The sequence below is a fragment of the Dipteris shenzhenensis genome, chromosome 26 (assembly GCF_047967505.1).
Source record: "Dipteris shenzhenensis isolate YYH24624 ecotype China chromosome 26, Dip_SZ_1.0, whole genome shotgun sequence".
NCBI lineage: Eukaryota > Viridiplantae > Streptophyta > Polypodiopsida > Gleicheniales > Dipteridaceae > Dipteris > Dipteris shenzhenensis.
In genome coordinates this window covers 44,941,162-45,013,250 of record NC_141621.1, presented here as the reverse complement: position 1 = coordinate 45,013,250, position 72,089 = coordinate 44,941,162, and the positions used below count along the sequence as shown (strand labels likewise).

The following is a 72,089-nucleotide window of genomic DNA, read 5'->3' as shown; positions in this document are numbered from 1 at the left end:
GGTAACATCCCAAGTGATGTTATACTCCAGCATAGGGAGAAGGAAAGGATGTGCAGAGGCCATAATCTCAGTGAGCCGGTCTGCACCAAAGAGAAGAGCGATATGTTGTTGAAAGAAGATCTTGCGGCTCAACATGACATGAACTGATATATATCGAGGAGTTTGAAGGGGCTGATTGGGTCGGATGGGTAGATTCCAAGGAAACATTGCACCTCCTTCATAGACACCTTTACACTTAGCTCAAAACACTCTACAAACTATCATTAGGCACAAAGGCCTATAACTTTTAGTAGAGAAATGATATCAAAGATTCAAACACACAGCAAGATGTGCCTTAAGATGGGCTTCGCGTTGATATAAGTTTCGTTGAAAACAGATAGACGGTTGAAGAGATATGGACAATTTACTAGAAGGGAGTAAAAAAGGGGTCAAACTATCATGAAAACTGCCCTCCACCCATGCTACTTTTGCCTGAGCAGGATGCTCCCTTAAGACTCCACCTTCTCGAGAAACCGATGGACCATGTGTGCATAGTGAGTAGCCGAATAGAAAGAACTTTTAAGGCTTTGAAAGAAAGAAAAGGGAAGAGACACTCAAGAGAGAGAGAACCTGAAGTGACCTTCATTACCAATAGAGTGAGAATCCACTCCAACACTATAAACACAAGGGAGAAGAAGAGGTTTCATACATACAAGAGGGAGCGGAAGCTCCAAGACTACTCATAGAGAGAGAATAAACTATGCATGTAGATTCCTTTCCCCATCAATCACATAAGCATGTATGTCACCATCCATGTCCTTTTTGGCTACTCTTGCCATTTGTCCCATCACAAGATGCTTAAGACTCTTAAAATATTGAGAAAGTCAAGAGTCGCACCACATGGAGCCCATAGGGACCCTCTCTTTTCTACATGTCCACATCCTCCTTATTCCACATAAGAATTCTAGAAGGATTCCTCTTGACTTCACACTCCTCCACATGCCTTCCACATGCTTGGCATGTGGCCTCTCTTATATTATTGGAACACATGGACATGAGCCCACCTCTTTATATGACTCACTCTTCCTATTTTCTAAAAACTCCATAATAATATCCCATACACAAATAATTCTCACCCCATACCAAGGTATTTATAATTCATACCAATGTTATTTACAATGAGCCATTCCAATCATCCTCTCAATCCCATACAATATCATAGAAAATAGAAATAAGTGAGAGCTGCTAGGCTATCACTTGATACTCAAACTCTTATAAAACATAGAGAAAAACAATACCAATGCCAAATTAAAAATATCAATTTTTGGCGTGACATCTTTCCCCCCCCAGCAGATCCTCTCTTGTAATAGAAAGGGCCTGCTGGCCCTCAAGGTGGTCGAGCATAGAAGAATTTAAGGCGATACTCATTGGTGCATCCGGGTATCACCATGCCATCAACATCCTCAAGCTGATAGGTTCCATTCGTAAACTTCTTTTTGACTTGATATGGTCCCTCCCATTGGCCGATAAACTTTTTGTCTAGCTGCTTGTCCAGACGGCTATCAAATCTCATTACCAAATCTCCTTCTATAATATCTTTCTTCTTGCGTAATTTGGTGTCAAAACGGGCCTTGCGCTTTTTTTTGAGAAGATTTCAAGTTTTGTAAGGCCTGTAATCTGCATTCATCCAAGGCTTCTAACTATACCAAGCATTGAGCATAGGCATCCTCTTGTCCTTCTACTCTTGCAACAGTTGTGCGAAGACTATGTATCTCCAATTCAATGGGTAAAATGGCTTCTATTCCATACACTAGTTGGAATGGTGTAAACCCAATAGCTAGCTTGTGTGTGGTTCTGTAAGCCCATAAAACTTTTTCCAAGTGCCTATCCCAATGCCTTTTCTTGGTGTCTACAAGCTTTCCTATTGAATTGCACAACAATCCATTTGTTTTCTTAACCAAGCCATTACATTGGGAATAGTATGGCATGGACATGCTATGATTTATCTTTAGCTTATGCACCATATATTCAATTAGTTCATTTCTAAAAGAGGTTCCTCCATCAGTGAGAATTTCCAAAGGACATCCAAAGCGTGAACAAATTTGATCAAAGAGAAATTTTGCAACTGTGCTTGCCTTGCTATTGACTATGGCCTTGGCCTCTGCCCACCGATTTGCATAATCTGTGGCCATCAATAAATAATGCTTACCTTGAGATGAGTGAGGGAGTGGTCCCACAAAGTTCAACCCCCACCTCTCAAATGGTTTATATGCTGCAATAGGCTTTAAGGGACAAGGAATCAACTGTCGCCTTCCAAACTTTTGGCATACTTTACAACTTCGACACCATTCATATACATCCTTATGGAGGCGTGGCCAAAAGTAACCAATCTCTGCTTCTGTTGTGGAGTTAGCCCTCGAGGAAACATGCCTTCTTCCACATATTGATGAACATCTTGTAGTTTTGGCCATCTAGTGTCTACCCAAGAAACCACTCCCTAGTCTAGTACTATAATGGCTTTAGCTAACTCATCTACCCTTTGATTTTCCTTTCTGTTTATATGAACAAACTTGCAAAAATCAACCGACTACATTGTGCCATAGCCTTTTGATTAAGCTCCTTCAAATGAGGACTTCTTGTCTTGTAATGCCCTTGCATTTGCTTTCTAATAGGCTGAGAATCTCCTCTTACTTCCAATTCTTTAACTTGACTTTGAAGACAACCCTCCAGACCAAGAATCAAAGCATTATACTCAGCTGCATTGTTAGTTGTGATACCTAGAAGCTCTTGTCCTCTTGCCCACACTTCTTGACCTTTAGAATTCATCAAGACCATCCCCCGGCTCCTTGTTGGGGTGAAGGACTAAAAGCCCCATCAAAATACAAAACAAAAGCTATTGGTGGTATATCTCTTTCATCTTTAATGTTCTCCTTACATTTCTTTTCTTCTCCTAGATCCTCCCATCCGCCATAGTGAACCTAGTGGTATTTTTAGTTACAAAAGAGACCACTATCTCTGTGAAATCATCACAAAAGCATTGATAATACTTGCTCTTTCCTAGAATTTTGTGAACACTAGTGACACTCTCATGACTTGGCAATGCCATGATTGCTTGAAGCTTGTCAGGATCCATTTGCAGGCCTTTTTTAGACACAATATGCCCCAACAAGACTACTTTTATTTGAGCCAAATGACACTTGCTAGGATTTAGACACCCTTTTGCTTCATCAATCCTAGCTAAGGCCATCTTTAACTTCTCCATGTGATCTATGCACCGAGAATAAATGCAAAAAATCATCCAAAAACACCCTTATGAACTTTCCCAAGTAAGGCTCTAGGACTTGACTCATGAACCTTTGAAATGTAGCTGGTGCATTGGTTAATCCAAAAGGCATCACTCTGTAAGCAAAAACTCCCCAAGGTGTGACAAATGATGTTTTCTTTTGATCTTCCTCCCGAATACGAATTTGAAAGTACCCAAAATACCCATCACATATAGAATACATCTCATGCCTTGGTACTTGGTCTAGTATTTCATCTTGGAATGGCAAAGGAAAAGATCCCTCTTAGTGCATGCATTCAAAGGACGAAAGTCCACACAAACCCGCCACTTATTTCCTTTCTTTGGTGTGACAACTACAAGAGATATCCATTCTGAATCATCAATAGGAAAGATGAATCCTGCCTCAAGCAGTTGTGTTATCTCTTTCTCTAGTGCCTCAGCTTGGATCACCCCCAATCGCCTTAAGCGTTGCACAACTGTCTTGCTTTCTGGCTTCAACTCAATCTTGTGCTCCACAAGAGAGACTGGTCAAACCTGTGAATAGCTTGTTGCAAAGAGACATGGAAAATCATCTAACATATCCAAGTACTGGAGCTTCTCACTACCTGATAGAGAATCACCAAGAAGCTCTTCATTGCATTGGCGTCGTTTAGTGTGCTCCACATCCTCCACATGAAGTGTCTCTACAGGATCTTCTTGCACCACCACCTTGTTCCTTCCTGACTCATCTCGATCAGCACTAAGACAAAGACCAAAGGCCACTCCTTCCACCTTACCCTCTGAGTTGGACTCCTCAGAGCTACACCCTGTCTCTTCTTCTCCATTGGTTAGCTTGAACTCTCTGATGTCGAAGACTCCTCCTTGACAACTTCCTTTTTGTGGCTTCTAATGTTGTAGTGCACCTTCTTATCATTTCCTTGCAAAATCAATTCTCAAGTATCCCATTTTTGAATAGTCTTCACCTTGCGTAGCCAAGGCCTTCCCAAAATCAATGGATAGGCACGTGCATCTGGCTTGGTAGGGATCACCTTAAAAGTAGTCGGCACAGAAATTCCACATACATCCACTTCTAGATTCTTCACAACTCCCAAGGTCTTAACCCTAGTGTTGTCAGCCAATTTGATGCGATAAGGAGAGGTAGTACTAGAGTATTTTAAATCAGCATCTATCATGGTCTTCTCACTCATGACATTAATCGATGCACCTCCATCAATGTACACATTAGAAATCACTTGACATCAATGATCACATCAACCATAGGTACATCATCACGAACATCTATATCTACCTTTTGAACAACATGAATGGCACTTTTCTTCTTTTTCTTCTTTGACACTCTTGTGCTTGCTAGCTTTCCCCATTCCTTCCGTAGTTTTGGAGACAAAGCAAGTAATTGACCAAAAGTGATATGAGCTTCCTTTTCTTTAAGGTCAGACAACAAGTCATAGCTTCTGATTCTTTGTCCTGAAGGAAAGTTTGACTGGCTAATTCTCCTTCTAGATGCCTTCTTTTTCTTACTATGGTGTTCCTCTTCTTGATGTTCCTCATCTACTTCTTCCTTGCTTTCTTCTTCTTCTTTTGCTTTACCACGCCTCCATTTAGCCATCATCACCTCTCTTTCCTCATCCCCTGAAGAAGCTTCTAACAAGGATACTTGTTTTTCTTCTTTCTTTCTCAATCTAGGACACTCGGGACGAGTGACGTTTTTCATTACATTCATAGCAAGTGACCCCACTCTTATCTCGAGGCCTATCTTCACTCTTTGGTGCTCTAGGTTGTCGTGCATTAACCAAATGCAATTTCAAATAAGCAAACTCTGTCATCAATTTGGAGATATTATGATCTGACTCAAAGGACTTTGGTACCTGAGGAGCACCCATTACCTCCACCTTAGAAGTTGAAGCTGTTGAAGACACAAAAGAGGATTTGATCTTTAGAGAAGCTTCTTTCTTGTTCACAATGCGAAATGCCTCCATGTATGTTGTTGGATCTTTACTCATTACTTTTGAGTGAAGACAAGGCTCCAAAGCCATAACAAATTTGCTCATCTTTAAGTGCTCCATCCTTGAGAGACTTTGAGGGGTCGATGATGCAGATGCCACAGCTTGCAAAGCTGCCCTTTCATACTTTGTCCATAAAGTTTCATATCGGATTGCCAACGCAGAGACCATCTCACCCTCTCCTTGATAGAACCGGTCCAACTGCAACATCAAAGCATTTGGTGACTCCACTACCCAAATCTCTGCTTCATTGCTACCACCAATTGGTCCCAGTCCTCCTTGGTAGAGTTCGGTAAGGTCTCATGCCAACTCAAGGCTATACCTTCAAGAAAATTAGGCAAAATCTCCGCCCGATCCTTCATGGACCATCCAGAAAGCTGGCATCCTCAAACAAAATCTTGAAGATAAGACTCTGAGTCTTCCCCTTGGGTCCCTCGAAACACTAGAATCTTCACCATGATGAAACACAAAAAGGAAACACCAAGATCAAAATAATATCCCAAACAAGATCCAAATAAGATCCCACAGAGCTTAGTATACCAAGACCAACTTATTATTCATAACCACTTGTTGAAAACCCTCCACAATGTGATCCTCAACAAAATCTTCAAAAATAGGAGACCAACCAGCACAATGAAAACATTGTGTATACATGCATTCCAGAATCACCCTTCGCACAATAGGAAGTGCACATAAAAGCTTCAAGATATTGTACTCTTCATCATTTGCATAGCAAAAGAAGTTGAAAGCATTAAGAATCACCACTCCATTGTTATAGTCAAAAACTACCCAAAGACTCAACTTTTCTTCACACCAAGTTGCCAGTGCATGAAACAATCCCCAATCTATCATTGTGCCTGCTGATGGTGTTGTCGATTCACCAACATATTCAATAGTGCAAACATAAAGGATATGATCATGGTGATTGTGCGAATAGCTTGAGCATCACCTTCACCATCTTCAAGTTCTCTAAACACATGCCTATACTAGGCATAACATGCAATCAAGTACACCCGAGACCATTTAGTAAGGTGGGACGAATCCAATACCAAACGTACCCGACGTCTCCACCAAAAGATGTGACATGAAGTTGGGGGTAATAAACTTCACGCACCTCTTCACTTCCTGCTGCTTTCGAACTGATCGACAAAGATATTTATAATTGAGAATGGGACATTAAAAAGAAGCTTTTATGCCAAGATACCACACCATACTTTCCTCCCTTAGATGAGAATGAAGATGGTAACATCCCAAGTGATGTTGTACTCAAGCATAGGGAGAAGGAAAGGATTAGTAGAGGCCATAATCTCACCGAGCCGGTCTATGCCAAAGAGAAGAGTGATATGTTATTGAAAGAAGATCTTGTGTCTCAACATGACATGAATCGATATATATTGAGGAGTTTGAAGGGGCTGATTGGGTCGGATGGGTAGATTCTGAGGAAACATTGCACCTCCTTCATAGACACCTTTACACTTAGCTCAAAACACTCTACAAACTATCATTAGACACAGAGGCCTATAACTTTCAATAGAGACATCATATCAAAGATTAAAACACACAAAGAGATGCATCTTAAGATGGGCTTTGCACTGATATAAGTTTCATTGAAAACATATAAACGGTTGAAGAGATATGAATAGTTTATTGGAAGGGAGTAAAAAAGGGGGTCAAACTATCATGAAAATTACCTCCACCCATGCTAATTTCGCCCGAGTAGGATGCTCCCTCAAGACTCCACCTTCGTCAATGATCCACCCCTCATAGATTTCATCTAGAAGAGGGGAAGAAGTTTGCATGGTGGCTCGGGAAACCGATGGACCATGTGTGCACAGTGAGTGGCCGAATAGAAAGAACTTTTAAGGCTTTGAAAGAAAGAAAAGGGAAGAGACACTCAAGGGAGAGAGAACCTGAAGTGACCTTCATTACCAATAGAGTGAGAATGTACTCCAACACTACAAACACAAGGGAGAAGAAGAGGTTTCATACATACAAGAGGGAGCGAAAGCTCGAAGACTACTCATAGAGAGAATAAACTAGAGAGAGATGGACTCAAGAGTCTACATAAGAGAATATCTACAAGAGGGAGAGAAGGCTCATGGAAGAGGCTTGAGGAGACTAGAGCTATAGCAACATGAGGTCTAATGGTGGAAGAGATTCATGAACAAGGGAGAGGAGGGAGAGGAGGGTTCCTTTTATAGAGATTTTGTTACCCTCCTTCACCCATTTACAATTGTTGCATGTAGATTCCTTTCCCCATCAATCACATAAGCACATATGTCACCATCCATGTCCTTTTTGGCTACTCTTGCCATGTGTCCCATCACAAGATGCTCAAGACTCTTAAAATATTGAGAAAGTCAAGAGTCTCCCACATGGAGCCCATAGGGACCCTCTCTTTTCCACATGTCCACATCCTCCTTATTCCACATAGGAATTCTAGAAGGATTCCTCTTGACTTCACACTCCTCCACATGCCTTCCACATGCTTGGCATGTGGCCTCTCTTATATTATTAGAACACGTGGACATGAGCCCACCTCTTTATATGACTCTCTTCCTATTTTCTAAAAACTCCATAATAATATCCCATACACAAATAACTCTCACCCCATACCAAGGTATTTATAATTCATACCTATGGTATTTACAATGAGCCATTCCACTCATCCTGTCAATCCCATACAATATCATAGAAAATAGAAATAAGTGAGAGCCACTAGGCTATCACTTGATACTCAAACTCTTATCAAACATAGAGAAAAACAATACCAATGCCAATTTAAAAATATCAATTTTTGGCGTCACAGTAGGAAGGAGAACTAGGGTAACAATACACTATATACTAGTTGTCTAAAAAAGGAATGGGTCCCAAACCATGAAGCAGTTTTAGAGATTTCCATAGATACGTTTCTCATATTTACTTGCACTTGGATTTACTTATACTTGGATCCCTCAGTTATATCAAAAACTACTTTCACAAATGTGATGAACTTTGTTTTTCATGTACTCTAGTTTTAATAATATGTCACGTCCGCTTTCTTAATTTGAATTTTCTTTAGCTTGTTTTTTGCTTCAATATTTTGTTTCAAGAGACATTTTATTTCCATTTTTTATCCAAAAGTACCTCAAAAAATGAATTTGGATAGTGCACCAGTCTAAACGAGTTTGGACCCCAGTTTGGACCCATCACCAATCCAAAATTAAATAAATAGGTCGCTTTCTTAATTTGAATTTTCTTTAGCTTGTTTTTTGCTTCAATATTTTGTTTCAAGAGACTTTTTTTTTTCATTTTTTATCCAAAAGTACCTCAAAAAATGAATTTGGACCCTACACCAGTCTAAACAAGTTTGGACCCATCACCAATCCAAAATTAATGAAATAGGTGTTGAATAGATTTTGTGCTCACCACATAACATCTAGGGCAATATATTGTTGCAAATTTTGGGGTCTTCGCTGAAGCCTTTCAGAAGAGTATTTGGCTCAAACTTGTACAATATATTCTTTAGTCATTTTGGAATCCTTCTACTGTTGTGTATGGGCACATAAAATTGAACTTTTGAATTGCACCATCCCCTTATCCTCTCCAAGGTTCTTCCATTCCACACATCTTATCAATTTACTATTTCCTATACATGGAGTAACTAGCCAAATGTCTAATTTTTCCAATAAGGTCTTGTTGCTACCTTGACTAGTAAGTTTTTTAATCATGTAGTGTCATCTTATATAGGATGCAATGTGTATGAAATGACTATACACCAGATTGCTAAGGTTGACTCAATATTTCTTCAAGAAATTGAGTGACTAAAATCACAATCTCTTTCTTCACCACTAGACTAGGTCAACTTCTATACATAAAAGCAATATGAGTGGATGTTGTAATCTCTTAACACTATGTCATTCCTTGTGGATAATATAGACACCCTCTCTAGTAAACAATTCATGTAGTAAAAATCATCTTTTACAAGAAACACATGTTTTTCCAACACACTGCACATGCCTCCTTGACTTCCAATGCATTTCTAGAATAGAAGGTTGTGCAATTGTGATATATTACAAAAATGAACTCCAATGCATGAGAGGACTATAGCTTCCAAGATGGCATTGAATGCTTAATTTTCATATTTCACTCTTGGAAAATTCTCCCCATAGCTATACTTAATGTCTAGAAGTCACCAAAGATGAAGGCACACATTCTATCTCACACCATCCACCAAATGCTCGCCTCTTTGAACACAAAAACTTGATATATATATTAGGATATTTACATTGACTACACTTAAATCACAACCAACACCCAACTCCAACAATTCATGTCAAAACAAAGTATATTACAACTCATTTACAAACCCACAATAATCCATGGATCACCTTTGTACCAATATGCCAACCAACCATGAAACATGTGAAACTAAATTCATTTATAGGTCTAATCATTCCCTTCTCTACACTATGGTCAATAACATTTCCCTCAATTGAACATTGAGGAGACATCAGCAACTAAATTTTTCAACACATATGCCTTCAAATTTCACTACCTCTTATCTACCATTTACCCTACCCTTCCATTTTATCACTTTTAAGCTACCCTGCATTAGCTTCAAATCTATAAATAATGGAGTAAGCCACTAGCATGAGAAGTTATAAATTCAATATTGTTATTTCCCTTAATTCATTCTAATATCCATATCCTTTAGGTAGATCTTATGAATATAATACATCTTAATAGTCTTTTGGTAGTGCAAGTCGTCAAATTTAGGCTTGTCAAGGGCATTGCTTCTTGTGACTGACACCTCTCTTCCATATGTGTAGATTCAAAGAACACATAGGACATAGAAATATTTAGATATATTACATATTGAGTCTCTCATATTGCCTCCAAAACTACTCCAAAATTAGTAATGTATCCCTCGTAGAAGGACGTTTTAACATTCCTCTAACATAAGAATATATCTACACTATGGGATTTGTAAAACTGTAAAAATTTACAGTGGGGTTGTAAGGAAATGCGAGAAATAGTTTGCATTGAAATTTTAAAAATAATCCTTCAATGCGTATGATATAGACATATTACACTAACTCACCCCCTGATCTCCATGGTGATCATCCTTGTGAAAGATGATCTATATGAAGCTGCTACTCCTCCAGATCCACATACACCCCCACCCTCCTTGATCTGGCACTAATAGGTACACTTCCACTTGTATCCACATACTAGTGGAGTGGGCACTCTAAGCTTTTGGACTCTCTATATAGAGAAAAATATTCCATCTTGTCACAACAACGAGCCCCCTCCTAGGTCTGGGGTCAAGAGCCGAACCTCCTATTCTACATCATACTTTCCCTTCTTACAGAGTTGGACATCATATATTATAGCCTACTTCTCCTTCTTACATGAAGCTTCCCATTGTACTAGTAAGAGGGATTGCCTTTCCTCCTATACCTATAAATGAGCAAGGTCTTTGTCCATGTAAATATTTGGGTTGTCTCATAGAGATGCACATCTATGCAATGCTGTTAGTTAGGCCTAAGTGTCTTTGAAGCATATCACAAGAGCTTTCTTTATGATAGGATCTCATCCAAACCACCATGAGATCTTAATAGCATTCTCTGATGCCCTATGGTGGGGGTAACAAATATGATAGCATCTAAAATATCTAGACTCTTTCATGTGACCCAATGGGATCCTATTCCTGAGAGTCCTATTGGCTCTCTTCTGAAGGTCCATGTTTCACAACATCCACCCAATTGGAGGTCTCCTTGATGATCAATCCTCTCTTTCATAGCAAGACTTCTCCCTTTAGATGTACTTTAGACACATAGATGATTGCATGAATAATTGTACCACACACTTTCATTCCACACTCTCAAAGCATGTATAAAAATAATATCCCTCACACACATAGAAAGGTCATATCGGCATGCCAACCAATCTAATGATCAATGGTACACCACATGCACATGGATGCAGGTTTAGAAAAGATGCCGCCACTAAAGAGGATGTGCAGGAAGAGCCCACCGCCTCAACCACGACACCCCCTCCAAAGTTCACAGCCATATACATCCTTGCAACCACGGCGACCATAGGCATTTGTGGTCCAGAGCGATAGCTCTAAAGAGGATTCAGTGCATGACCAAGAAGAACAAATGCAACCCCAGTCACCACCAGCCTACACAACCATTGATGGGGCCCAGTCACTAGAACTTATTTCACTACTACACACGGGTCCTATTCTGACACTTAAGGTGGATATTGCTTGAGGGAGGCCCACATTCGAGCTCTTGTTGTAGAAGTTTGAGAGGCATAAACCGATGCTATTTCATAAAGATCGGCATGACAAATGCATCTAATTACCATCCATCGACCCTGCGGGTCGTTGTGAGCAACCGTGGGCTGCATATCATGTTTCACTAGCATGCATACCCCGAAAAAGTGCATTGTACCAGCATAAAAGATGTCATAACCAGCAAAGTGGCCTTGCTGGCCAGCCAAGAAGTGTTGGTTGTGTTCCTATAAGGAAATTACATCGGGATGCATTCTATGTACATAGTGCCAAAAAAGTCTCCACTTATTGACACACACACACACACACACACACACACATTTTTTTGGGGGTGAAAATTGAGTTGCTTTATATTACAAAATAATCATCCCAAAATAGGACGATGAGAAATACATCAAGAGAAAACCTCAATATAAGATAGATAGACATCATGATCTATGCACTTTGTTTGCAAGCAATCATAGAAAGATTGCTGCAAAGAGTGCCTAAAAAAAGTAAAAATTGAAAACGTGGGGTCACCAAAGACTCTATGATTTCTATCCTTCCATAGAGTCCAAAGCGCCCAGTAATGAACCCAAACAAAAAAGAAATCAAACTCTTTTATAGCTGGGTGTATCCCACAGATCCAGAAAAACTTTCCAAAGATAGCATTTAGAAATTTGGCATGTAAATGTTGTCCAAGGAAAGTGAGAAAATCTTGAGTGGAGAAGCAATGCCAAAGTAGATGTGGCCACAGACTCCTGTGAAGCTAAGCATCTACGACAAACAGCTGAAGTAATATGTCTGCATGCCGATAGATGAAAAAACTCCCAATAGTACTCGCCACAAGAAAACTTTGTTGTTTGAATGGCATTTTAGAATGCCAAATGTGTCTCAATCTTTTGTGCCACCACTTTGTTGTGCGATTCATTTGCCAGCACGTGCGGGGTGCTAATCGTCAGTAATCAAAGCAGGATTCATTAAGTGTCACTATATAGCGACTTTAGGCAAACGTCGCTATATAGTGACACTTATTAGACTTGTAAATGGTCACTATATAGCCACACTTATTAGACTTGTGAATGGTCGCTATATAGCAACACTGAGACAATTTCGTATAGCAACGTTGTATAGAGAGTTTTTTTTCCCATACTGACCTTAAAAGATAGTTTTTCCCAATGATAAAATTTTTTTCCTTTTCATACATTTTTGATCCTTTGAGAGAATAAAAGTACAAGAGCATGTACATCAAGCCTTTGAAGCTCATATGAGATGAAAAAAATCAATGAAGAGCATTTACATCAACGGCTTCATCCTGAGCTAAGTCTAACATGCCAAACAAGTCTATCTCTAACTCTATACTGAGTTGATCTCCTATATCATCATCGTACTTTTACCTAAGAGTACTTGATCATCTTATTCAATAAAGTGTGGTGATTCTTGATGATGATCATCTTCTTCCTTAATATCATGATCTCCATCTTCCTCCCATACGATGTCATCATGCACATCTTCGTCTTGGCTCATATTGTGATCTGCATCTTCTTTGCTAGATCCATCTGGATTAATTGGATCTGGCATTGGTAGTGGCATCTCCATATCCACATCTCTATCTTTAAAAATTTGCGTACTTCGTGGTGCAACTTGGATCACGTACCACCATCTTGGATCAGAACGATCCGAATGAAAAACCACCTATATTGAAGATGGGTGCCAAATGCCATCAATTACATATATGAAATTATGCTTAAGTACATGTATCAATGGATCTTTAAAAATGAAAGCTTCGATTAATTAAATCATTAGTATGCACCTGCTCACAATGCTCGGGAAGAACAAAAGTATCACTTTCATCGGTCCAAAGTTTGGTGGAGTCTATTGCAAAGAAGCCACTACTGTCTTTTCTCACTATCGCATGGGGACCATTGTAAATAGTTATAAACCATCTTACATCAAAAATGAAAAAACTAAATTGTTTGAAATCAATTTCATAGATTTCGCATATGGTTCCACAATAATCCAACTGTGAGGAGAGAAGATTGGTATCCGAAGCACTTGCTCGGCTATCTTGTGTGAAGTTAGCCATGACTCCACAATCATACGTGACTCTCTTTGAATCGATGCGTTTCACGTAAAAATGTCGTCCATATGACCATAATGCATTGTACTTTTTGTACTACAAAAGGGCATCATCAAAACAATGAAGATGCATCTATTTTATAGCATATATTGCCACAAATAACTACTTAATTATGTCAAGAGATAATGCCAATCATGGGACTTCAGCCCACTAAGCTTATTGTCCTTTGAAAATGCTCCTTTCAAGCAACACATGTATCCTGTGGGTGTTTGAAAAGAGGCAATGTCCACCTTGACTGCCGTTACCTCCTCTCTCATGGAGAGGATCCATGTTGCTTTTAGGAGGATAACTTTTTTCGAAGCACGCACTTGGGGTCACAAATGAGACATCCTATTCATATCACGCAAGTCTTCTTGCACTCCTCTCGAGTCTTTGGAACCAACCCAGTGTGCCCAAATAGTAGCCCCCACATTCTTGAAGATATGCATGGGATCCAAGAGATGATTGATTTGTAACTGACCCCAATAAGGAAGCTCGTGAAAGATCGATAGCCTCTTCATACCATGAGGAGGTTCCTCTCTATTCACCTTCCAAGCCTGAATCCAGTCACTTGCCTTCAAATATGGTGGTGGTGGATCAAGCTGACCTCCACGCACGAGACGGTCCAGCGGAAGGTATCGAGCATGACCTTCATAAACATTTTTCCTCATATGTTTGGAGTATCGTGTAATGGATTTCAAACCTAGTCCATAAATAGGACAAGCATGGTACCCACTTGTAACAAGTCGTGCATGCGTGCATGAATGTGTTAGTATAAGATATGCATGCGAAAGAGAGTCATAAAAGCATAATCCTATATTATACATGTAAAGACACAACCACGTACCTGCGCACTCTCTATATCCTAGGTAGTCATGCATGGTCCACATCAAGATACCCCTGACCAAAATATCATTGGTATGTCTAGAGGCTCTGAAAATATTAAAGACCCGCACTCCTCTCCATAAGATTTGTAACTCCTCTATCAAAGGTGTCATGTACACGTCTAATTTTTTGGCCTTGTACTTCCCTGGCACAAGTAGTGCAAGCATGAGGTGTCCCTTCTTTATTGCTAGCCATGGTGGGATATTGTAATTCACCAACACTATGAAGATGTCGAGCGTAACCCGAAAGAATTCACACCGTCCATGGCGAGCCCAAGATGTAAGTTGCATGGCAACCCTGCAAAGTCTGGCCATTGATTGTTTATGTGCTTCCAAGCTGCACAATCTGCAAGAATCCTCAATGTGTCATCAGTGGACTGATGAGATGCATGCCAAGTCATCAACTCCACTATGGATTTGCTTCAGAACATGTGTTGTATTCTTGCAATGATGGGAAAGTGTCTTAAGACCTTTATCGGTATCTGCTCACCCTACAAGTCATCTCTATATCATTGTTCTCCACACTTCGGACAACTAGTCGAATCTCCATCCTCATGACGAAAGAGAATACAGTCATTACGGTAAGCATGATGGTATCATAATCCATACCCATCGTTGTTAGCATCTTCTTCGCTTCATCTCTTGATGCGGGCATGGTATTTAGTGCAGGCAACATCTTCTAGAGCAACCTATCACAATTCAAACATACATAGGCTTTGAATAATGATGATTCTCAAAGCAACAAAGAAGTCATGTCACTAATCCTACAATTTAGAATACCTGTAAGACATTGAGCAAGCTTAGAATCCTACAGCCTGACATTGAGACTCTTGCATTCTTTGAATTAGAGTGACAGAAGTCTGTATCTATTTGCTCAATGGTAGGCTATTGAAGCTTCACCTGGGAAAAAAGAGAAGGAAAGAGAGAAGAAAAGAGAGGAAAAGAGAGGAGGAAAAAGAGAGAAAAAGAGAGGAGAAAAATGAGAGAAGAGAGGAGAAAAAAGACAAAAAAAGAGAGGAGATAAGAGAGAAAAAGAGAGAAAGTGAAAAGAGAAAAAGTGGGGATAAAAGAGAAAAAAAGAGAAGGAAAGAGAGGAGAAAAGAGAGGAAAAGAGACGAAAAGAGGAGATAAGAGAGAAAAAGAGAGGAGAAAAGAGATGAAAAGAGAGGATAAAAGAGAGAATGATAAAAGAGAGCATACATAGGCTTCGAATAATGATGATTCTCAAACATACATGATGATTCTCAAAGCAAACAATATCCAAATAATGAGTCAAATTAATGCAGGATCTAACCTCATTAAGGTCGAGACACTTGTATCCGACCACCCATAGTTTGCTTGCAGATTCAAGATTGAGAGACAAGCCCATAGTTTAGACATCCTAGCACCCTCGTACAACTGTGTTGATTGCAACTCTCATATATTGACCTTAGACTCTAACATCACGTGTACATGTGATGTAGTGCCCCTGAAAATAGAATCCATCATGTCCACCATATCCTCGTCATCATCTTGCTCAAAGTGTGAAGGTATATGTGCACCCTCACCACCCTCCTCATCCTGTCTCAAGATTTCGTGTAAATATAAGATCTTGTCTCAAGGTTTCGTGTCAAAATGGTATCCAGTATTAATCACGAACTCAAATAGTATTAACTTATTGCGATGATCCATCACCACGTGCAACACCAATGGTGGGTACTAGTTCGGGCCCCTCCCCATACATCTATAAGTGGCGCATGACAATACGACATTGATGTCATAAGTACTTCTCAGTTGCAATGAGTGCAATGATAATACAACCTCTCCATAAGCCACTCTGTGCTCCCGGGCATTGGTGCATCATCTAACGAGCTTCCACTCGTCCCTTCCATCTGCACACTTCTAAAATCACAACATGAGCTATAAGGAAATCTATTAAGATCCAAAAAATAGCCACCCATGAGCTCCTTTTCTCTGTTCTGAAAATAAGTGCCCTGAACTGTCACTTTATAGCGACGCTTTGCCCTATTTCGTTGCTATATAGCGACACTTTTTGGATATAAATGTCATTATATAGCGACTGACCAACGTTGCTATATAGCGACTGACCAATGTCGCTATATAGTGGCGTTGGGTGCTTAAAACCCAAAACCTCGTGCGATGCTTTCTTTCACATCTCTATTGCGGGAAAAGTAAAAATCTCTCCTCCCACCTTATATTCGACAACCTCGCTTTCCTCCTCTCTATTCCCCACTCTTTACCCCTACCCAGCCCCTCTCCCAACACTTGTGCTCCCTCTCCACCCTTCTCCCTCTTTGCTTGTGTGAATAGTTTTTCGAGAAGGTGAGTCTCTTTAAGCAATGTAGGTTCATTTTTTGTGAGATTTCGTTTGTGAGTGTTGAATCATGTTTCTCCTTGTATTGCTAAGGCTATGTGCTGATTTTCATGCTTGATTTTCATAGGTGGATAAAAACGAGATTTGGTGAAAGAAAGAAGACTCACCTCTTCTCTTTTTAGTATTTCAATTTCTCCTCTTTCTCCTTGTTTGTAGGCTTATGCTTGTCTCTTAATCCAATCCCTTTGAGAAGTTGCTTCTCTAAACTCCTTCCTCTAACTAGTTATCTGAAAAATGGTATGTTTCCTCTCTTTTGTAGGGCCAATCCACAAAACACTGAGCGGGACTTTTCCAAGTAAGAAAGTTCTTTCTCTTTTTTCCTTTTGTTATTTTCATTATTTGCATTGGCCTGCAGCTAGCGCCTTATGCGCTAGCTATAGTGATGGGAGTGGGAACCCTCTCTTCCCCTCTCTTCTCTTATTCCCTCTTCTTCCCCTCTTTTCCTCTTTTCCTCTCTCTTTCCCCCCCTCTTTCCCTCATATGCTCATGCATAAGCATAAGCATAATATTTCTCTCCTTTTCTCTTATGCATAGGTTTTTCCTTTTCTTATGCTTATGCTCTTTTCCCCTCTTCTTTTTTCCTTCTTTCAATCTCTTTTCCCCTCTTCCTTCTCTTATTTTTCACTCTCTTTTTTCCTCTCTTTTTCTCCTCTTTTTATAAGCATATGTATTTGCCTATGCTTATGCTTCTGCTCATATGCTCATGCATAAGCACAAGCTTATGCTTTCTCTCTTTTTCTCTTATGCTCATATGCTCATGCATAAGCATATGCTTTCTTTCTTTTTCTCTTATGCTTATGCTCTTTTTCCCTCTTCCTTCTCTTATGCTTATGCTCTTTTCCTCTGTTCTTTTTCCCCTCTTCCTTCTCTTCTTTTCACCCTCTTTCAATCTCTTTTCCCCTCTTCTTTTTTCCCCTATTTTTTTTTCCCCTCTTTCAATCTCTTTTTCCCTCCTTTCCTTCTCTTTTTTTCCCCCTCTTTCAATCTCTTTTCCCCTCTTCCTTCTCTTATGCTTATGCTTTTTTCCCCTCTTCTTTTTCCCCTCTTTCAATCTCTTTTCCCCTCTTTCTTCTCTTCTTTTTCCCCTCTTTCAATCTCTTTTCCCTTCTTCCTTCTCTTATGCTTATGCTCTTTTTCCCTCTTCTTTTTTTCCTCTTTCAATCTCTTTTCCCCTCTTCCTTCTCTTCTTTTCCCCTCTTTCAAACATATGCTCTCTCTCTTTTTCTCTTATGCATATGTTTTTTCTTCTCTTATGCTTATGCTTATGCATGCGCATATGCTTCCTTCTCCTTCTCCTTTCCTTCTCTTCTTTTTCCCTCTCTTTTTCTCTTCTTTTCATATAAGCATATGCCTATGCTCATATGCTTATGCATAAGCATAAGCATATGCTTTCTCTCTTTTACTCTTATGCATATTCTTTCTCTCTTTTTTTGCTTATGCATATTTGGTTCTTTTTCCCTCTTTCAATCTCTTTTCCCCTTTTCTTTCTCTTCTTTTCCCCTCTCCTTCTCTTATGCTTCTTCTTCTCTTTTGCTTCTTATGCCTTCCCTCATATGCTTTTCGCTTCTTACCCGCTCTTGTTTTTTGTTTTTTGTTTTCGTGTTTGTACCCCTGGCCCGACTCCTCTCGAATGTAGCACTGTGAGACTACCCTTGGGAAACTCCTTTGCTAGTAGCCCATGGCTTTGTTGAGAGTCCCGAGGAGTTTGTCGCACAGATGACCGATGAGGAGGTAGCGAGATTCTTCTCTCTACTATCCCAGAGGACCTCAGCAAATCTCTCTCCTACACTGATGGCTGGACCTACTGTCCAGCTGTCCCCTCTAGCCCCTTCGACTGAGGGGTCATCACCTGGGTGTGCCCATCATAAGTGAAGGAAGAGTAGGAGGGGTCACTTATGTTATGCTGACTCGAGAGATGTAGATAAGTCAGCACACTCACATCCCTACAGGTCTCCACTTGGTCCCAAGACCCACTATCAGTCAGGTCCCTTGCCTTCTCCTACTCCCACTGCTACTCCTCGCTCTGGAAGCGCTTGCATGAACACCACTCACTCTGACTCTGCCATTACCATGAGTCCTTCTTACCCGATTGAGGACCTGTCCTATCAAATCACGGCTGCTGGAGAGATAATAGAAGATAAAAAGGGTGCAGTAGTAATGGCCACCATGAGATGGTTGACGAGCCACCACTTTAGGAGCGGCATAACGAGAGTAGAAGAAGTGGAAGCAAGAGTTGGAGGTTTGAAATAGGAGGCAGTAGAAGGAGGGAGGCTGCAAAAGCAGAGGAGGGTCTATGCCTCTCCTTCAAATGAGATCCCTAACCCTGTCACTCCCTCACCCCCCCTCATGATTATAAACGTAACCCTCGTCCCCTTCCATATCATCATATCCTCTTTATCACTCCCCCCCAACGCCCCTCTCCATATGATCATATCCCCATACTATCCTCACATAATAGCAATCATTAAGCCCCCTTGCATAGTCCTAATAGATAGAAAACCCAAAAACAAACGCTATGGCTTTGACTTTGACATGCCAAAAACATACACTATAATTGCATGCACAGTTACCAACACATTGTGATTTGTGTTAAAATAAGAGGACACAATTTGTGTGCCCAAGAGCACTGTCCCATTTTCTATGATCTCTAATGAATCGTCGAAGCTTGAAAATTATTTATGACCTATGATGAATGGTGGAAGCTTGGAAATTATATATGATCTAATAGGGGGGGGCTATGAGGACGAGATAAAGTGGAGGAAGGTGTGTGAGGAAGGTTGCATGCCACAACTTCAAAACTTGAGACTCGTACATGGTAACAACTGTCACATATCCGGATTTCAAAGGGAAATTGAAACGATGCTATATAGCCTGCCGCTTTTTGGGGCAGTGCTAACAAAATATACGAAAAGTCTTTTAATGAAGCAATCATCATATTTAAGAGTACAAACGTTAATACCCTAAGTCCGTCATGAAAATTTTCTTAGGCCACGTAGATAAGAATGGATAATATGCTCAAATTGTATTCTCGAAAAAATCAGTTATTTTTTGACCTGGAGACGTGGCGTTTCTTGCAACACAAAAGTCATCAGGCGTTAGTTGGGCTTTCCGCAATCTCCACCACGTTGAACAGTGAACAAGAAAGTGTTGTCGCAGTCCGAGTAAATCCCATAAGATTCCGCAAGAGACAGAAATCGCATTACCACCTCTAGCGATAGCTCCCTCTTCCTCGATAGAAAGAAAATCCCTTCGTTGTATTGCACATCAGTGCACGAATAGATCAGCGCTGCATCGTAGCCCGCGCTTCGCTCTCCTTCCAGCGCTACAATCCAGTACGGTCCACTCGTCCCTTCGATCATCACCTCCAACTTCCCGTGGGAGGTTGAGTTCTGCAAAATCCGCCCTCTCAAACCGAACGATCCTCCACCTTCTATGGGCTTGCCGTCCGATAGCAGAGATTTGGCGCTCTTTTCGATATCAGAGATGCTCTTTCTCATCGCTGAGTTTCGTGCTGAGATTTGCTTCGCCGCTTCACCGAGAGAAGCAGAAGCTTGATTTAACTGATGGACGATGGAAGCTTTCATGCCTGCTTCGGAACTGATCTTTTTCAGGCTAGCATGCGCCTCGGAGAGATGCTCCGCTAAAGCGATGATGGACGCCTGTTCCTTTCGTAGTTTTTTGGCGTAGTGCTTGAGAGCGCGCACGCTTCCTTCAAAGCTACCGTTTGCCTGACTTAGCTGGCCGTCGTAATATTGGATGTGGCTTACATCCATTGCCACAACTTCGAGCATCATTTGTGAAACTGTGACTGAATTCGACACCCTCTCATATGTGTAGGCTAGGTCCGCTGCGATCTCTGGTCGACTGCCCCTCAAAGCGCTTACACTTTGGGAAATTTGTTGAAGAGCGTGACTGATTGTACTCGTGGGGGACACATATGTGCAAACAGTTTTAGCATTGGAGCAAAAGTTCGTTGCTGCTAAAGAAAGAGCAGCTACCTGTGCTCCTGCTGAGGAGGTCACTACCGTGAGGCCATTGTTTATCAAAGAGAAATTGCCAGAAGTTTCACTATACTGTGCGTTTACACAGACTAATCCAGATTCCGTCACGAGCTTGAAGCTCGCCGTACTGCCAATCTCATACCAAGTACCAAGATAAGACTGGATATCGATACTATCCACCGTTGTAGGAGCTGGACAAGATTTGGTGTCCACTGCTCTGGAGCAGAATGATTCTGGTGGATGTAGTAAGGCACCTGTCTGGACGCTGAGTAGTATCACGAGCAAGAGAGATAAATTGTGCGAAAGCAGACAAGCAGCACTCTGGCTTGCATTTTGGAGTGCTCGTGAACACGAATTCCACCGCGACCTCCTGCCAAGATGCTAAGATGGAGGTCAGCAAAACGGCTGAAAACTTCGTAGAAGTGCGAGAGAGTGTGCTATACCACAGAAAGGGAGAAAATTTGTAGAAGAGAAAGCGGTTGGGCGTGAAGAAGACGTCGCGTAACGGGATTAAGGATGCAACTGGAAAATGGATATGACGCTGCTCAGCGTGAACACCAAACGGTGTGACCGAACTTGTGGAGTCAAACAAGAAGCATGCTAATATAGCAGAGGAGGTTGATGTTCTGCGTGCAGAAAATGAATTAAAAAAATGGAGGAACGCGGACGGCAACCTTCGTCGTAAGTTCGGCCGGCAAGAGATGAATAGTTTCGTCATCCCCTTCATCAGCTTCGTTTTACCTTTTGCAGATAAAGCCTCGACATGAAGTGTGTGCTATGTGTTTGCATCTCAACCGTTGATTAAAATAGCTCCAAATCAACGTTGACAAAATTTCCATGGTCAATGGATTAGGATCTTTCTTTTCTTTTTTTCCCCACAAAGAACAATTTGAAAAAAATTAAATGGAAAAAGGGAAGTAAATACAATTCAACTATACTGCTAATGCAAGCAGACGTGTCGCCAAGCCCATATACTCACTATGGTCAATGGATTAGTATCGTTAATAAGAATAAAAGTTGAGCAGGAGACCATATTGATATTGATTAGGCTATTTTCATGCTAGTAGACCTTAGGACTTGAGTAAGTGGAAGAGGGGTAGAAAGTGAGATATTGTTGGGGTGGGAGCGAATGAGAGCATGAGCTGAAAGATTGAAAATAGTATTAAGGTAAGAGTGAGAAGATGAGTAGAGTGAACACACTACCAAAAAGAGTGTATTATGCGGTCTCTCTCTCTAGAACCACTCGAAGTATTGAAAAAGAGTTAATATAGAACTTTTACAATTGATGACAAAATAAATGTTAAAATTCACTTCACTTTTGTGGATGAATATGTAATGTCAACACTTAAATGAATACTTTATTCCACATAGTTCTGATGGCTGCATTTGCCCATTAATGTTCAGAGAGAGAGAGAGAGAGAAAGAGAGAGATGGACGGTGCGGGAGCACGCAAAGTATAGTGAGAGGAGAGAATGACTGAAAGTGTTGACTCTTAGTTAACTTCGTACTCCACCTAGATGGTAGGCAACCAGACACCCTAGTTACCCTAAGAAGAGGCCAAATGGCGAAATCATCCAAGTGATGAGACTCTAGATGGAAAGGGCGAGCATCAAGTCGCCAGGTAGATGGTCTTGTGGGGGTTAAAGGCCACTGTACCTTAACCCTAGTTATGTACAATACTCAAACACATATATATATGGATGAAATAGAAGATTAGGGTGTTCTGCACCCACCAAAACTTGTGTCTCTCAAGCTCCCTCTCACCCTCTTAGCTTCCGTTGTGTCCTCACAATTGGTATTAGCGCTTAGCAGTAAAGCCTGGCGGTAGCGTGAGTAGCCCGTTGCAGCCTCTAGCCCCCTCTAGCCCGAAGAGAGAGTGGTGCATCCTAAAGATCCTTGTTCAATAGGAGGACTTGCAGATTTTGGAGCTGCTATAGCAGTTGGAGAGAAAGGGGCAAAATTCTCTTGGGCATTTGTTTTGCTGGGTTGCAAAGTTGAAGGCGCAGGATATAAGCAAATCTTCTCAGACACACATATGTAGTAGCGCAAATATCCAGAGTTTGAGACATAATTTCGACTTGAAGTCTCCAAGGAAGTTGTAGATTAGATTGAGAGCTATATTTTTACTTTTGACATCTCTGTCATCCAAGTTTTCAGTGAAAAGTTACAGCTCCTATAAAAAGTGACGAAATTCATTTCTTGCGAGGATTTCGTGTGTTGGATCTCCATATCCAGGCCACCATTTGCAATTCTGACACTTCCAGTGAATCCAGAGTGGTCCAAAACTTCTACTTGAGAAGGTGCTTCCGATTCCGTGAACTTTTGAAGCTGTGGTGAATCTCTGTCTACTCCGACGTCTTCATTTTACCATTTCTTGTGTGAGTGGGATCTCAACATCCGGGCCTCCATTTGTAGAGCTGTCTGTCCTGTTGGATCCACGACTGCGTGAAACATATCTCTACAAGGCTGCTTGCCATTCCCCATTCCGTGAAAAATCGAGGGAGTTGTTTTTTGTTTTTCCTCTCGTCTCTTTGAAGGAAATTTCTCAAAGTTTCCAAGACCTTCTCATTGATTGTTGCCATGTGGCATTTTGGCTAAGGTTAAGTTTCCTAAGGTTCATTTTCGCAAGTAAATGCAAGGGATGACTAGCTCTTACTCCTTGGATGAGATTTTGGAGTTGTGGCAGAAGAGAGATATTTGCAGATTGTCTTGCTGAGTTCGATTATTCAGTGACGCCCATGTTTTGAGACATCCCAGGTTCTACTTTCACTAGCGGTCATTGCCGTAAGGCCATGATTTCTTGGATATACCTTATGCAGATCACTCTAGTTGCAGTTTGAGCCATGTGAGCTCATTTGTGGTTTGCATTGGGTTGTAGTGGATGCCTTACAAGCCATTTGGATGCATTGCAATCCTTGTTGGATGTGCTGATAGGCTGAGATTGCCTTGTGGGATGCTTTATTGATGGACGTTTAGCATACAGATCCTATTTTATGCTGAGGGACAACTTTGACGTATTGCAGTGGATGCACAGGTTGTGCTATGATCTTTTGGATGAGACATTAGTGATGCTTATGCCCATGGATGATGTTTATGCTTGAGGCATTTGGTTCTTATTGGTATTATATTTGCTATTGTTTTATCATTGTGGGTTGACATTTTCTTTTGGGCCAGATTTGCTCATATGGATGCATAGTATATGCATATGAGTCAGATGCATTTTGATGCTTTGAGCCTTGAGTTTTGGTGACACTATCCTTCATTAAAGAAGACATATTGGGTGCACCTGGTATTTTGTATGATTTCTCTTTTGTAGGTACTAGCATTTGGGATTTAGTTTCATTTGCATCATGGCATCCTCTTCCATGTTCACAACACCTTCTGCAACCAACCTTAATGTAGTAGCAAAGCCTTGATATGAATCAAGTAACCCATCAAGGGTATTAGAAACCAGCTAAGAATCAGGCATAATCTCATCAATGTTGGCCAACTGCTCTTTCAAATCCTTCACATTAGTGAGATAGGCATTCATGTTACCACCCTCATCAAGCTTTATATCTTTCAATTGCTTGTAGAGATAGGCAACCCTCGCCTCATTCCGCACCTGATATAAAGATGCAAAAGGAGTTTTTCAGCATTAAAAAGTTTGATGGGACAAACTTTTCTTTGTGAACAGAATAGATAAGGGATGTGCTGATTCAAAGAAGCAGATTAAACCCTTGGCAGGGATTGAAGCTAAGCCTGTAGTAGATATGTCTGAGGATGATTGGAATGAGTTGGATGCATTAGCAAAGTCTACCATTAGACTTCATCTTGCAGAGTCAGTTTATTTCATAGTAGTACATGAGAACACTACGGAAGATTTGTGGAAGAAATTGTGTGACACTTATGAGAAGGAAATTTCCTTTAATAAAGTTTACCTCATGAAGAGGTTGTTTGAGCTGCAGATGAAGGAAGGGGTCTCCATTGCTTCTCACTTGAATGAATTCAATATTATTTTCATCGAGCTTCAAGCTCCGAAGATGAATTTTGATGCAGAGACTAAGGCAATATTTCTCTTATGTTCATTGCCATGCTCATGGGATACCTTCTATACAGCTGTCCAGTAACTCTGCACCTAGTGGAGTATTGAAGTTTGATGATGTTGTGGGTAGCTTGTTGGTTGAGGAGATTAGATGGAAGTCTATGGATGGCAACAAGCAGGATGCAGCCTTAAATGTGCAAAGGGGTAGATCACAGTTCAGGGGGAAGTCCCAAGAAAGAGCGAAGTTTTGTAGCAAATCCAAGGCACAGAACATTGAGTGTTACCACTGTGGCAAGAAGGGCCATATGAAAAAGGATTGCTACAAGCTGAAAAGAGAGCAAAAGGATAAGAAAAAGAATGCAAATTGGGGTGCAAATAAGAAGGAAGAGAGTCCAAGGGAGGACAAAGGAAAATGAAGATCGTGGAGATTAATGCAGCCACTGATGATAGTGACAATGACATTCTCTTCATGTCTAATCTACCTGCGGACTTGCTCACGACTTCAGATGATGCATATTCCCAGGATTGGATTTTGGATTTTGGTGCTTCATTCCATGTTACTCCCCATAGGGAATGGTTCTCCACTTATGACAATGGAAACACAGGTTGTGTGCATCTTGGAAATAACTATGCATGTGACATAGTGGGAGCAGGTGACATAAAGTTTTCTTTTGCAAATGGGTCTGCATTTGTTTTGAAAAATGTGAGACATGTGCCTAAGTTGACCAAGAGTCTTATTTCAACGGGTCAGCTAGATGATGCTGGTTTCCAGACCACTTTTGGCTTTAAGAGTTGGAAAATTCAAAAGGGCTCTATGGTTTTGGCCAGGGGTGCCAAGTGTGGGACTTTGTATCCCTTACATGTATCAGGGGTGTCTGATCATGTTGTTGCAATAACTGAGCAGCCAAGTACTTCTTTGTGGAATTGCAGGTTGGGGCACATGAGCCAGAATGAAATGAAACTCTTATGCCGTTTGGGTTATGTACCGCATTTGAGTTTTTCTGATTTTGAATTTTGTGAGCACTGTCTCTATGGGAAGTAGACTAAATCAACCCTTAAAAGAAGGGGAAAGAAAGAGCTTGAAAGGCTTGATTTGGTGCATTCAGACTTATGTGGTCCCATGCCTACATGGTCATTAGGTGGGGCTGAATACTATGTGACATTCATTGATGATGCAACTAGGAAAGTCTAGGCTTATGCTATAGCTCAAAAGAGCGATGTGTTCCAGGTATTTCAAAAATTGTTGGATTTGGATGAAAATCAATCAGATAGAATGCTTAAATGCCTACGGACTAATAATGGTGGAGAGTGTATCTCTCATGACTTTCAGGATTTCTGTGATACACATGGGATTAAGAGGGAGCTCACGTCCCCTCGTACTCCAAAGTAGAATCCAGTTGTAGAACAGATGAACTGCATTTCAAGAAAGATTGCAATGTATGCTTTCCAATGCAAGTCTTTCTGGTGGTTTTTGGGCTGAGGCAATGAAGACTGCAGTGCATGTGATCGATAGATCACCTAGCAAGAGTTTGGATGGTGCTATTCTTGAAGAGGCATGGAGTAGCAAGAAGCCCTCTTACTCTCATTTGCATATATTTGGGTGTGAGGCATATGCACATGTGCCAAAAGCACTTCAGAAGAAGCTAGATCCTAAGTCTAGGAAATGCATCTTTCTAGGTTATGGTGAAAGTGGAGAGATGGGCTACCGTCTCTGAGATCTAGAAGCAAAGAAAATCATACGAGGCCATGAAGTGGTCTTCAATGAGAAGAAGATGCATAAGACACCCATGAGGGATGTGGAAATGAGAAGAATCACTTTCTAGGATGTGAATCCACTTGCATATGTTGATAGACAGCAAGCTGTCCATGCACCGAATGTGCAGAAAATGGTGCCAACAGGTACTCCCACAGGTACACAATCAAGAGCAGATGATGGATCATCTATTAGTGGCAATGATGAGCCAAATGTGGCTGATATGTAGGTGGGACAACAAGCGGAAATGCCCTTGAGAAGAACATCTAAAGTGTATAGACCGCCTGAGAGATTTGTTCCAGGGGTAGGCTATGTGATGCTTACTGATTGCAAGGAGCCTTCTTGCTATAGAGAGGCTATGATGCGCAAGGATCAACGCAAGTGGGAGTATACTATATGCAATCAGAGATGAGTTCACTCATAAAGAATAAGACTTGGGACTTGGTTTCTTTTGCCACATGGAAAGAAAGCATTGCCATGTAAATGGGTCTACAAGATGAAGGTCACAGGTGATGATGTGCCTAAGTACAAGGCCCGTTTGGTTGCTAAAGGGTTCAAGCAAGAGAAGGGTGTGGACTTTGATGAGATATTATCTCCGGTTGTGAATATTACCACACTTAGATGTATACTTGGACTTGTGGCAATAGAGGATATGGATCTTATGTAGATGGATGTCAAGACAGCTTTCTTGCATGGGGATTTGCATGAGGAAATTTACATGATATAGCCGGAAGGATTTGAAGAAAAGGGCAAAGAGAATTTGGTTTGCAAGATGAAAAAGAGTCTCTATGGCCTTAAGCAAGCACCTAGAGAATGGTATCACAAGTTTGATGCTTTCATTCGGTCCCAGGGTTTCAGAAGAAGTGAGATTGATCACTGCCTCTACACTAAAAGGGCTTAGGATAATAGCCTGATACTCCTAGTACTTTATGTGGATGATATGTTATTGGCTAGCAAGAACACTTATGAGCTTGATGCATTGAAGGCCAAGTTGCATGAGGCCTTTGACATGAAAGATTGGGACCTACAGGTCATATTCTTGGTATGCGCATCATGCGTGACCGGAGTAGGAAACTCCTTTGGCTTTCACAGAAGGAGTATATTACAAAAGTGTTGCAGTGTTTCAATATGGAGGGAAGGAAGGCAATAGGTACTCTATTGCCTCCATATGTGAAACTGAGTCACCCAGATAGTCCCAAATCAGATGAGGAGAGGGTTATGATGGCCAAGGTTCCATATGCATGAGCAGTTGGGAGTCTTATGTATGCTATGATAGCTACTAGACCGGACATTGCATTTGCAGTGGGAGTTGTTAGCTGATATAGGATAATCCAAGAAAGAGACATTGGGAGGCAGTTAATGCATCATGAGGTACATGAAGGGTACCAAGGAGGTGTGTATTTGCTTTGGCAGAGGAGACATGCGTGTATTTGGGTACACAGATTCAGACTATGCAGGGCATGTGGATAGTAGGAGATCCACTTCTGGTTATGTGTTCACCTTTGCAGGTGGTGCAATGTCATGGATGTCTCGTGTACAGAAGTGCATTGCTTTGTCTACCACAGAGGCCGAGTATGTTGCAGCCACAGAGGGTTGTAAGGAGGCTATATGGCTTGATCAGCTAGTGAGAGATTTGGGGATTCATACAGGTGTACTGACATTGCATAGTGACTCCATGAGTGCTATTATTCAGCTAGCACGAAATCCAATCTTTCATGCAAAGACCAAACATATTGAGGTCAGGTACCATTTTATCAAGGAGGTACTTGGAGGGTACTTGAGGACAAGTGCATAGAGCTTGTCAAGGTTCATATAGATGATAACCCTGCAGATATGCTAACAAAGAGTCTACCTAGTCAGCAGTTTGAGTATTATCATGTATTGATGGGCATTGGATAGTATGCTCATTGGTTGTTCTCCCTTAAAGGCACATTGTCCTTTAAGTGGGAGGTTGTGGGGGTTAAAGGCCACTGTACCTTAACCCCGGTTATGTACAATACTCAAACACACATATATATATATAGATGAAATAGAAGATTAGGGTGTTCAGCACCCACCAAAACTTGTGTCTCTCAATCACCCTCTCAGCATTCGTTGCATCCTCATAGGTCTAATAGGAGTTCAATTGAGAGAGGTCCCTACATACAAAATAGGACAGTGATTAGTAGAACCACTTGGTAGAAGGGGGCCTCTAAAGTGTAAAGTGAATCATTGTAATGGAGTAGGGATGTCAATCTGCTCTATTGTCTATGTGAGTGGCAAGTCATCCTGCTACTACAATGAGTTCTCTGCCTCGAGCCGAGGCGTGGGCAGCCCTAGTTTGTTTGTACTACCTCTATCATTTTGAGGAGTAAAAATGGCTATTTACATATTGGTTGTTCATTTCCCCGGTTTCTTCTCCACCCATCTTCATATGGTTTCATTGGACCTTTCCTCTTGTTAGTTCCTAACGTACTCTGATACTAGCACCAAGTAGTAATACTTGCCAAGCATCACCTAGAGTGCAAGAGAAACCCAAGCAATGTGCATGCACTAGTGACAGGCACTGAGGCATTGGGTCTTGAAGGGTGAGCATAACCAAACATCAATATCTGGCAACCCTATTAGGGCTGGTTCGATACAAGACATGGGCCTCTTTCTTACACCGATATCAATGCTAAATACGAAGAAAAGTCTGTCGGTGTGGATGTCGCAAAGAAAGCATCAGTGTCGGCATCGGTGTCACCATCGGTAAAATATGCCTGACAGTGTCAGTATGGGCATCGGTATATACTGATGTTTTTACAGAAGTTTAAAAAAATTTATGTGGGGCAGGATGGGGCTTGTTTCAGTCCCATCCTGCCCCACATAAAATTTCTCCCCATTAAAATCATGATTAAATGTTACAAATGCGGAGGTGTACATTAAAATTTTGCAATGAAAGTCTACAAAGTAATGCCAATATGCTACAAAATGGCAAATCTACCAAAGTAATACACTAATGCGCTACAAAATGACAAAAGTGCCAAACTCCAAAATGACAAATCCGCCGAGGCACGCAATCTACTACAAAATGGCAGGTGCCGAAATATTGAACCACTAAATATTGTCCTATCCTACTATTGCTCCTCCTCATCCTCCTCGCTCTCCTCGCCCTCGATCTCTAGTCTGTGTGTAGCCTCCTCATCACCCTCCTTGCCCTTGGTCTCTCTACGTGTGACCGATCCCTCGCATTCTACAATGTACCTAGCCGCTTTTTCCTCAGAACCCATCTCTCCATCCGGATGGGTTGAACGTGCCTCCCTAAGAATGAAACAAGCTAGAAAAACTAAGAGCGTTGATTGTAAAGCAATGGTGATAGTCAAACGATAACGAAGAGGAATAGGGTATACTTACATGATGCACTGCCACCCTTTCCGAATCGATGTGGACTGCTTCTCTCTCCTTCTCCTTAAACCACGCCTTGGTTCCAATCCTAAAGGCCCTTTTATACTCCTCATTGTCTAGAGCCCTTCTAATCACAAATTCCTGTGGATCCAAATTCAATTAGTTAGATATGAATGACAAGACATTTGAACGATTGAACATATTAGAAATTCAGTAGAAGATAAATATATACTTACCACCCATGCCTCATTGGCCAAGTCTACCACCGCTCCCGAGGTGCGAAGGACCTATGGCGGTCTCTAGGTGTATGCTCGCTACCCTTCGTTGAGGCTTAAATGCATTTGGATTCTCCTTGTAAAACCTCTTCGGTTTCTTCCAATCCTTTGGGTCTGCCCACCGTGGCTTTTGCTTACCTTTGATTACAGCATCCCTTAGCTCATATCTACGAGACCGAAGGAGCTCCCCCATGCGAGTAAGCATGGCATTTGTTTCAAACTCAAACCCTTAAGGATTTGGAATTGTCTCTTGAGGGCTTCTATGTAGGCTTCCTTGGCTCTTTTGTCCTATTGTTTCCAAGGGGGTCATTGTTTGCTTGGGTGTAGCCATTTTTGGTGAGGTTAGGGACTTTTCTGTATATAGGTATCTTGCATGACCCATAACTTATGCATTGCTCAACGAAATTCGACAAACTTTGTCTTCAAGTTGTAGTACAATTCCTAACTTGAACATGAGAGCAAAAAATTATGGAATAAGGATTTGGAACAAGACCATTAAAGAATTACAAGTGCTATGTTGCATGTGAAGCATGCATCCTGAAGACTATAGGATATAGCAATTTATTCAAAAACCTCAAAATTTTGTTCTATACATACATGCATTCAAGTAATTATTCTAAAGTAAACTACATGAACTTATCCTCAACCCAAGGACACACCTAAATGAGATCATTATGCATGGGTTAATGGGCCTCCAATGTTGTGCTAAAGTGATGCATACCCATTTGAGGGCACGCTCCATAACTTTTTTTTAATTTGTTGAAAACCAAAATGGATTGAAAATTTGGAATCCAAACTATTAGGACTAGTGCATGGTGGTCTTAAAACATTGATAGTTGTTGGTATTGGTATCTAGATTCACCCTAAAATGGAAGGAGTTGGAAAAGTGCAATTTGTGCATGTGAAAAGATATTTTGATAAATCCAACACTATTTATAATTTTGGATTGTTTCTTTTTCGATGCACTTGCTTTCTATATGGCTCATAAGCATGCCAAAGGTCATTGCATTTAATAATACACAGCACCAAACCCGATAGCATGCCCTTTGGCCTATTTGTGTTTTCAAGCATTTTAGGCCACATTGCACTTGTTTGGGATATCCAATTCTACTGACATGTATCGCTAGAGGGGGGAAAATTGACGGCTGAAATTTCACTACTCCCACGAATTTCAAATTTTCACACCTCCCGCCCATCAAATCTTGGAAGATTAGGTACCTGCAACTTGCCCCCGCCCTGCAAATGCCCTACAACCCACACGCACCTTGATGTGACCTTGCGCAAACTTTGGTTTGCCATTGTCTTCTTTCGGGTAAGTTGTCTTCTATTCTTCGCTTGCCTCACCAGATAGCTTCTTTCTGTTTTGGTTTGGCATTGTCGTATTTCATTGATCATCGCCATGGCAACATGCAGCTCACCATGACTTACAAGAGAAGCAAAAAAAGACTGTGAGATAGAAAAGCTGAAAAGGTTGGTCAGGGCACAAGGGACAGACGACTCCTTGCAGAGCAACAGTAGGAAGCAATTGTTACAGATGCACACATTCAATCATTGCCATCAGAGCGAAGAAAATGAGCTATGATGTCATGATTGGTGGTAGCATTCAAGGAAGCAACATTAGGCCATTCAAGTAAATACCATTCTTGAGTCTTCACAAGCTTTATCCTGCACTCTAAAGTTCATAGAGTGACAACCCTACCAACGCCTTGTATTTTTGTGCCAAAACGTCACCACTATTGCAATGACTTCTACACTTAGGTTGTCTTTCCTTTTCCTTGGACTTAATGTGATTGTCCTAAACTAGCCTAGTGGTTGGAATATCATGCAACCGTGTGGCTGGTTCAGCTCAAACACCAGAACTAGGCTGGCTTAGACTTAATGTGATTGTCCTAAACCAGCTCAACGGTTGGAACATCATGCAATCATGGTTGGGTCAGCTCAAATACCAGTTATGTGATTGTCCTAAACCAGCCCTATGCTTGAAATATCATGCAACCGTGTGGCTGGTTCAGTTCAAACACTGGAATCAGGCTAGCTTGGACTTAATGTGATTGTCCTAAACCAGCTCGATGGTTGGAACATCATGCAATTGTGGTTGGATGAACTCAAACGCCAGTTATGTGATTGTTCTAAACCAGCTTGGTGGTTGGAATATCATGCAAATGTGTGGGTAGTTCAGCTCAAACACTAGAGCCAGCCTAGCTTGGACTTAATGTGATTGTCCTAAACTAGCTCGATGGTTGGAACATCATGCAATCATGATTGGGTCAGCTCAAACACCAGTTAAGGCTAGAGGAGGTAGGCACTAGCCAGAGGAGGTAGGCACTAGCAACAAAATGAATTTTTGTTGGTTTAGGATTACCTGCAACCCCCACAAAATATAACCTTTAGTAAATCCCAAACAACCACTGCGCTTGTTTCAGCAAATCCCAATCAATAAATCCCAAACAAGGGAAAATGTAAATGCGAAACATTATACTAATCCCAAACAACCACCGAGCTTGTTTTAGTGACAATGACTGCACATGAGGGACCATCTAATTCATAGGTTCAGATTAGCATTTAGTTGGAATTAGATTGTAATAACAATGACTATGCATGAGGGACCATCTAATTCACAGGCTCAGATTAGCATTGAGCCGGAATCATACTGTAATAATAATGACTTTGCATCTAGCTCACAAGCTTAGATTAACATTTAGTTGGTTTATCAATCTTTAATAACAATAGTTTAGAATGAGAACTAGCATGAAGCTGAAATAGACTGTAGGAACACATCACATGGTTAGAATTACCATTTAATCGCATGTCATGAAAGAAGCAATCACATAAGAAAATAGAACCTTCGAATCCAACTAAATGCAACATTTTCAAATTATAAGGTCTAGCTGAGTGAAGCAATCGTATCCAAGGACGTATAAATGGCAAATTATTGCTTTAAAACTCAAGTTAAATTGAAAAGCCAAATGTATAGTCAGTCCCTAAAGTTATATACCCAGGTAGTATACAACCAAGTTTTACTCTTCTACATTTTGAAAAGTGACCACCATCGTATCTAAGTATGGATAAATACAAAGAAATTTTACCTTTTTTTTCTTCAAAGAAGACAATTTACTACTTAACTCAAGTTCTATTGAAAAGTCGATTGTATTAGAGGGATGGTCAGCCCCTAAAAAAGTCTCGGGTAATATATATCCAAGATTAAAAGAGATAAAGTCTGAGATGTTTGAAGGACTTTATATTTATGCAAGGATTCTAGGACGCAGGCTCGACACTTTGCACAGTGGGAGCCTTCAGCAACATACTTTGCAAACTGTGGGTTCTTATAGTATTGAAGGCCTTCCCACAATTCCTCATGCAATATGACCATCTTGTGAATGACACTCTTGGGAACTCCATGTTCCTCCTCCAAGCGATCAATCTTAGCTCTACGACAATCTTGGGTTGTCTAGGGACCCCTTGTGAAATGGCTTCATCAAGCTCAAGACAAGCGGCAAGAAAAATGTCATTGCCTCTGTGGCTTTCCATCTCTGTTCCTCCGTTGTTCCTTCACTCGAGACCTGTCGGGTTTTTAAACTAGTTAGCTCTCATACTATCCAAGATGTAATTGTTCACATATTCTAATCTATCAAATCAAGCTGTCTTGACATGCTCAATGATGTAATCTAGTGAGATCTTTGCCATCTTTGAAGACCCATGTACTGATAGATTCCCCACACATTACATTGATGAATATGACAGGTTAGTTGTATGATAGTTAAGGCTACAGGAGGTAGGCACTGGCTAGAGGAGGTAGGCACTAGCAACGAAATGCATTTTTGTTGGCTTACGATTAACTCCAACCCCCACAAAATATAATCTTTAGTAAATCCCAAACAACCACCGCGCTTATTTCAATAAATCCCAAACAAGGGAAAATATAAATCCCAAACAACCACCAAGCTTGTTTTAGTGACAATGACCGTGCATGACAGACTGATCAATTCATAGGTTCAGATTAGCATTCAGTTGGAATCAGATGTAATAACAATGATTGTGCATGAGGGACCATCTAATTCATAAGCTCAGATTAGCATTGAGCTGGAATTAGACTGTAATAACAATGACTTTGCATGGGGGACCATCGAGTTCACAAGCTTAGATTAGCATTCAATCGGTGTATTAGGTTGTAATAACAATAGTTTAGAATGAGAACTATTGTTGTTATCCCATGGCAACCATCTAATTGCACATCATGGCTAGACGATGATGTATATGACCACCTATGCTAGGCTGGGCTACCAGTAGCAAAGCTGGGTGTATGTGCCACCGCTCCTCCCCCCTCATCCCATTGAATTATTATGATCTTGGCTCCAATGATCGATAAATTCTTCCATGGCAACCATCTAATCACATGTCATGGATAGACGATGATGAAGATCTTGGCTCCAATGAACAAGAAATTCTAGCATGGCAACCGATGATGTAGATGACTGCCTATGCTAGAATGGGCTACTAGCAAAATCGTACTGGTGGATTGTGTGCTCTTAGCAGCGATAGGCACCCAGAGTCGCACAACTGACACAAGAAACGAAGGGGGAAAGATTGGGAGGGGCAGCAATTCTAGCGGTAGAGAAACAATTCACCGCACCCAAGAAAATTTCTCTCATACCCCCTTCCATGCTCTCTCCAAGTCCCCTTCTAGCCTTATGATGAATCTTCTACTGCAACCTCGATGCCCCTTCATAATGCTGCCCAAGTCATGGGATCCATTGTTTTACTTCACTCTCCATCCTACAACACTCCACCAGCCATAGCCATGACCAAGGGAGTTGCAAGATGGGGATCCAAAGAAAACGGGTCATTGTTGAGTTCTCTTTGCCAGTGGTGCCTTGAAAGAAGCAATTCTTTGACAACCTAGTAGTGCCTCAAGAAATAAGTTGCTAAGACGAAGGAAATTCCTTGAAAGACTTGAAAGAAAAACCTCATGACCAACCATGTTGTAGGATGGGGAGCCAAGGGAAACGGGTCGTCATTGTTCCGTGAGGCACTGGGAGAGAACTCAACTTGGTGTTGAGCCTCTCGTAATTATGCACAACCTTCCGCACTAGGGAAGGAACTCAACTTGGTCATCAACTCTAACGCACTATGTCAGTGTGCTAGAGCTTAGCACCAAATTGAGTTCCTTGTTCGCTAGCAAATGTTGTGCTCGATTGAGCTCACCTCCAAGTTGAGTTCCCTTTTCCAGTGCCTTGACTTCTGAAGTTGCTATGAAAAAGGTTATTTCAATTACGAGGTGCTCGTATTGTCCCCTACATATATGAGGAGTTCCAGGTCAAAATTGTAAGAAAGTCCTACCTACTACGATAGCATTACAAGGTGCTCGTATTGTCCCCTGCATACAAGGTACCATGTCAAAAGTGTAAGAAAGTGCTAACAAGGGCAAAAAGTGACACCTAGTCCTGCCACAGTGGTGGTGTTGACAAGTGCTTAAAGAAGTATCACAAAAACGAAGTACTAGCATCTTTCTATGTAATCTGTTTTGCTAAATGTTTGCTTTGGATGTAATTTATTTTGTTTCAATTTCGATGTAATACTATTATCGCAAAAACTTTTGGATGTAATTTCTTTTGTTTCAATTTCAATGTAGTACCATTATTGCCAAAACTATTGTTGGTTGTTGCTTCGGTAGTGAAAGTGGCTCTAATGAAGAACAAATGGCATATTTCTGCCCTTGTTTACATTTAGTACAATCATAGGGATCCTTGCACAAGAAATTGTTGAAAAAACTGCTCTTACTGTAGTGAAAATGGTTCCAATAACTAGCGTGGTGCTTTAGAACTATGATAACTCCAATAACCAGTGCGATGGTTGTGAGGAAACTATACTAAATTGTAAATGCTACATTTTCCTTATCTTGGAACTAAAATAGCTCCAAGAATGCGTGCGGTGGTTGAGAAATTGTTGCACAAAGAGTAATACGACTAAAATATCTCTAAAATAACATTATTTTCCTTGGTTTAGAACTAAAATAGCTTCGACATCCAATGTGATGGTTGCGGATATGGACCTTGAGGGGTCCCATTAGAGATTGACTTGCCACGGTGGTTTTCATGCCAATGTGGTGGTCTCTCCATGCCAACATCATTGCTTGAACCAGCACGGTGGTCAACGTAGCAAAAGATTGTGTTGTGCAGCGATAGATGGCAAAGCTGCATAATGACAAGTGGCAAGGAAAAAGTTTTGTGCTGTTGTCAGGCCAACATGGTTATGCTTGAACCAACATGGTGGTTAGCGCAACAAAAGAATGTGTTACACAGTGTGACAGATGGCGAAGCTATGCAAGCAAACATGGCAAGGCAAAGGCTACATGATGTAGTCAGCAGAGCAATAGTCTCTGTGCTCATGAGTATTTGCATATAGTGCCATGTGTCAAGCTCTATGCTATTGACCATGATAAGATTCATCTCATTATTACGCCAGTGCATGTTCATGATGTCGAAAAAATTTCTGGCGAGAGTGTGGGTCCATGCAAAATTCAAATATTCACCTAGAAGCGCATCGCATCGTGGCCCTGAAATGGCCCCAAAAATAGTTCTGTGATTGGCTACACCCAAGAAAATGTTGACCCAAGGTCTGAATATATCATTGGGGAAGTGGGTGCTCCTCATGTATCTGGTGACCACCTTCCCGTCCTCGTCCTGTATAACCTTCCCAACATTGTTCACTTTGTAGAAAAGGTCCTCGGGCAAAACAAATTTTGGTGGATGGAGTAGAAGAGCTAGAGTGAGGGGTGGTGTGAGCATTTAAGGAGCAAGGAGTAGCAAAGGGAGTGGGCTCTGGGTTGCCCTAGCCTATGAGTGGAGAGGGCAAGGGACCTGACTGGTACTGCATCTCATGAGACAAAGTGGAGGCCTACATGGATGTGAGTGTGTAGACTCATCTACATTCCTTGAGCCACCGCAATAGCCTCGACCCTTCCTACTCTTCCTGGACCTACGATGGATACATCTAGGTGATGACACCTCGATCAAAGGGGCTACAAGGGATGGCTATCAAGTAGGTAAAGCCATCAATGGCCGTGATCTACCCCTGAGGGGTGTAGGAGAGGGAATAGCTGAGGTCCTCTGGGATAGCAGAGAGAAGAATCTCGTTGCCTTCGTGTAGCTCATGGATGCGACAAACTCGTCTGGACTCCTGATGAAGCCATGGGCTACTACCAAAGGAGTTCCTGGAGGGGTGGCTGCAAGCATAAGCCCAAAAGGAGTTGGCCCCTAGGGGGGAGTCCACCCAAGGGTAGTCGCAGTAGTAGGTCCATGAGGAGTCGATCGAGTGGAATCGAAGTCCTCTCAGAGTACAGATCATGATGTCTCCCCCTACAAGGGGCTCCGTACTCTCTGGACATACAACATGCTGACATGTCTAATTTGGGGGGATTGGACAAACATGAAAACAAATGCAAACATGAGTGGGTAAAAAGCGAAAAGACAATTTACTTAAAAGACAATACTTACAATCAACTTAAAAGACAATTTATTACTTGAAACTCAAATTAAGTTTACTAAAGCTATGAAAAGACAATTATTTACTTAAGACTTCATTCTATATTATCATATATCTCCATAAATTACATTACCATATGTATCCAAAAGTATATTTATATACCAAATTTGGGTCCAAAAGAGTGTTCAACTATAAAATTTATATCCAAAAGAGTTTCAATATACAAAAATTCTTGCAAAAATAGTATTGTTAAATAAAATGTCTCCAAACGTGACATTCTCCAAAAATGCCAAAAGAGAGGAGGAGGTCTACTACTCTGCATTACTATTCAAGGTACCTTCATCCTCCTCACCCCTAGATGGGTCACTCAAGACCTCATCTTCCACTTCTTCTAACATAAAATTATACTCTTCTTGGACTATGTACTCGCGGTCCAAGAAGACATCTACACAAACCATTATGTCCTTTATAGTGTTATCCTTGCTATATGGTCACTCGTAGCAGTCTCTTTAAAGCTTACAAAGATCTCGTAGGTTGTTTTTTCCCTCCCTTAGTACATGCCGCTCCACATGCGATCGGTCAAGACCCCACCCACATGCATGCACTTCGCCATTATACTTCACCCAATTTGCATCATGCATAATCTTTTGATCTACATGTGATAGCAAAGTTTGGTTGTCCCGAATAACAGCAACATGGGGAATCGGGTTGGGGTTTTTAGAAGATTGTCGTGGAGGAAAACATTCGATTTTTAATCTCTTTGAAAAAAAAAAACCAAATACGGGCATATAAAACACATTACAAGTCATATCACATCACTCATTCAAGATATGTAAAAGAATTCAGGGTACAAGCAAGCTACATCCACATTCACTTCTATTCAACAAAATATATATATCGCACAAGCCAACATATTCCAAAAAGATAGTTCTAGGGAACTTTATTGCATCCACTCTCCTTTATTCGACAATCTATGCCAATCATGTCCCCTATCTCCCTATCTGCTTTATCTTCCTCAACCTTTGAACATATGATTCTTTGCCTTTCTCTTCTCCACTTCATCGTCCCACAATCTTTAAAGTCTCCGCTTCTCTCTTCTTTGTCTCACACCACTCCTGTCTCATCCTTCCACTCCTTCCACTTTGCTACTTCTAGTCGCTCTCTTGTTGCTCACTGCTAGTTGCTCCCTTCTCTTTGCTCTCTCTCTCTCTCTCTACTAAACTCCATGGCCCCTACTAGAAAAGCTATGATAGCATACTTGGAGGAGGTGTATAGTCAATATTATGATATAAAGGATGGGGAGGTAGATATAGCATCACTCCCTAATGTACATTTGTGTCCAAACGCACATATCGAGGACAAGGAGTCGCTCGACGAGGACATGTACAAGACTGATCAGAAGATCCTAGAGAATTCTATTGAGGAGATACAGAGCTTGACCTAGGAGGAAGGCCATATGCCCAAGGAAGCTCCTTGGGCTAAGGAGCGAAAGAAAAAGAGGTGAAGGATAAGAAGAAGAAGAGAGATGACAAAGGGGAGGGTAGCACTTTATCAAAGAAACAATGAAGAATGTCTTTACACTTTATAAAGTACTCAGACTTGGAGAATGTTAGCTACAGTTTCTAGTGTATGAGAGGGAGCCCTCTCTTGGATATTTGTTGTAACCCCTCTTGGATATTTGTTATCATCTATATGATGAGGTTAGGTTGTATCCCTCTCTTTGTTATTCAGTATGTTGTATGTTTTTTAAAAGAGACAAAAGATAGAGGAAAAAGTTTGCAAAGAGAGAGAAAAGATAGGGGAAAAAGTTTTAATGCTAGTTTCTAATGCCTCTTTGTCAACTTCTATTGAAGTCAAAGAAGTACCGGTCTAAATCAAGATGTTTATCATATGCTGCTATTGCGTTTGCTGAAACTTCTCCGGATCAGTTGTTGTTCTTTTACCTTCCTAATGTCTACATGTGCGCAGTCACTCTTCCTTGGATTGTTGTGTTAAAACAATAGTTTTTATGATGTTTATCAAAGAAAGTTTTTCAGCTGATAACGCTCAGGCAGATGTATATAAACTTTGATATTATAATATAACCCTCATTTTTGGAAAAAAAAAAGATTTAAAAGAGAGAAAAGATAGGAAAAAATATTGAAAAAGATAGGCTCCTCACACTGGTGCAGCCTAGGATTTATCTAGCATTTACAGACTCATATCATTCTTTGAATTCTTGGGTCTTGAATCTTAGCCTCCGGTTTCCATGACATAGAAAACAAAAGTCCAAAATGCATTTGAGACAACTAAGACTCCCAAGAATTTAAAGGATGATTTGGAGAGGGCCGCAATGACACGAGTCTGCATATTCTTGCTCAATGTCAGGCAATTGAAGCTTCACATGGAAAAGAGAGAAGGAAAAGAGAGGGGAAAAGAGAGGAAAAGAGGTGGAAAAGAGAGGAAAAGAGAGAAGAGGATAAGAGAGGAAAAGAGAGAAGGAAAAGAGAGGAAAAGAGAGGTGCGAGGATATCAAAACTACAAGCTTGCCTCTTGATCTTGAATTTGCAAGCAAAGTATGGAGGTAATGCTCAATATCTCCCACTTTATCATCGCACATGAAGGTCAACTTGATCCACCATGGGTGTGTAGGAAGGCAAGTGATTGGATTTGGGATTGGAGAGCTAATAGTGAGGAGCCTCCTCCAAGTATGGACCAGCTATCTATCTTTCACGAGCTTCCATATTGGGGTGAGTTACAAATCAATCACCTCTTCGATCCCATACATATCTTCAAGAATGTGGGGCCTTCTATTTGGGCACACTTGGTTGGTGACAAAGAAACAAGGGAAGTGCAAGAAGACTTGCACGAGATGTGTAGGATGCCTCACTTGTGGCCCCAAGATCATGTGCATAGAACTCATGAGAATGGTTCAACAACTTAGGAGGAAGGTTCAAGAACCCAAGTGTGTCCTCCAATGGATCCTTTCCAAGGTAGAGGAGGCAAGGGTCAAGGTGGATATTGCATATTTTCGGACACCTATGGGACCTCTACATGTTAGCTTGAAAGAAGAGTATATAGAACTAAGATTTTGATGTTGTTGTGTAATTAACTTATATGATTGTGACACATTGTTGGCCCTCCTTTGTTGCTCGGATAGTTTATCCTCCCAATTATAGTGAGAGGATGCTTATCAGAAGATATTAGAACCTCTATCTACAAGATCAATGGCATTGTCAGGTATGCTTACTATCATATTACCTTAGTTATATTTCATATAATTTTAAATGATGGATATAAAATCTTAAAGTGCATATGGAATAGGTGGATCTCACAAAAAGCTCGATCTCTGTATCGAGCATTGAGAAGGCTAACGTGGACTCCATTGAAGCTATGTGCCTACTTGAGAAGCACTTTCCCTCAAGCAATATGACAACTTAGGTGCACTTGCTTGTACACTTAGTTGATGAGGTCACCATTGCCAAAACCGTTCATAATTGCTGGATGTTTTTCCTTGAATGGTTTATGAAAACCTTGAAGGGATTTGTAAGGAAAAGAGCTAGACCCAAACAAGCATGGCAGAGGGATGGCTTGTGCAAGAGTCATTAGTATACATAGTAGAGTTTGTTGCATCCATGGATCCTGATATGCCACATGCTTGGAACATAAAGGACGATGATCGTGTCATTGCAGAGGTTCCCCAAGGTATAGGGGTTGAAAGAAAGACGAGTGAAGAGAAAAGAGATAAATTTAATAATTTTTGTGTCCTCAATAGTCCTCCCGAGATGCAAAGATGGGTGGAGAGATATGAAGAGGCCAAAGCAAAAAGAATAAATGAGAAGGCGAGATTTAGAGTCATGCATAGGCGAAGGGCGCCATATCCACCGGACCTTACTCTTCTCCCTAGACACATGTCCCGTGAGAGCATCAACTCCCAATGGTGAGTGTAGACCACATTATAAACAATGCTCTTCCACATACATATCCACAAACTCACACACTTATACAAAGCTCTTCCAACTAGTTTGTGTCAACACTCCGACAGTCAAGGACACACTTAGCCATGACAAAGGCCAACACTAAGAATAAAAAAGTAGCTTGTGAAGGCTATACGCTTCCATTTTAGTCTCCCCCAAACATGCATTTCTAACAAAAAAAGGTAATTAGGAACCATTTATGATAGAAAGAACTAATCACAATATCACCAAGCCACAACATGGGCAAGGGGCCCCTGCGTGTCAGGATTTCTCTTAATAAATACAAATTTTTGAACCCTTCAAATTAAGAGAGAGATGTATGCAATTGTTCAGTGGAATGTAGGTTTAAAAAAGGTCTCTTGAGGATGCGTCAATTTTACGAGCAAAAACCTATGAGCAGGTTTATCTGAGTGTGTTTTTCAAGAGATTTAAAAAATTGTATTTTTTTAGAAAACATGGTTTTTACACTTTTATTTTACTAGAAACTAGATCCCTTTATCATAAAAATATATAGACTAGTCACTCATTCATTTTTACATAACATAAATTTTCTTATTCATAGACATTCTTTTGTACCCCTGTTATCACCTTAAAAAAGTGTTGAAAAATAACTCCTTTAAGAAACATCCCTCATAATCACTCTCACTGTAATAATATTATACATATATAATTACTTATTAAACTGTTTTATATCATATGGAAATATCTTTCTATTGTTTTTATAGCATAAATAACAAGATATTTATGGACATCTTTCTAAAGAAGTTTAAATTACTATAAATAAGTATTAACTTGGGCTTATATATCACTCTCATAAAATACATGTATGTTTAATACTATATATGCAAGATTTTCTAAAATCTAACCCCATTGCTGTGCTCAAATGGGGTTTTTCGATCAATTTGAGTGGCTAAATGACTATATTTGGACATTGGATGTGAAAGTTATTCGCTTTTAAAAGTGCCATCCACGGTAGTTTCGCCAGCGAAACTACCTTGGAAGACCTACTTCAAAGGGGTTTCGCTGGCAAAACTACCTTGATGGTTTGCTTCAATTAGTTTTCTTTGGAAAAGCCCTTTCATGAAGATAGGTTGAGAGAGGCTTTTCAATGTCACCTCCTATTAGGTAAAAGTTATAAGAAGGATCATAAGGGAATTTTCATAGAGAAGTCTACTCTACATGTGGGTTTCTTCAAAAGCAATCCCATTATGTTCTCACCATTCCCAAAGATTCATGTAAATATTTGTGTATAAAATAGGCATTGATATAATACTTTGCATATTTCTAAGTGAAACTATGTTTTCTTCCGATCCATTTTTGCCATATTTTTGCATAGTTGGAAGCTTTTTTGTTCCTTCGCTCGGATGCTCGGAAGATTTTGCTCGGAAAATGCTCGTCCCCGTCTCTTGATTTGTTTAATTATAAATATTTTACTCTAGTTACAACTATAACTTTTAATGAACTTATAAAAGACAACTCTAAAACCAAAATTTTATTCCTTTTTATCAATTCCCTCATGTGATAATAATTTATCTATTCATTTATATGCCTTAGTAAAGTATTCAGCCAAATTTTAATTCAAGGTTTTATATATTTTTAATATGCCTCAGGTATCTATATGTTTGAATCCAAGCACTAGCTATCCATAACTTGCAAGAATAGCTTACAAGCAATTCAAAAAACATAATCTACTTGCATCTAAATGGAGTTCAGTACGTTCAATAGCCAAGCAAAAAACAAAGCTGATTGAAAATCAAAAAGCAAAGCTAATTGAAAAGCATATAGAAGAAATGAAAACAAGAGGTTGATGAGAGAGGGGCATGCTCTCTCATTTATAAATAATCAAAGATGGAATTAACAACCTTGTTAGTTATGTTCAAAACGGTATCGTTTAAAATAGATTTATCTCATATTTATAGCCATCCTATCAACTAGGACTTTCTACATCAGTAAGAGCTAGGACAAAAAACCAAATTAAGCAAATGGAAAATTAGATGTAAGCACAAAAACACATGATCATTATATGAAAATACGAAGAACAACTTACCACCAACAAATTGAAGTTACTTTATATACAAAGAATAATTATTAATAGTCAAAATACTATCTTTTCTAATTTACTTTTACTCAATTATGTAGCCATCTTCTCCACTACGACTGTCACATCAAAAAGAAAAAGGAGTCGACAACAAATTAAGCATAAGAAATCAACCATGTAAGCACTAAAATGTATTTGATACATCAACATTCTCCTTTACAATTAATTTAAGTATCAATTACAAAACACGTAGATAACTTTTTTAGATTGAATATATATAATATATAATGCACCATTGATCATTTAATCACTATGTTTTTTAATTTATGAAACTTAAAAATTGTACAAAGTGATTGTCTCTATTTGTAGTTGTCATTCTAAATAATAAAAACTATCTTCAATCTGTTAATACTCTATATAAACTTATCCAATAGACACCAATAAATAGAAAAGAAAGAGCAAAATAAGCAATGGATCAAACACAAGAAAATAAGAAAGCCTATTTAGAACCATCTGCAGTGTCTGTTAAAGATAGTGTAAATTGTAGGATCCCGTAGGATAGAATAGATGCATCTTGCAAGAGGTGTGAGAGCACAATGAAAGAAAGATGGTAGATCTCTATTATGATTGTGAGAGAGAGGACTCTCTCTTATAAAAAGGGGGAGAAGGTAATACCTTCCCTACATAAGTGGCAATCAGCCCCTACATCAGTGGGAATCAATCCCTACATCAGTGGGATTGCCTTTGTCTTACATCATCACTTAGGTCACACACTAGACACATCATAGCACTTGATGTGCCTTTACAACACACACAAACACACATGTGACTCCCCTAGATGCACACATGCACCATAGAGCAAGCCCTTGATCATACTTACCCCAACAAACCCCCCCTCAAGGGGTTGCCTCTTGTAGTGTCAAGGATACATCTAGTCTCATAGTTTCTCATGCCATCTCATGGTGGTCAAGGATTAATCTATGGCTAGAATTTCATGCTAGCAAGGGTTCCCAAGGGTGTGAGGTTTACAGAAATGGGATCATCATCGAAACCACCTCCTGATCCCTTCAAAGCACATAACATGAATTAAGATAAAATTCATTTGCTGCATTTTGCGATTCAACGTGTAGTCTAGCTATAGACTAGCACTGCCATAGAGGAGATCCAACTCCACCAAGCCAAGTCAGGCATTGCCACATTACCCAATTAGTTTCCACTGACGTTAGTCCCTTTGGTTCTATCATCGGTGTACACACTCATACATCTAACCAGCTTAGTCTTTTGACATTTGGCACTTCAGCACCTCATTGTGACACTTGGTAGAGTTATCATTCCTCAGATTCACGATTGTTGCACATTTACAAGCACATATGCCACCCATATACAGTCACATTTGTTGACTCTTTTTTGGCATTGGTTCCGCATGTACACATCAGCCTTGTGCAACCTTTTGGCTATCTTGGCACAGAGTGGTCATCATTACATTACACGCTTGATCCTTAGCACACATTTGTTCTCATATGACTTAGTTCTGACAATTTAGCGTAAGCCCCCAAGTGGCAGCTCTCGTACAGTGTTCTCATGGGTAGACACTCTTGCCGGTACATGGGTAAGCCTCTTGCAGAGAGCACCAGACCACCTCCAGCATGGAGTTATTCTCTTCATACAGTTGATGATACACCAGTCATGACTCTAGACAAGATCCGTGAGTGGAAAGAGAACCTTCTTTGACCATTTATTGCCACAGGCTATGTACCAATGTATGATGCTAACTCGAGCCTCATTGGCCTTAACAGATCAGATGCAGACACAGATGCTTTAGATGTTAGCATGGATTAGCCTGAAGTTTTTGATCATGCACATTGCTTGGTAAGCCCTCAACATGAGGCACACTTCTTGGTAAGCCTCAGCACGAGGCACATTCGGCAGTAAGCCCTCATCACGAGGTATATTCGACAATAAGTCCTCAGCACAAGGCACTATCATGTATATTAGCATAGCCTGATTCTAGTGATGTACAACCATCACATTTATGCATGGATCTGACTCCATATTTTGCCACAGATGCAGATACTCAGTAGAAGTTCACCAGTGATCATACAATTATTCAATAGGTTAGTCTTGAGTACGGGGCACTCACATCTTCTATTGCATGCAGAGATACATGCCATAGTGCATTCAGCTCTTCATGTGATTCCATTCCAGCATCCATCACTGATGCTTTCACCTTTGACACAAAGCATACCTTGGGCTCAGTTCCCTTCAGCATCTTTAATTAGGAGATCAGTCTTCAAGACATTCCAACAATGGCTCAGTTATGCCACATTGGCATAACCCTTGGATCTAGTGATCACTACCTCTTTCGATCAGCAGATCATTCCTCAATATGAGGATACCTACGCATCAGTGTGGTCCTTTCCTAGTGCAGTGGACATCATTAGGTTCAGCCATAGTGCAACCTGTGGAGACTTAGTGTTGGAGCATGCACTTATGTTGGTAGTATATAGTCCTTACATGATGTAGATTAGTGGTTGGATCCAAGACTATAGATCAATCCCTACATCAGCATTCGGCACCTCATATGCCTCAGGGGCATCTTATGCACTTTTAATTGTATTTCAGGTTTCTAGGCCACTATACTATCATCTCCTTCTCGGCGAGCCTTTCACAGATGCTACATCCCATGCCGATGGATGTTTAGCCATGCACAAAATAGACGACCTCCAACTCATGACAATTGAGCATACATGTTTGATAGGTTGCCATACCTTGCTAGTTTTACGGGCCTCTTCTTCAGTAGAGTAGTGTATCATACCTGCACCTTCAGCCCCAGATTTTCAGCCCTAGATCACTTTGTCCACATTGACAATGCAGTCTTCTATGCCCCTACATTTGACAATGATTACTCTACTGTAGCATACCTCGCACATTGCTATCAATTCTTTTGGGTTGGTGACACTCTTGTATGTCACAACCAATGGATAATATCTCCATTGCTACATCACCTTAGCCTTACATCCAAATGCCTCTTCCTAATAGCAGTCGCATAGTCCACAGTTACTTATGACATGTTCAACATGCAACCATACATACTCTTGTTCACGGCGTCATCTTTCGATCAACAAGTCTTTGATCCAGGTGGACTTGACTTTTTGCATATTTCCTTCCTCTTCCTTTCGACCTATCTTCTGGGTTTTATTCCCAAAGGCAAAGGATGAACCACAACTTAAGAGGGGGAAATCCACATCATGTACAGGATCGTAAGTTGTACTCATTGTACATGCTTCCTCTACAGAGTCACTCTGCTCACTTATGCACATACTACTCTGATTTCTTTTCAGTTTTCTTTTCAATTTTGGATGCTATCATATGCACCAAATGAAATCCACAAACAGGTCTTGTACATGCACCCTCTACTTACCCAATGCAATTTAAGAGGGTGTGTTAAAGATAGTGTAAACTGCACTATCTACATAGGGCATAGGGAAAAACTATAACCCTAACCCTAAGAGTTAGGGTTACATAGGTCACCTTAAGAGGGGGTGTTAAAGATAGTGTAAATTGCACTATCTACATAGGGCATAGGGGCAAACCCTAATCCTAAGGGGTTCACATGTATATCTTCATGTTCATTTTCAATACACTAAGTGTACAAGTAGCTATATTGTGTGCACTCCTCTCTCTCTCCCTCTCTCACTTTTGCTATCAATGTCATGGATCAACATCAATTTCCTCCACAAGAAATGGAATGAAATCTGAGGCCTTGCTTCATCAGATCTTTTATTGTGCTTACTATGGAAGAGTCAACTATCACAGAAAAGGCCATAACCTACACATAATGCCCAAGGGAAACATTCCTCCACCATCATCCTTGAGAAACATTTTTTTATCCACATATGTGGAAATAAATTCAAGAGACAGACACTAGTTTGCTACAAATCATGTCAAAACAATAGGTATCGATAGAAATACATCATCAATTTTGAGCCAGAATACATAAGACATCTCTCGAGGGTTTCATCTCACAAAATTTTAGTGTACCACATGCATTCAAAAGGAGGGGTATTTTAATTGAACTTTTTGAAAGAATTTAACAGGATTACAATAATAAGAGGGGTTTTTTACTTCAACTTTAGAAAATTTTCACTTAATTCATTAGTATAAATAAGGGTGTCTTTATTGGGGGGAAATTTTAAGTTGAGGGTTTTCTAAATACCTCTTGAACGGACATGGTACATAGGGTTTCTTATTAGTAGTCCACCCCTCGAGAGACAACTCTTACAAGAAAACCCTTTTCACATGCAATTGTTAAGCATCATACATGTTTCTATTAATTTGAAGAAAACAACACATGCCATGGCAAATGGTCTCTTTGAAAAATGCTTGATAATCCTTTGATATGTTGGGATCCAAATGGAGCATGTTGCATCAACAAAGACAAGCTATCTCAACTAGTACAAAGCTTGATTGCATACAACATTAAGCATAATCCAAAAATCCAACAATACCTTGCAATATTTGAGTGTCCCCATCCAAAGCTTTTGGCATATGCATATTGTCAACTGAAGCCGCAATAGAGATCATCTCAAGGAACTCAACTGATAGCCCATTTGATCTCATGGAGACTACTGAGACACAAAATTCCTACTCAGTTTGAGAGAACATGGTCCCCGTAGCTACACATATACAATATCAAAAAAGAGATACACACGAAATGGCTTCAATTTTCTTGATAGATTCACGTATGGCAGTAAAAAAGGCCCCCAACTTCTACCTCACTTCTACACATATGGATGACCAGAACCTGGTACATTGTGCCCTGATGTCTCAATAGAGATCACGCTCTTTTCATTCATGTTCCCTTTCGGACATAGCGCTTATGATGGGGATATCCGTTTTGTGGATTATCTAAAATCAAGGATCTAGGATGCTCTTCTCATTGTACACTTTGTACAAGCCATATTTATTGCTCATGTACAAGCTAAAACAAGCTGTCCAAATTGCAAATAGTACCTAGACAACTTGTTTGCAAAGAGAGATAGATAACTTCAAGAAGACCAATAGAAATGCAACAAAACAAGAAGACCAATATATATGCAACAAAACAAGAAGTCGCAAGAAATCTTCTCAAATACAGGCTATCTACAACCCTACCAGTATCACCATCATGGCACCATCGTAACTTGAAAGACATGATTGCAATGGTTGACATGTGGGGATTACCAAACTTGTTTTTTATGTTAATGAAAAATGAGGTCACATCAATACGTTGGTCTGAAATCGATGAAATAGAGAAGATCATCTCCCCCATCAACCCGAACTTCACTTGGATGGATTGCCTAGTTGAGTGCGCAGTTCTCTTTTATGGATGATCACAGATATTCTTACAGCATTTTCTTTTTAATCCATTGGGTATACTTGGTCAAGTCAAACATCATCTCAACTGGTACGAAATCCAAAATTGTATATCCCTACATGCACACATCAATAAGCTATGGATTCACAATGATGGCATCGATAGAATATTAAATGATATAGTAACTCATATATTGGGAAATGGATCTATAATGCACATGGAATAGATCAACTATTGCAAACCCACTTACATGACTTGGTCAAAACAAAATAGATTCACGTAAACGTGCATGAGACAACTAGGCAAGGTCAAATGCAAGTACAGGTTTCCCTTCGAACACAATCGAATCCCTTTGCCATCAATAAAAATACTAATGGTGGCTCTACTATTAACGTGGGTATGAACACAAGAATGTTGTCCCATACCATTCAACCGTGCTGCTACTATGGGGTGCACACATGAACATCTAGTGCATCACAAACTCCGGCATCTGACACTATCTTCTAAAGTATGCCATGAAAACCAAACCAATGGAGTAGTGAACCTATGTTGATGATGCCAAAAGACAGGGCCTAAGTAATCCAGATACAATCAAGATGAAGATCATTTCTGCCTCTGTTTTGTCTAGATACAATCAAGATAAAGATCATTTTTGCCTCTGTTTTGACCAAGCCAACATCACCAATAGAGGAAGCCCTAAATTACTTTTACAAATCTCCCTCATCGAGTGCAGAGAGGTGGTACACTACATAGAATCTTGGCCACCCAGATTCTGACAAAATATTATGACACCACATGGGTGCAGAGTGGTGCTATATTGTACACAGCCCTCCAACCTTGAACCCATCATATTTTGTGCATACCATATAAACTACACCATAGAGAAGAGTGAGAGGGCAAGGGACATACACATAGGCATAGATGCTCTCCATAATTTTATTTACCAATCAACTAAATGGTCCTCTTCACATAATACCATCCAAGACATCATACGGAGGGTTTCTTCTTCAAGCTCCTCCTATTCAGGTGCCCTTCAAGACCAAGACCACTCGTATCAAAAGAAAACACAGCACAATCATACTTTGATGAATGCCACACCCAAGGCGTCATCAAGATACAGGATGATTTGGAAATGTATGTCACCGAAGTGCGAGTTACTAGAGTAGAAGAGAGGATACAACAAATACTAAACATGGTTTTGCAAGAAAAACCTTTGCTATAAGCAAATATAATGACATCACTAGAAGTCAATGATCAAAACAAAATAGAAATGTTGCATGATCTCACATGACTACTCAGATTACTTCATGAATTCAGGTAGATGGACCATGCCAAACTTACCTTAGAGCAAAGTGACATATCCAATGATATCATTTCTAAAGGGAAAGGACTCCATATCATTTTTGGCACACTGTGAGTAGTGAAATATTTCTTGATCAAATATATCACATACTAGCTTGTAAAAGGAGACAAATATATAATAGTGACTATGATCACAGGTGCTGCAACAATGCAACTCACCCACATAGCTACAACTATTCATTACCACAACTATTCATTACCAATTCAAGCTCACAATCTACTTGCAACTATACACCTCCTTCATTCTCGAAACAAATGAACGACATCAAACATTCAGCCAAGTTGATGTGATGATCATCGATGAAACATCCGTGATGACAAGTACAACATTTGATCTTATAATTATACAACTATGTGTAATCATGTTGCAATCAATTCTCAGCCCATTTGATAATAAAATCGTGCTTCCATTTGGAGACCTTACGCAACTACTAGCAATATGCAAACACCCAGAAAACTTTTGTCGGACATGCCACATCAAAAGATCTTTGCATTGGTAGCGTGGCACAATCTACACCATGAAACACTCTATATCTCATGCCCTCGATGGTGACTTCATCGAGTTTTTGAACATCATATGAGATAGAAAATTGATAGTAGATGAGATACAGCAGTACCTCGGTGGCATCATGATTCACAAAGAACAAACAGAAAAGTTTATGGACAACCACACTACAATAATATTCTCCCATCACCTTAATGCTAGAGAATACAATCTAAAAATACTATACAAGCTATTTCCTCCGACTAAAATATAGCATGTCTTGCTAGCCACAAATGCAACTGATGAGCCCTTGCTAAAAGAATTTCTAGATGATGAAAAATTCCATGAGATCACTGAAATCATGAATGGAGCTAGAATAATGATCACCGAGAACATTAACTTGACAATTAGAGTAGCCAATGGTGCAACTTGACTATTAATATCATCAATCGCTCCTCAACTAATGGAACTATTACAGCTATGCATGCTATCATCAACATGACATCGCAATCGATTGTGTTGTGCAAGACAAGACATTGAAGAAAACCTATGAATGGCAAGAGGTACCACAAGACAACTTTCTGAATTAGAGTTGCATACACTGTCATAGGACACAATGCACAAGGATGCACGATCTCAACCAAAGCAATGGTGTTCTTTTAAGAAGAATTCACGCCTGGGCTCGCATATGTCATGCTATCTAGAGTCACATCAGAGGCAAAATCTTTGCATTTTGGGCCACTAACATTTGACGACTTTCAATCTATCCTATTCTAATCGATACTATTCGAACAATTCTAATTTACATTAGTTATAAGAAATTCAGTACAGGTCTAACTTTCATTCTCTACTTGTAGATCTACCATCCATTCAAGATTTACCAATTGCATCATTTTACGTGGATCCAAACTAGGTACAATATAAAATATAGTGTTCTATTCACTTACCATCATTTATTGATAATCTGATTAACCTAACAACTACTAAAACCAATCTCCATACATAACACCATATTAGAGTTATTAGGCTTGTACAAATCACAAGTCAACATTAAGCCAACATAAAAAACCCAACCAAAAACAATCTACTTTGTCAATTCCCCAAATGAAAATGGCTAACAATACTGGAGAAGAGCCAACCACATACATATTGGGGTTTCCAACATCCTCAATACTGCACGAGTTTATTAATGATTGCAAGCAACGACTCTTGAACATGGAAAAGCCTGATTGAATAGAAAATGGTAATAAAACTATCTCAAAACAAAAATCAATGACTACTGTAATTAATAATGATTTTCCCCTGATCAGTTCTAGATAAATTGATATCCAGGACTTATGAAAACTATACTAAGGGAGTTAGATATATAATTCGGTAATCACCACAAATTCATTATACAAAACGAAGCTCAAGAGTTGCTAGACAATTAACCAAATGGAATTTCTTGCTACTGTATCGAGCTTCTACATTATGTCTTCAACATCTCATTAGATTGGCTTACAAGTTTGGATCATAAGACAGGTCCAAATATAACATTTGAACAAATTTATGGATAATACAGGTATCAACACACCAGACAAAACACTCCACTAATAATAGAAAAGGTAACAATAAAATTACCTCTAGATGTTGCAAGTGAGCAATATAGACAAGGGTTTAACCCATTCACAAAACCAAATGAGGGTAAAAATTCGGATACCATGTCGATGCATTCTATACATGTTTTATAATTATCCAAATTTATATGTTTAAAAGTTGAATTATAGAGGCATAAACATAATGATATATTAATTGTATTATTGCAAGTCCAAAAATTATATCCATTAAGAATCAAAGACAATGATGGCCATCCAACAAAGTGCCAATCCAAAGGAAAGACATTCATATGATCTATTCCATAACATGCATAAAAAATGGAAAGAAATAAATTGGGCATATCATTCATCTAAAAAGGTGTATAGAAAGCCACAAAAAAATACCCTCCACCTAAAATGAAATCTGACATTGAAAATTTTAGTCCTTTTGAGGAGAATTTTATTGTAGATATATTGGCTAAATGAAGTAATATAGACAAGGCAATTACACTAGAAGAAAATAACATATCACGGTTTCATAAAACAAGAGAACAATGATACAACAACCTCAAAGGCCACCCTCCATATCAAAAGAAATACTACTATTTGAAAGGCCCCAATCTCATATAAATTAATTCGTGTAAATAAAAACCACAACAGTATCGTGTTAGTGATATTTCTCAACAATTCTCTCATTTAAATTTTGTTTTATAAGAAATTTCTCTTTGATAATTAGAAGCTCTTTAATATCTTGGGAAACATCAGTATCCAAATTTCATTAGCAACCATAAATATTTGATTCTTCTCTTTTGCTTGTGCATATCATAGGCATTAATATGATTGGGGGTTGTACCATCTATAATTTTCATTCCCAATTTAATCAATGGAAATCCAACCAAAATAGAGGTCAATCATATTATGAGAATACTGACGAGTTAAACATGTTCTTGTGGTTCATGGAATGATATACAGAGACCAGCAATCTCAGGTTTATCAATGTTCACAACAAACACAATGCAAATGAACATATGAATAATATTTTATGTACCCTATAAGTATTATGACTTTTTTTCAAAATAAATGAAATCATATATGAATCTAATTCCCTACTTTATATTTCTTTCATGTGTTCTCATTGCCTTGCAAGTAGCATTATCTATAGAAGCAGCACAATACCAAAAAATCAGAGGTAATATTTTTGCATATGAGATAATCAAAGTATAACACAAATATGATAAAAAAACATAGCTGAAAGTAGAAATGAAAGGAAAGGAGTCTAACGAGAGATATATAAAATTGATTGCACAAGTATTGATGATTTTCAATTTCTACTACTTACATTAAATTCTCACTTTCACTTTTAGATAGCCATAGAAACTCCAACACTCAAAACTATCTCACTCCCTCAGTCTCATCGCTCCTTCCATGGATTTTGTAAGAGCTGCATTCCATGATTTCATCTTGTGAACTCCATTCATAGATCATTAGGAATAGATTTTTTTGGTGTTTGATATGACCTTAGATGTCCTAGGCACATATATGAGAGCCAAGGATGACTTCAAAGATTTCATCAACTACATTCAAGGGAATTTTTGTGATTTGCGTATCAACTTAATGAGTCTTTGAAAAGATGGGTTTCGAGAGATTACATCAAGTATCTATTTCTAGACGAACAAGTTTGTGAAGCGCTTGGGGCCTGCTTTTGTGATAATCTTACAAAGGAAGGGTTTAGGATGCTAGAAGTGCATGACCTCCTAGAAGAGGGGATCACGTGAAGTACAGGCACTAAATTTTTTTCATGGGAGATGAGATTCATCTTTCTTCTCTGGGAAGGAACAACTCATAATTGTGGCCTCTCTTGGATGATTTTTGTACTAGATAGCTCCAACTACTACATCCCACTTCTCGTAACTTGTCCCCCAATGATCCTTAAATGCTTCCTCAAAATTATGCTCAGGATTGGCACACTACAACACAAAGTATGGGTCATCCTCGTCATTGTTCCCAGTGTCAGCAAACAACAACTGCAAAGTTATCCCCCTTTTCTAGAGACAGCAGTCAATGAGGTCATCAAAAGACACCCCAAACTATGGTAAGTCATCTTTTGTCCATCCATTATTTGTCATCAAGACCTCTTCATGCAGAGGGAAAACTTGAACTGTCTCCCATCTCTTCATAGTTGCGATATGGTCACAATTGTCATGATACCCTATGATGAATGCACTGCAAAAACGAGAAAGTTTTCTTGTTTTGAGCACATGTTTGAAAACCCCATATGCAGTGCAAATTACTATGAGTTCCTTTGATGGCATCACAATCATGTCTATTTCTCCTTTGCACCTCATTCACTTTCTCTTCATGAAACACTCTACACACGACACTGTTCCCAAGGTTTTGTTTATTGTATGTTGCTTGTGTTCTCGTGGAGAGGTTGGTTGTGAGCCATGTTACAACATCATGGAAATCATTGAGCTTTTCTTCAGGGCATGTTAGTTGGTGTTTGAATAGAGATTGCTTAATAACAACACCACATCCATCATGTTCCCCCTTGCCATGGCTATAGACCTAAAGAAATTGCACATCATGTTTAGACTAGTCAAGGATTTAAACCTTGAGAAAAAGTAGAATCCATGAGTTGATTTAAATTGAGAGGAAGCACCATCTAACCCCATCCAATGTTGTTTCATATTTCTTGTACATGGGGATCATCATTTTTGAAACCGAAAGGTATTTCTTTCACACACAAATTCACCACTTAATCAATTGGAGAAGAACACAATCACACCATGAAAACGACAGCAGACTGGGTATAATCTCCCCCCTAGATGAGTGGCTCATGCTTCCTCATCTAGAGTATTTATGATATTTCATAAAAGCACCAAGGAGCCAAAATTATCCGTCTCTTCCAAAAATGAGGGATTTGCTTTACATGGCCATCTTAGGGCCCAAAAATGAATTATGTTCACTACAAAATATATTGCTCAAACTTGCAATAATATAGCAAATACAAAATTGGCCCATGGCCATATATAATGCACTGTGCAACACCTCGATCGGTACCCTCGCACTAACTCCAATCCTCGCTATGAATTCCATCACCTGTACTCAAGTTGCCAATTACATTAGTTATTAACAATCGATTGAATGAATCACTGAATCAACCGATCCCAACATAACCCCGTGCTCAAAGCACAATAATCAAGCACAAAAACAATAACACTAGCGACATTAGTATTAACATGGAATCACCCACAATACTAACCATCTAGCATGGCAAAACACAATCTAGTTAGGCGTCCCCAACTAACCACACAAAGTATCCACTAGGACCCCATCGCATCCGGTGCGCTCCTATGGAGTACTTTGCCATAGTCACACTTGACTAAAATAATAATGTCCAAAGCAAGATATATAAGAAAGATATAATTTTTGTAACATCCCTCTTCCTTGGATTGCACAACTGGCCTCAGTAGCATGTTTGATTATAGGAACTAAGGAGGTCTGGAAAAGTTAAAAAGAGCTGCTCAGGCATCCACTAAGCATCATCTCTCGAATGATTCTTAAATTTGAGCAACTATTTAATATAGACATTTCCTTTTTGGGTTGAGGTTTGTTGATGATCAATAATGCATTCAGGTTCTAGAATTTCTTCTTCATCAAAAATCAATGGAGCCTCTCCATATAGACAGGATGAATAGGTAAAGGTCCTTTGAAGGGCTTTAAGAGGCTGATATGGAAAGCACTATGTATTTTCCAATTATCAGGTAATTTAAGCCTATAAGCTAGATCATTGATTCTCTAAATCAACTTGAATGGTCCATAAAAACGTGGGGACATCTTGATTACTAACCATTTCTCAACACTCTTCAATCTTCTTTTCTCAATCCAAAGAAGTATATAATCACCTTCTTTAAAAAGCATGTGTTTTTCTTTCTTATTAGCTTGTTTCAGCAAGCTGCACATTTATTCATCAAGCATATCTTTGTTCATTATGGCTTGCCAAAGATTATAGTGTCTGATCGAGATTCGAAGTTTTTTAATAATTTCTGGACTGCATTATTTCATAATCTAGGCACTAAGTTAGATTTCTCATCAACTTTTCATCCAGAATCGACTGGACAAACTAAAGTTACAAATAGTACTATTCTGGATATGATAAGAGCTTATGCAGGAAGTCAACCAAAGATGGGACAAATATCTTCATCTCTTACAGTTTGCTTATAATAATACTCCTCATTCTGCAACTAGAAGAGCAACCTTTGAGATTATCTATGGGAAGGTTTTACCTATTCTTATCACACGATTGACCCATAGAGTAGAGGCAACAGATGCATTTGCCCACCATGACTATCAAAATATTCTTAAAGAGGTTCGAGAAGCCATTGCAATTGTGCAAGAGAAGTCTTCTTGCATGGGATGAAATAAGCTTGCTTACTAAAGCAATCTACTATCTTCCAAATCATATCATTTTGATTTGTTGTAGTCGGAAGACCTGTTATGAAATCCATGGATATTTGTTCCCAAGGTTGCGTAGGAATAGGCAAAGGCATTAGCAATCCTGGGGTCTTTCCTTTATAACTCTTGATCTTCTGGCAAGTGATGCATTTGGCTACAAACTTAGCCACATCTTTTCTTATAGTAGGCCAATGAAATTCCCTCGCTATCACTTGTAAAGTGGCAGTCACTCCCCTATGTCCCATATATGGTGGTTGGTGCATTTCCTCCATTACAATTTGTCTAAAGGGTTGAGTGATGCATAATTTCTTTTGATAAAAGAGGTATCCATCATTGCATAAATAGTCCAACACAGGATTCCAATTATTATTCTCTAATTTGTTCCATATATTGGAAAAGTCTGGATCCCGTTGATAAGAATTCTTCATTCCTTCGCTTGGCTTTTTGCTAAGAGCATCAACAACTACATTTTCTTTTCTAGGTTGATACTAAATCATGGGCTGAAAACTGTGTATAAATGATGCCACTTGGTGTGCCTATCGGATATTAGTGCTGAGTCAACAAATGCTTGATACTTTGCTGATCGGTTTTGATAAGAAACTCATATCCTATCAAATAATGTTTCCACATTCGTAAGGCATGCACAACAACAGTTAATTCTTTATCATATGTACTATAATTGCATTCCACTGGTTTTAATTTTTGGCTCTCATATGCTATTGGATGTCCATCCTGCATAAGTACGGCTCCAATTCCATATCCACTAGCATCGGTTACAAGTACAAAGAATGGTTTAGAGAAATCGGGTAGTTGCAACATAGGAGCTTGTGTGAGAGCTTCTTTCAAAGCTATAAAAGATTTAGCTTGACGCTGAATCCATAAGAAATGCTTAGCTTTTCTACGAAGGTCTATCAATGGATGTGCAATGTATGCAAAATTCTTGACAAACTTTATGTAAAAGCTACACAATCCCAAGAATGACTTAATTCATGTATATCTCATGGTTTAGGCCATGTGACTATGCATTCAATCTTCTTTGGATCTACTCGAATCCCATCGGCGAATACAATGTGACCCAAATACTCTATTTGATCTTGAAAGAAACTACTCTTTTCAGGATTTATGTACAATTGATTTCTTTCAAGAGTGAAAATACTAGCTTCAGATGTTCCTTATGCTCCTCAATGTCTTTGCTAAACACCCAAATATCATATCGAAAAATACTACAACACAATCTTGGTGTTTAAGAAAGATTCGGTTCATCATTCTACTAAAAGTAGCTGGAGCATTAGTTAGCCCAAAAGGCATAACTAGGAACTCATAATGTCTTGTTTGAGTTCTAAAGGTAGTCTTGTATATATCCTCTTCTACCATACAAACTTGATGATAGCCGGATTTGAAATCTATCTTACTGAAGACCTTGGCCCCTTTCAATTTGTCCAAAAGATCATCAATCCTAGGGATTGGATATTTGCTCTTCACTCTGATTTTGTTTAGTGCACGATAGTCTATGCACATTCGATAGGTTCCATTTTTCTTTTTGACTAATAAGACAAGTGCTCCATAAGGAGAAGTGCTGGGTCTTATCAGTCCTTTCTCTATCAGTTCCTCCACTTGCCTTTGAATTTCCTTTTATTCTAGCTAATTAACTCTATAAGGAGCTTTGTAAGGTGGAGTATTGCCCGGTAAGATTTCTATCCTATGATCTTCAGGTCGAGAACATGGTAGTCGAGGCAGTAAATCCTCTAAGAAACAATCAAGAAATTGAGAAAGAAACTTTTGGTGTGTAGGTTTAGTGTTTGGCTGAGTAGCCGTTACTGTATTCACGAAAATTAGATATGTCTTCTCACGTTTTCTAATTACTCTTTTGGCTTGTGTGTGGTTGAGTAAAGGACTGATCTTAGGTTTCATTGAGCTTTTCAGACATATTTCTTGTCTGTCCTTCTCAATCCACATCTGAGTGAATCATAATCTATGTTAGGATTATATTGATGCCTCCATGGCATTCCTAAGATGATGTCCACTCCCTGTAGGGCTGCCACTAGAAAGTCTCATGTATCCTTGTAGGGTTTGATTGAGATTTCAATATTCTTGACCTCTCTAGTGCAATTGTACTTTGTTTTGGTAAAAGCAGATTTGAGCTTATAGTTAGATGGGAAAGACTCTAGGTTTAGCTTTTCTAAGGCTCTTTTCGAAATGAAATCATGTGTACTACCATCGTCATACACAATAACAACTTCTTTGCCATTAATGAAACCTTTCATCTTGAGAAGAGCATGACAATTATACTTACCTCACTCTTGCTTGCCTACTTCGTCGTCAATCATGTGCACTTTTGCCGTTGGGGTCTTCTTTCTTTTGGGACACTCAGTGGCTATGTGTCCCACCTTGTTGCACTTAAAACACCTTATTTCTTTTTTTGGAAAACTTCCACTGTTTGGCTTCGAAGAAGAATCTGTTTTCTGTGGAATAAAACCATTTTTAGATTTAAAGAAAAGCTTTTTATCAAATCTCTTTTTCTTATGGAAGGGTACATGCCATTCCAAATCTTTCCCTTCTTTTGGGATCCCATTCTTCCTCTCACAATTCATTGCAAGAGAAATCGCATAGTTCAGTGAGCGAGGATTCATGTTAATCTCGACTCTCTACGTTGATCTCACTCATTAAGTTTCTCTAAGGATTGTAATTGGATCAACGTTTGCCAAAATCTATCAGTATATGTGGAGATCATTTCCTTATCAAACTGCCTGAAAGTATCCCACTGTTGTCTAGTTTTTGCTTTAAAATGTGAGGGAAGAAAATCTCTCTTGATGAGCTTTTGAAAAGACTTCCAAGATTTTGGTCACCTTTTACTGTGCTTAGTGATGTTCCACCAAAGTGCAGCACTCTCTACTAAATGATTTGCAGGACATTTAATCTTGTCTTTTCTAGAGAATTTCTCCCTTAGAAAATAATCATCTAGCTGACTGATCCAAGACAAGACAGTGCGTGCTTCTTTCTTTCCATTGAAATTTTGAAATGAGAAAGCTTTTCTACTTATCTTACTCTCCTTCCTTGAATTATGTGCTCTCAGTGTGGCTTTGACTGTCCTGATAATAAGATCATCGTCGGAATCATCGTCAGATGAATGCCTCTTTCTTTTCTTACCATTGATTTTCTTTTCCAATCTCTCCCTATGCTCACGCTCATTGGCCAACTGTGCCTAAAGCGTGGGTGGTTGTGGCTGATGCGACATGATAATGCAATAAATACAAATAGAGCAGAGCAGAGAAAAATAAGGATACTAAGTGTATGAGAATTAAAAGATGAAAAAAAAGTGTGATTCGAGTGTATGATAAGAATTGGATGGCAGAAGATACTAAGTGTATGAAATATAAAGCATAGAAATCACTTATCTCACCTTTGATCAGAAGTAGAAAGGACTAGAGTGGGAAATATGTGGCTGACGATGTCGCTCGTAGTCGTCTTTGCGCTCGCCTGATCTCCAATTAATTGCTCGGTGATTCGTGGTTCCAATCGCCTTCTTGATTCAAGCATTCATACTTGGCTATGGTCTTCGCCTTGTTGAGCTCCGATCACTTTGTTGAGCCTCGTAGCTTGCTAAATTTTCCTCTTCTTCTTTCTTTTATATATATATATATATATATTCTTTTCTTTTGAGGGCCTTTGAACCTTATGTATAGTCAAAGCATCCTTTGACTTGATACGTTGTCTTCTACAAGCCTTCAAATCTCTGCACGGTTGTGCGCATATCTTTAATGCAAGGCTACGAACACGATGTGGGCCAATGGATTTACAAAGACTCTTTTCCCAAGGGTGATGATGCGGCACGATGGGATCTGCCAAGTGCCTCTATCTATGATAATAGAGGCTCGAGGACCAGAGGCTGCTGCTACCTTAATGTATCAGGACTGTGGGACTGTGCATGGGCAAAGGACTGTGGGACTACGCATGGGCTAAGAATTGTCTTAATGACTTGGGGGCCACTAGCTATAGGTCTACACTCTCTATAGATGGGCGCGCATAGACAAAGGAACTCTCAGGTCTAGAGGCAGCTGCAGTTCTTTCACTACTAAAATCGAGGTGTTGCGCACTATGCAGACTAAATATTAAAGGCCTCTGTAATTCATGAAGCCAAGGTAAGGCGAAAGTCGACTACTTGCGAGAGCAACTCATGATGACTCATTAGGCTTGGGTGTCGATGCGGACTAGCACATGGAACGAGATGCAAACTCAATCAGACTCCGAGGTACTTCCGCGTTCACAGTGGCAGCTGCTCCAAGGCTAGGCAGAGACACATAGTGTCACAGATAGTGACAATACAGCTGTTGTAGGCTATGTTGAGTGTGCAGTCTGAGGAAAGGAACATGTAGCTCGTGGAAGAGAGAAAGGGAACTTGAATTCGAGGTGCACAATCAGAGGTATAGTTTCAAGTATTCCTCCACAAAGCTTCTCTTTCCAAGTTGTCTTTTTCTTCTTGAATCCACACGAGGAAGCTTCAAACTTTCTTTTCTTTCTTCACAAGAGCGTCACCAAAGCTCTGATACCACTGAAACCAAAAGGTATTTCTTTCACATATAGATTCACCACTTAATCAATTGGAGAAGAAGAACACAATCACACCATGAAAACGATAGCAAACTGGGTACAATCTCCCCCCCTAGATGAGTGGCTCATGCTTCCTCATCTAGAGTATTTATGATATTTCATAAAAGCACCAAGGAGCCAAAATTATCCCTCTTCCAAAAATGAGGGATTTGCTTTACATAGCCATCTTAGGGCCCCAAAAAGAATTATGTTCACTACAAAATATATTGCTCAAACTTGCAATAATATAGCAAATACAAAATTGGCCCATGGCCATATATAATGCAATGTGCGACACGTCAATCGGTACCCTCACACTAACTCCAATCCTCGCTATGAGTTCCATCAACTGTACTCAAGCCATCAATTACATTAGTTATTAACAATTAATTGAACAAATCACTGAATCCACCGATCCCAACATAACCACGCTCAAAGCACAATAATCAAGCACAACACCAATAACACTAGCAACATCAGTATTAACATGGAATCACCCACAATACCGACCATCTAGCATGGCAAAACACAAGCTATTTAGGCGTCCCCAACTAACCACACAAAGTATCCCACTAGGTATGGAGTACTCTGCCATAGTCACACTTGACGATAATAATAATGTCCAAAGCAAGATATATATTAGAAATATATAATTTCCGTAACAATTTTTTAGCAATTCCCAATGCAATAGAAAAGTATGCTACACAAATAAGCTGTTGTGTTCCCTATCATTCGAAATGTGGAAATGGTATGTGCATTGCATTGACCTAGACTCCAATTCAACAAGGAGATCAGCATCAGTCGTACGAGGAATAATCAAATGATTGTAAGTGATATGTGCTAGATTTGATATCTGCTTATTGTACTAGTGAGGACTTTGTATCTCATCTTGTTCTTTCAATGAGTAAATTTTGGAAAAATCTATGAGAGGGACAATAGTGTCACGGGGAAAATTGGCAAGGCACATCTTGAATAGCTTATCTTGTGAGCCGAATGATGAAATTGTGAAGCATGTATTTTGGGACGGATTGAACCAAGTGCTCTACAAGCTCCCTTGACTTAGTGCTCTTATACAATAGTATCCACATCTTTTTCTCCAATCCTTCAACATTAACATGGTCAAATATTCTCCATTTTAGAGCAGTTGAATTGTCTTGCACATATAGGTAGCTTCAACCCATTTCAACCTACAACTCAAAGATGATGAGACAGAGTCCTAGCTACCCTATGAGCTCCCTAGCAAATTTATCATATAGGAGGAACTCTTTCCTCACTAGTAAAGCATAGCATACCCACACGTTTTGAGCACCATGAATAAATTGCACAAATAAAAGCCCGAAGAGATACTTGCTTTGGTCCACACACATGGCACCCTCATCACAAAAGAGTAAAATGCACCAGCCACTCACAAAAGAAACATGCACTATTGGCACATGACCTTGACCACATGGCACTCTCATGGCACTATATTAGCACTATCAAATTGGGACCTTATCCATTTGTGAAATGCCATGATGAAGAAAGCCCACTAAGATGAGGAAAAGGCCTACAATGTCGTCGATAAAGTGACATGAAGCCAAACATCCCAAACCTCAACCTCGATAGCCTTGCCCAAATCACCGACCTAAAGAAGGATAGGATCTAGGATCACCAACCCAAAGGTCAACACCAAAATGACCATGGCCGGTGGTTTTGGACAGTGAGACAATGGATGAGAAAATAAATGCAACATGCTAAGGAGATATGCCACATACCCTGAGAACCCTAGAGGCAGGAGCCATCAACTATGTAGGATGCAAGTACAGAATAGCTTGATGCCCAAGCCAACAAAAGCTAACAACAAAGAGAACAATACAACATTTATGGCCAGAGTCTCAACGTTCACCGTGTCATCTAATGCATACAACTTCTTGCAGTCAAAGGGTCTAAAGAATCTTTTTAGGAAGATATAAAACTAGATTCCTTTATCAAAAAAATATACATAATAGTCACTCATTCATTTTCACATAACATAAATTTTCATTCATTCATTTTCACATAGTCACTAATTCATTTTCACATAACATAAATTTTCTTGTTCATAGACATCCTTTGTACCCCTGTTATTACTTAAAAAGAGTGATGAAAAATAGTTTCTTTAAGGAACATTCCTCACAATCAATCTCAATGTAATAACACTATATGTATATAATTACTTATTAAACACATTTATATCAATATGACAAGAGATTTTAGGTGTTTTTCTAGCGTAAATAACAAGATATTCATGGGTAAGTTTCTAAAGAAGTTAAAATTACTATAGAGAAGTATTAACTTGGGCTTATATATCTACTCTCATAAAATACATGTAAGATTTAATGCTGTATATGCAAGATTTTGCAAAATATAACCCCATAGATGTGCTTAAATGGTGTTTTTTTATCAATTTGAGTGGTTGAATGACTATATTTGGAAATTGGATGTGAAAATTATGTCCCTTTAAAAGTGTTGTCCAAGGTAGTTTTGCCAAGATGACCTACTTTAAAGGGGTTTCACTAGCAAAACTGCCTGAAGTCATATCCTACTTTAATAATGTTTCTTTAAAGAAACCCTTTCATGAAGATAGGTTGAGAGAGGGTTTTCAATGTCACCCCTATTAAGTAAACTTGTAAGAAGGATCATAAGGGAATTATTATAGAGAAATATACTCCACATGTGGGTTTCTTTAAAAAGACTCACTCTCTCCCCCCCCCCCTCTCTCTCTCTCTCTCTCTCTCTCTCTCTCTCTCTTTCTCTCCTTAAGGCATAGAGAGAGAAGAGAGAGAGAGGGGGGGGAGAGGAGCACACCACGTGCTCTGCCACCAATGAATGGCACTTGGCCTCAGAACTATCCACCCATGCCACATCATCGCTCATGCAGAGTCTTGCCTCTTGGAAGCTACTACATGCATGTTCTGCCAGTCGCGTGACATGCGACAGTTTAACCCTCGCCTTACTAGCTCCACGTCTGCTCTGCAACTCGTGCGTCAGAGCCACGTGGCAATGCGTATGGCCTGTAGCCATACGCATTGCCACGTGGCTCTGAATTTACTCATGTTGGTCGCCCCCACGTTTAGTACAGTGCTTGGCCCTGCTATCCAGAGTTGCCACATGTTGGTCTGTCCAACAGTCCCACTGTCCTACTTGTTAGCTTGCAGCAGTGTGTTGGGTGGCTGCAACTGTCGACAGTGCAACACGCCCTGCCACATGGCATGCACACCATGCCAAATTGTGAGTGCATTGAAGGGCTAGTGGCAGGTGGCTGCCTCTACTTCGTCCATGTCAGTCATGCCAACCCTATGGCTCTACCCTCTGTCAGTTGTCTTGTCAATTGCATTTACTGGCATCTGTACCTGCGTGCCATCTGGCATCGAGTCCTAGCTGCAGTGTGGTCCTATGTGGAGGTGTCCGTTGTAGTTCTGGCCTCATTAGGAAAAAAGGGAGCTCATTTTGGGGCCTTTTATGGTTTGGAAAAAAAAGCTCTCAACCAATCAATAGAGGGCCAACGTAACGTTGGAAATTCACGAAAATAAGAGAAAATAGAAAAAAGAAACAATACTTTATGTAGGTACAAGCGTGCTACATTAATGTGAGATTGGTTTTTCATTCTCACAAGATCTTTGGACATGGAGATAGAATCTAGTCTGACATTTTATCTGACAAGGGCCTTCCCACTTCCACCTTCCTTTGAACTTTGAAATGTTGTGCTACCTTTCCTTCGAAAGGTGATGTTATTTGTCAACTCTCTCTGCCCACTTTCTCTTTCTTGAAACTTTAATTTGTTATCTTGTTTACATTACTTTGCTGTTGTTACAGATTCAGAAGGTCTCCATGGTGAATAAGAACCATGGCCATTCTTGTGGAAGACGCTCTGTGGATGATAATGCTACGAAGGCAGAATTATACCACACATCCTTACCCTGTCGACCTGCTTCTTCTATTTCTTCGGTAGAGAATTCAAGTACAGTCAAAACGGAAGGAACTTGGGAAAGGTTTAGTGTTTCGAAAGGAGCATGGGTGCTCATGCAACCTAGCAAAAGAAAAAGACCCCAGACAAAAAACATTTTCTTGGTGTCATGGAAGGGAAGAGTACGAGATTTTAAAATCACCAGAGGGAAGATAACGGTGAAAGAAGTTTTGATTCAGCATGTGTACATGCATAAAGAACTTGTCTTGTGAGACTATCCAAATGATCTTCCGCAACACATGCCTAATTGTATATTTTTCTATTGTGGTTTTTTTCTTTACGAGGTGTATGGATTTTTAAGATGAATCTTTCTTTCTTTGCTTATTGACATTCTTGTGTTGTTTTATTTCAGATTTATACCCTTCATCGTATGAGACATGGCAAAACATCCTATTGTATTCTGGGATTTATAGATGTTTTGCATGGATCGATAAGAGAAATACCAAGGTCGATGTGCAACAGAGCTAGCTCAATTGGGTATATTTTTTACTCATCATTTTTATCAGTTGCTGGACAATGCTAACACACATGGTGTGTTAAGGAAACAAGACCTTCTGGCATGGAATTCAGTGGATTGGCCTCACCCACATTCTAGTGTTACAGAGGCATATAGGGCCAAGCTTTTCAAAGAAGTACAGAAAGCTCTGAGGCCCAATATTGCCACAAGGATAATAAAAATTTCTTTATGCATGCCTCTCACAGTTTTTGTGGACTTGTTTAATACCTTTCCAGTGAAGGTTTCAAAAACAATGTTCACAGTTAAAGCAACAAGTTCGGCATGCATGCCACAATTTTTGGATAAAGGTTGGGATAAGAAGACATGTAGTTCAGTGTTTTGTGAGGTTGTCCAACCTTCTATGCAACTGAAGTACATGGTTGCATCACAAAATTTTATTTTTTCTTTTTATTATAAGCACAGTCGAATGCTAGGCACAAAACTAGTCCCAATGGATCAAGATGAAGATTCTTTTGGTGCTGAAAATAAACTTCTTGATATTGATGCTATTGAGAATGGTGATGTGCCAGTCAATATCTCATTAAGAGAATGTTGCTCCCTAGCTCAATTGCGCAATGACATTTCTGTTTGAGACAGAAGGTTCTATTTCAAATGACTTTTTATTTATCTACAACAATAAAAAGGTAATTTATCCTAGTCTCATTAAGCACCTCTATAAGTTTACTTTACCCTATTGATTCATATTGCTTTTTTGTAGGTGCTCAAAAGAAGAGAGAGCTCAATAAAATGCAAAGACATTGAAAATTTGAAAATTGAGATAACACAGACTCCATAAACAAAGGTATTGTATTCAATAAAGTAAAATTTTGTACAGAAGTGTTTCATTGTACATGTAGAATATATTCTTGACAACCATTTTCTATTTATCTACAGCTTGATCTAGAGGCTACTCTACATGGTCCAAGCTCTCCGTATCATCATTTTTTGGAGAATCTATTTTCTGCTGCTCCATCCTATCCTGTACAGTATGTTGGTGCTGCTCCATTGTCTCCTCTACTGCCCCTGGAGTATCTGTTTGCTGCTGCTCCATCTTCTCCTCAACAACATCAGCAGCAGGTCCTTGTTCTTGTGGCTTCTCCTCATCAGGACTAGGTCCTTGTTCTTGTGGCACCACATCAGCTTCATCTGTGTCATCAAGGTGTATGACACCTTCTCGTACTTTAGAGCTCTCACCCAACTCGACAGTAGCTGGTACAATAAGTTTGGGGGAGGCATAGCTCAAAAACTTCCAAATTGTATCAACTCTGAAATTATATACATAGTTTGAGCTGAAGCTATCTTCTTTCATCTGCAATAGCATATGATTACTAAATGAAAATTATTTTTTCTTACAAGGTCTGGCTGTTCTTTCTCAAAATAGCTTGAAAGTAGATATTTGGCACTGATCAGCGCTCTCCATCTGCAGCTACTTAAATCATCTTGTTGTGGTGTCTGTATAGTTGGAAAGATATGTTAGAAACTGTTAACATCTCAACAAAACAAAATTATTCAATAAGTTCAAAGGCATAGCATGAAATAGACATCAGTAGAGGGAACGACTTTTTACCTCTAGATTGGTTGGCTCTATTGAATCCAAAAGAGAGACATTAGGAGGACAGTGATCCAATGCATCTAGAAGCCTTCTAATACAACTGGAATACATATAATTTAGTTAGTATGAAATCAAAATAATGAGGTTTTATGTTAAAAAAGCACACACACCACTTACAATTTCAGCTCTCTGTGTGTGTTTTTAAGAGAGTTGAATAGAAAGCATTGCTCTCGCATTGCTTCTGCTAGATGTCAATAGAAACAAAACTCCAGTGGTCATTGCGTAAGGAAAAAAGCATTAAGAAATCAAAGGCTACAAGAGTTCTCAATCTTAAAGAAGAATCCCACAAGAAGCAGTCACCCACATACCTATTATGGTATGGAAGTAGCAAAACATCGATAACTTCAAAATTGCAGTGTCTGAACCACTTGGAAATACCAATGGGAGTTTCCTTTGCATCTCTTAACTTGGAAGAAATGGCAGGATATGCGATACAGAGGGGTGAAGCCAGCTTCTCATCATGCTGCATGGGACCAAAAAATAATTTGGGTAGGGTATAAAGGAGGTACAAGGAGGATTGTTTTGCAAAAAAATGTAAAATAATAGACACTTACTAGAGCATTGCAAGAATGATAGTATCTGAGCAATACTCATTCTTATGAGCCAATGCTGCCAAGCATGGTTTTGTTAAGTCAAAATCATTCATTGAAGTTTCATCCTCAATATGGACAACTATATTAGGGCCCAGCTCCTGCAACCTTCTGTGTATGTGCAGCTCCCTCTTTCCAGTCTCCACATCTATAATAGATTTTGATTCTTTTATTTGCTGCTTTAGTGACTCCTCATAAGTAGCCTTCCCTCTGGTGTTCTTTGAGTGGGTTACTTCAACAACCTTAACCTCATCTACCTTCGACTTCCTTGTAGGTGGAATTAATAATATATCTCTCATCTTTATGTCCTGCCATTCCACAGGATGAACAAGCTTTTCATACCTCCATCTCACTCTGGACAAAGTGTTGAAGTCTTTGGCCATCACAGTCACCCTGTGAGCATGGGCTACTACCAGCATTGTATCTTCAAAATATTTTTCCAAGTAATCCTCTGCCATTTCTTGTAAGGAAAGATTGGCAGTTCTGTTCCACCTGAACCCAAGGTGCCAACTATCACATATGTCTTTCACCAGTCTTTGAAAAGGTGCCTTTGGGATTGCAAAGCCTATAGCTTTATGTTGCTTCCTGATCTCCCTTAGCACACCTGCACCATGTTTCAATCTCTTGGCCTTTTGCTGGAGCAGGCTCATTGGCTTACCCTTCCTGCCATGTGCAGCTCTTCCCTTTGGAGGCACACTAAATTTCTTGGTACCTGCCCCAGCTGCTGTTGCTGCAAGCCCTGGCCCTTTGCCAGCTTTCCTTGCAGTTGACATGGTTCTTGCCATCACTCTGACAAACTGCATACAAAGCAATGGAAAGAGATTACAACCATGGAGAACATGGTATGACACAAAAAGACAATCACAAGGGTGGATGAAGCAACATTAAAAATTTTGCAATAAAACGTGATATGGACAGTTTGAAATTCCTAACAGCTTAAAATCGCGTTTTCTAGCAAATTCCTGAAGTGACATGCTGGTACACTCGAACAGTGATTTCTCTGTCTTTACAACTAAATACAATATGAATGGAGTTTATGCAAGGAGAGTACAGCCATGGAAAACTATGAAAGTCACAAAACCAGAATGACAGGGGTGGATGAGGCAACAGTTCAATATTCGCAACAAAACGCGATTTCGGCTGTTTGAAATTCCTAAGGCCTTCTCCTCGCATTTTCCTGCAAATTTATGAGGCAGCATGCTGGAATATGCCTTTAGTCATTTGAAGGGGTTTGCATGTCCATGCAGGATGGATTGAGTCTATGGAAGGCAAGAAGTGTGCACAGACTGAAGGAAGAACCCATAACAATAGTTTTCCCCTCACATGCAATTATCACACTTGAAGATCTGCATTCCTACAGTGATTTCTCTATCTTTACAACCAAATAAAATATGGATTGAGTCTATGCATGTCCATGCAGGATGGATTGTTTCTATGGAAGATAAGAAGATTGTAGAGACTGAGGGAAGAACCCATTAATACTGACCTGAAAGCTATCTATGGGTGTGTTGTGTGGCTAATGAGTACCTTGTGCTGGGGATGAACCTGTGCTGCTAGTCAAGATGCTGATGTTGCAGAGTAGGGAGGTAGGGAGGCAAGAGAGTTGAGACTGGAGGGCCGAGACAGGATAGATTAAAGAGGAGGGAAAAGATAAGTGCAAAATACAAACAAGGCAGCTACTAAATCCCACACGTGTGGAATGGAGACGTTTTTCACACGTGTGGATGGGACCCAGATCTCTTGGAGTTTGAAACTTGGCACATGTGAAAAGGACACTTTATGCCTTGGAACTTGTGCCATTCATGATTTCATAATCAATTCCACAACCACTCTTCCCTCCCTTGCCTCCCAATCTTTCATCCCTGCCAGCACCCTCCCATTGTCCTTTTCCTTCCCTCTCTAATCCCTTCCTACCCAGCACACTCCATCTAGACTGCAACCTGCCTGAAGACTACTACCACTGCCAGATCTCCAGGTTACCAAGGCTGCAGTTCAAGTTTGGGAAAGAGTAGGAGATTCACGAGTGCAACTCCAACAGCATGGAAAAGAAAAAGAAAGGTCAGAATTCTAGATTCTTTTCAATGTTTTTTGACATATATTTCTTCCATCCATTGAATTCTTGATGTCCAAATATCTTCACTCAGCTCCACCCTTCTTGTTGCATATTCAATTTATACTGTCCAAGAATGTGGTAGATCACCCAAGAATTTGATTGGAGATGGATATGAAAAGAACCTAAAAGTTTGCAACAAAATGCGAGGAGAGTGCTTTATCCATCTCTAGATAGCCCATATCGCATTTTGCTGCAAATTCTTATTGTTGACACATTCTTCTTGAAAAGCTTCACTCAGCTCCAGCCTTTCTCTTGCATATCAACTCATACTATCCAGGAATCTGTGAGATGATCCTTGCATTTGATTTGACATGGATATCAACAGAACTGGAAAATTTGCAACAAAATGCGAGGAGAGTGCTTGATATTTTCCAAATGGTCCTACATCGCGTTTTCCTGCAAATTCCTGTGTCTCTTTTGGTTCTCACTTCTACCTCATTGTTTTGCTATCTTTGGTTTGTGGAATTCTTCCTTGATGATGAGAAATGTTTTTGCTTTGGAACAGTTGACTCCCAGGCCCCTCCTTTCAAGAGGAAGCTGGACTTTTCTGCTGCTATAATCAGACCATAGCAATCACCAGGTGAGTCATGAGAGCTCATGAAGTGATTTATCTGGTGATATCCTATGCATTCCCTGATTGCATAAGTCAGCATATAGAATTCAATGTATATAAATTTTGGAACAGGCAAAAAGAAGAGACTGGAGTAGAATGCTGAGTCTTCCATCTCAAAACAAAAGGAACCAGAGGAGGACAAATCTCTAGATTTGCTCCTATTTGAGTTTCTTCACAAATGCAAGGCTTAGAGGAACTTCCACATACACCACAGTATTTTCAACATGGAGTTCACTATGAGCTCTGTACTGGAGCATCACAAAGATTTTTTGTCAGACCATTGGGATACCTTCAAACAACTAATAGAGGCAGGAAGAATTGTGGAAGGTGAAAAGGTTTTTGTGCATATAAATCATATTGTCTCCATTGACAGGCTGAGGTACCATGTGAATAGAAGATTTGACAGCCTGCTTGATCAATATGAATTCAACTGTAACTTGCACACCAGAAAGTGTAGAGTGCTTGAGGAAACCATGGCATTCCTTATGTACATTGTCTTCAGTCAGGACTCTCTGGATGAACAAGGGCAGGAGGCTAAAGAAGAAGACACATCTGAAGCAGAGGAAAAAGAGGATGTTCCTTTGGTAACAGAAATGGCAGAGCAAGAAGAAGATATCAACCTCCAGGATGAGGGGCTGCAAGTGGCTGCTCTTGACCTTATTCAACTGAGGACAAAAACTCTTAGGGCAGCACAGCCAGTTGAAGATTTTGATGTTTAGAGCAGCAACTATGCAGTGCCCATGCTTCCAGGTGTCTTGATTGGTGGAAAAGATTATGTTTTCCTCCATGATATAGAGTGTATGTTCAATTTGAGGGAGGACTATGCCATTTCCCTTATTGCCCAGGCTTCAATGCTTCAATGCTTGACAAGAAGGTTGGCATAGAGGATGACCATTCACTACTGGCTTTGGAAACAATTTTTGATCCTACAGAGGCCCTTACTATTTGTTTCAAAGAGGCTGAAAAGTTCCAAGAGACAGGTGAAACTGCCTTCCAGCTCACATAGGAAGCTATGAATCTCTCAGCACTATACATGGAAAAGCTTAAAGAAGAGGCTGGACTAGAG

At 39.8% G+C, this 72,089-nt stretch overlaps 1 protein-coding gene across 1 annotated transcript; it reads right to left on the bottom strand.

The window, feature by feature from the left end:
- Window positions 1-19,960: 19,960 nt before the first annotated feature.
- LOC147885148 (uncharacterized) lies at window positions 19,961-30,513 on the bottom strand. Its single transcript, XM_087397278.1, has 3 exons — window positions 30,364-30,513; window positions 30,055-30,186; window positions 19,961-21,283 (listed from the first exon to the last, which is right to left on the bottom strand). Exons 1-3 carry the CDS (start codon window positions 30,511-30,513, stop codon window positions 19,997-19,999), a joined length of 1,569 nt encoding a protein of 522 aa, XP_087253404.1. The 3' UTR covers window positions 19,961-19,996.
- Between the last annotated feature and the right edge of the window lie 41,576 nt (window positions 30,514-72,089).

Coding starts and splice junctions, on each gene's coding strand:
- LOC147885148 (XM_087397278.1), bottom strand. CDS start 30,513: ATGGGGGAGCTCCTTCGGTCTCGTAGATATGAGCTAAGGGATGCTGTA. Junction 30,187..30,363: donor CATTTAAGCCTCAACGAAGG/GTAGCGAGCATA, acceptor TTGGATCCACAG/GAATTTGTGATTAGAAGGGC. Junction 21,284..30,054: donor AAAGGGTGGCAGTGCATCAT/GTAAGTATACCC, acceptor CCTCCATCTTAG/CATCTTGGCAGGAGGTCGCG.